Source organism: Microcebus murinus, unplaced genomic scaffold (genome assembly GCF_040939455.1).
Source record: "Microcebus murinus isolate Inina unplaced genomic scaffold, M.murinus_Inina_mat1.0 scaf003_hap2_Mmur4.0, whole genome shotgun sequence".
NCBI lineage: Eukaryota > Metazoa > Chordata > Mammalia > Primates > Cheirogaleidae > Microcebus > Microcebus murinus.
Genome location: NW_027438949.1, coordinates 1,282,541 through 1,352,064, shown reverse-complemented (window position 1 = coordinate 1,352,064; position 69,524 = coordinate 1,282,541). Strand labels below are relative to the sequence as shown.

At 54.0% G+C, this 69,524-nt stretch overlaps 3 protein-coding genes across 5 annotated transcripts; 1 reads left to right on the top strand and 2 right to left on the bottom strand.

Moving 5' to 3' along the window:
- The first annotated feature begins 9,620 nt into the window (after positions 1–9,620).
- On the top strand, positions 9,621–12,833 carry ZFP92 (ZFP92 zinc finger protein). The gene is given in 4 exon segments (XM_012757187.2): positions 9,621–9,653; positions 9,920–10,046; positions 11,364–11,468; positions 11,839–12,833. Coding segments are annotated over 4 exon segments (1,260 nt in total).
- A 16,455-nt stretch (positions 12,834–29,288) lies between these two features.
- Positions 29,289–32,449, bottom strand: TREX2 (three prime repair exonuclease 2). The gene has a single exon (XM_075999726.1). The coding sequence runs from the start codon at positions 30,229–30,231 to the stop codon at positions 29,521–29,523; it is 711 nt and encodes a 236-aa protein (XP_075855841.1). The 5' UTR covers positions 30,232–32,449; the 3' UTR covers positions 29,289–29,520.
- Positions 32,450–32,594: 145 nt separating this feature from the next.
- On the bottom strand, positions 32,595–50,242 carry HAUS7 (HAUS augmin like complex subunit 7). Of its 3 annotated transcripts, none has more exons than XM_012757264.3 (11): positions 50,024–50,242; positions 49,023–49,138; positions 48,231–48,347; positions 47,262–47,329; positions 44,656–44,717; positions 43,081–43,172; positions 42,439–42,597; positions 42,245–42,341; positions 41,543–41,767; positions 40,376–40,490; positions 32,595–32,845 (listed from the first exon to the last, which is right to left on the bottom strand). In XM_012757264.3, the coding sequence occupies exons 1-11, from the start codon at positions 50,183–50,185 to the stop codon at positions 32,775–32,777; spliced, it is 1,284 nt and encodes a 427-aa protein (XP_012612718.1). In that variant the 5' UTR covers positions 50,186–50,242; the 3' UTR covers positions 32,595–32,774. The 3 variants fall into 3 exon arrangements, with proteins under 3 accessions (XP_012612718.1, XP_012612720.1, XP_075855840.1); XM_012757266.3 differs by having other exon boundaries at positions 50,081–50,242; XM_075999725.1 differs by lacking the exon at positions 48,231–48,347 and having other exon boundaries at positions 50,081–50,241.
- Between the last annotated feature and the right edge of the window lie 19,282 nt (positions 50,243–69,524).

Genomic DNA, 69,524 nt, shown 5'->3' with positions numbered 1-69,524 from the left:
CTCACAGACATTCTTAAGTGCATGGGAGCAGAGGAAGCCAGAGCCACAGCCTCCTTGGGCCTGGCTGCCCTCCACTGGCTCCTACTCTCTTGAGGGGCTCCATCCTTTCCCACAGGCAGCATGGCTTCACCCTGGACCTCCCTGCTGGGATCCTGGGGACCTGCTGCAGCTGACCTGCGCCTGGGAGGGAGCTGTTTCTGTCCCGGCCAGCACCCAGCACAGAGGGCGCCACCACGCCATGGGACAGTGCCTGCTCCCCTGCACCCCAGCTACCTCACCTTCCTGTCCCGGACCAGCTTTGGACGAGGAGAGGCTAGGACACCAGAGCTGGGGACAGCCAAGCCAGCCAGAGCAGGAGAGGGCCAGCTGGGGAGCCAGGGCTCCAGGGAGGAGAGGGGGACTCCCCCTCACAGCCCCCCAGTCTTCTTCCCCAGTTTCCAAATATGGGTGTGCTGCCCGGGAGGCCCTGTCCCTGCCTAAAATAGATGCCTCTCTCTTGGAGGAGGTCCCGGGCCTCCGGGCCACACAGTAAGGGGAGACAGACGGAATAAGAGAGGAGGCAAGGTGGCCGTGTCAGCATCGCTGTTGATGCTGACAGGGGGGTCCATGCACTTTCACCCTCTCCAGGTTGGGCATGTGTTTCTGTCTGTTTTCTGTCCCTCTAACAGAGTATCTGAGACGGGGCAATGTAGAATGAACAGAGGTTTATTTAGCACACATTGCCAGAGCTGGGAAGTCCAAGAGCACGTTGCCAGTGTCAGGCAAGGGCCTTTGGCCCACATTGTCCCATGATGGCAGGGGAAGGGCAAGTGGAAGGGCAAGACGGCACGGGCAAGAGCACGAGGGCTGGGCTCGCTTTTATTTCAGTCTGCCGGGGAGGCAGGGGTTCGACTCCCAAAATGACATTAATCTATCCCTGGAGGCTGCACCCTCATGATGCAATCACCTCTTATTATACCCCACCTCCCAACACTGTCACATTGGGGGTTAAGTTTCCAACAAGTTCCTTTGGGGCAACTTATTCAAACCATAGCAGCACATGTCTGAAATTCTTCATCATAAAAAACTGAAAAACTTCTGGAAGGGGGACTGATCTCCCAATATAATTGTGGGCTCATCAACATCTCCCTCATTCTGGCTTAGGTCTGGGGTGCTCCAGGCTGACCACAGCGAAGCTACCACCCCCAGTGTGGGCAGCGCAAGTGGTCACACACAATCCTACCCATGGTATCCCCTGGTCCCGCATTTCCAGGCTTGTGTGGGACCTGCATGCTTGGCACACAGCGCCCTCCTGCAGTGGGTGTGGGGTGCACGCTCAGAGCCCCCAAGCTAAGGCTTTCACTGCCCAGCTCCCTTGAAGGCTGGCTGCTTGCTCTCTGGGGATGGCCCAAGGCCAAAGGGAGCTGCCTTCCTAAGGTTGCCCCAGCCCCTGCCAGGTCCCAGATGATGCGGGTACACAGCACCCCCCACCTCAACTGGCCCAGAAGGACTCCGGGCTCGGCCCGTTCCCTTGTGTGTGTGACCAAGCATCCTGCGGCTGCCATGGCAAGTGACCACAAACAGGTGGCTTAAAACAGCAGGAACTTATTCTCTCGGTTCTGGAAGCCAGAGTCCAAAATCGAGGTGTTGGCGAGGCCTTGCTTCCTCCAAAGGCTCTAGGAGAGGGTCCTTCCTGCCTCTTCCAGCTTCAGGGGCTCCCGTGATGCCCGGCTGTGGCCACATCGCTCCAGTCTCCACCTCCCTCTGCACGTGGCCTCCTTCTCTGTGTGTCTCTCTTCTGTCCCTTACCAGGACACCTACCACGGGATTTAGGACCCACCTAGATAATCTAGGACACTGCCATCTCGACGTCCTTACTTCAATTACGTCTGCAAACACCCTTTTCCCATAGAAGGTCATGTTCACAGCACCCAGGTGTAAGGATGTGGATATATCTTTTGGAGAGCTACCAGTCACCCCACTATAGCTCTGCAGCCCAGGCCCGGGCCTGCCCAGCCAAAGCCCCAGTGAGGGGACAAGGTCGGGCATCAGGGCCCACTGTTGGGTGCTACAGGGGCCTCCCTGCCTCTGCTCCAGGAAGGGGCACCGAAGCTATGCCTGAACTTGCTCCCTGAGAGCCTCGCTGCCCTAGCCAGAAGCTCCCTGCGTGGGTATCCCAGCCCTTCCCTGAGCCTGGGACAGACAGTTCTTGTCCTGGGAGCACAGGCCTGCCCAGGGCTCCTTGCTGTGGGCCAAGCTCTCCTGGTCAGATCCAGGGTCGTCTGAAGAAAAGAAACCCCCAGCAGCTCTGGTGTTGTAAGGACACATACCCCTCAGAGGGTAATGCCTAGCTTCCAAGGGCTGGGACTTCCTGTCTGGCTATTTTTTCCTTGTTGCTTTTGTTTTATAGTGTTCTTTATACTCATAAGTTTTGTTCAAGGAACTCATAATTGTCAATGGAGCAGTAGCCCAGGCAGCCCAGGATTTCAATCCCAGTTCTACCAGCTGAACCGTGACTTGCTGGAAAATGGCGACCCCAATGCATACCCTGAGGGACTGGCTTGCGGCTCACATGGGGTAACCCAAAGGAGAGACTGATGCACCCAGCAGGTCTCCACTTCTGTCCCTGCCCTGGCCTCCTCCTTCCCCTCCATCATCTCCACACCACCCTCCCCCAAGTCACCTTTCACCTCCCCCCTACTTTCTGCTTCTCGACATCCTGGCTCACCAGGGCTTGTCGCTTTACTGGATGACCATGGCTGAGACACTTGGTGCTAGCTGCTGGGCAAGAGTCCTGGAGGCCCCAGAGAGATGCATGGATGAATGGATGGACGTAATGCCCAGGGGTCTGGCCCACAGGAGGTGCTTGGCCAACAGGGGCCCCTCCCCTGTCCCCTTGGAGCAGCCCAGACAGAAAGCGGAAGCGCCCAGGGTGCGCGGGGAGCGGGTCTGGAGGCCCCCATGGGACAGGCGCAGGCCAGGCCGCCCTCCCGCAGCGCCGCGCATGCTCCATGCCACCCCCACCTGTTCCCACGCCGCCCCCGCCCGCTCGTCCGCTGCGCAGGACAGACAGACTGCAGTGAGGGACGCGCCTCCCTGGTGCACCCGCACCGGAGGCAGGGTCAGACACGGCCGGGAGCCCCCGCCTCCCGGGGACGCCCCCAGTCACAGAGGGCTTCTTGGAGGCGGCAGCCTTGGCCTCCGCGGCCTGCCGGAGGGCAGGAGGTGAGGCCAACTGCCTTGGCCGCTGGTGGAGCCCAGGTATGTCGGCCTGGCGGGCCGTGGAGGCGCGGGTCAGGGGCCCATCTGGGCAGGGTGCAGAAGGGCGGGCACAGGTGGTGAGGGCGGGTGAAGGAGCAGCGGTAGCAGCGACAGTCAGTAACGCTGTGGGAGGCGGGCAAGTGCGGAGAGTGGCCCGACCATCCCTCGGGGCTGCCCCTTACAGGGGCATCAGGAGACAAGAGCCAGCCTGGGCCAGGCGCCAGGGGAGCCGCAGCCTGTGTTTTACAGTTTTCCTCTTCTTGGTTTTCAGTCTGATCCTGGGGCTGGCAAGAGAGCACCCCGTCGCTGATGCGCCTCCTAAGTTTGAATTTTGTACCTCTGAGTGTGGGAATGCCAGGCAGGCTGGCATTGTGTGGTTACGGCACTGCTGCTCAGGGGACACCTGGCGAACTGTCCACAGGCACTGGCCCTGAGGCTCCCCAGGCAGAAGCAGAAGCCCAGAGTCGTGCTCCTGTGGCTATCAAGAGTAGGGCTTGTGCCCTTAAGCGGTTCGGGGTGTTGACCTGGAGACTGGCATGGCATGAAAAGGCATAAACTGCAGCAAACCAAGGAAAAGGAAGCAAAGGGCTGGATGGGAGGTGGGCAAGGGGGAGAGAGAGAAAAAGAGAGAGAGAGAGAGGCAGCGTGTGTGCAGGGCTGATCATGACTGGTCCCATCCAATGCATATCTACCGAGCACCCACTATAGGCCAGGCTGCTGCAGGCATTTGAGATGTACCACAAACGAGGTGGCTACAAGCCCTGTTCTGTGGTTCTAGTTCTAGTGGCTGAGCACAGACAATATAAACATAAAATATTTGAAATTAATAATTACAGAGTACATTACAAGGTAGGAGCCAGGGTAGGAGGTCTGGCTGCAAGTAATGTGGTTAGAATAGGTCTCCTTTCAAGGGCAACATTTCTGCAAAAATGAAGGTGGTGAAAGAGCAAGCCATGTGGTTATGTATTGGAAGAGCATTCCAGGTAGAGGGAACAGCCAGTGCAAAGGCCCTGAAGCAGGAGTGGGAGAGAGAACTTGGAGGCCAATGTGGCTAAAGCTGAACGAAGGGGTGGGAGCAGGGGAGGGAGTCCAAGATCAGGAAGGGCTGTGTGGGATTACTCTGAGAGACAGGGGCATTCCAGGGAGGACTGTGAGCAGAGATGGACAGGACCCAACCCACCTGTTAGGAGTATCCCTCAGTGGCCCTTTTCATGTCCGGGTCAGCCTCTGCTCCCAGAGGGCAGTCCTCAGAGGACTTTGCTGGGCCAGGCTGCATGTATGGGAGCACCCAGGCTGGACAGTTCTGCGCTCCTCCGATTTCCCACCCTGGCTATTACACCAGGTGGGTGACAGGTAACTAGGGCCCCCGGCCAGGGAAAGCTGGTGGGACTGAGGGGAGCAAGTCTGGGTGTTGAGCTACATGACCCCAGAGGAAGCTCCACCAGGAAGAAAGAAGCCTGAGCGAAGCAGCCCTGTCTGTCCCACCTTGTGGATGAAAAAGCCCAAATTCCTGATCCAGCCTGAGTCAGATTACTTTTCTTGATGCTGTTTGTTTGGTTTCTTTTTTCTTTTTCTGGGGAAATCGCCCCATCTAGTGACTGTCTAAAGGAATCGTCCTGAAGCAGGCTCTCCCTCTCTCTGGGCAAGTTTCACTAGAATTGGCAGCCCCACTCCCTAGCCACCCTCCCTCCCCCCATACTGTTTCACCCTTGCTATGGTCAGCAAGCAGGGTGGGGTGGCTCCTCCTCTCAGGAGACTGGGATGGCTCCTGCTTCCCCAGGCTGACGGGCCTTCCTGGCTTCTTACGTGAGGCGCGTGGTTTAATAGTCCCTCACATGCGTGCCCAGCGTTTTGTTTGGGGGAAACCTGAGCTTCGGGGACAATCATCTTTCAGCTTGTCCTCTGGTGGCCCACAAAGGTCATAGGGTCTTGCCACTGCTGCGGAGGAAGCCGCTCCCCAGTTCTGCCAGGCTCCTTCCAGGAGCTTCCTTGTGCACACTGCCTGTCTGGGGTTAGTCACCTTCCACTCTGTGAGGACTGGGCTTGTCATGTCTTTCTTTCCAGGAGCTGAAATTAGGGCTGACTTTCACAGACTAGGTCTCAGATACAGGTACTGTTCGGTGTGATCACTCCACGTGGCTGGCATCTCCACTGGGTCTTCTGATGTTGAACTTCAGCGCTGATCTCCATGTACAGGTGGAATCCTGCCAATGGAGTGTTGCACTCAGGCAGTCGCAGCTGACAGTGTTCTGCTCCCTTGGGGGCTAGGACCTACCTACTATGTCTTGGAGTGGGGCTACTAGAGATAACACCTCCTCCTTTCAACTTTCCCAAAATGGATAGTGAACTCACAGTGCTGTTATGGCAGGGATAAAATAAGCTCATGTTGCTTTTCAACATAATGATATTATACTAGTCCAAAAATACTTGTAATTATTGGTAAAACTCCACACACTGTTAGTTTTCCAGGGCTCTCAGTGACTGGCAGTGTTACAATGGGATTTATGTGTGGCCTGTGGACATGAGAATGATTACTTTACAGTAACACTTCTTTCCCCTCCTGTTTAAAATTGAGGTGAGGGCCAGGCACGGTGACTCACGCCTATAATCACAGCACTCTGGGAGGCTGAGGTGGGAGAATAGCTTAAGCCAAGGGGTTTGAGACCAGCATGGGCAACATAGTGAGACCCCCATCTCTACAGAAAATTAAAGAATTAGCCAGGCATAGGGTCCTCGCCTGTAGTCTCAGCTACTCAAGAGGCTGAGGCAGGAGGATCACTTGAGCCCAGTAGTCTGAGGTTGCAGTGAGCTGTGATGACGCCACTGCACTCCAGCGTGGTGACAGAGCAAGACCTTGTTTCAATAAATAAATAGATAAATACAAGTGAGACTCACATAACATAAAAATTAACCATTTTAAAGAGAACAATTCAGGGGTCATTTAATACATTCACAATGTTGTGTGACCACCACCTATATCTAACTCAAGATCATTTTCATCACCCTATAAGGGAACCTCCACAGCCATTAGCAGTTCCCATCCCCCAGCCCCTAGCAACCACTAGGCTGCTTTTTTTGTTGTTGTTGTTTTGGCACAGAGTCTCACTCTGTTGCCCTGGGTAGAGTGCAGTGGTGTCATAATACTTCACAGCAATCTCAAACTCCATGGCTCAAAATGATCCTCCTGTCTCAACCTCCTAAGTAGCTGGGACTACACCACCTGGCTAATTTTTTCTGTTTTTGGTAGAGACAGATCTCACTCTTGCTCGGGCTAGTCTCAAACTCCTGGCCTCAAGCAATCCTCTCACCTTGGTCTCCCAGAGTGCTTGGATCACAGGCACGAGCCACCATGTCACGCCTTGCTTTGTGATACTATGGATTTACCTATTCGGACATGTCACATTTTATAAGATTCCAAGATTTTTAGGATGGCAGGTCAAAACGCAGTGACGCCAGGATAGATGTTTAGAGCCCTGAACAAGAGAAGGCTGCCACACAGGGCTGCACAGGGGGTTGCACTTGGGTGCATTATAGGGTAATGTCGAGCTGGAGCTGTGGGGACAGCTTTGGTATGGCCAGTGGAGTGGGAGTGGGGATTCTTGAGATCCCTGTGGATTGGCTAATTTGAATGATTTCATGGGCTCTGGGGCATAAAGGCTGTCCCTAATTGTCTAGTACATAGCCCCAGAGTGTGGGAGCCCAGTAAGGGGGGCATTTGAGTGTGTGTTCAGTGGCCCCGGAGAGAAGGACCCCGATAAGGGAAGTGGTGGGGGTGAAGGCTTAGCAAACTGCCCTCAAGGGGCAGAGAGAAGAAAGTTTGTAGTCACAACTTCAGAACTAGGTCAAGAAAGCTCTTGTGAAATGTTATGTTACATCACAGCAATGGAATTACACACTATGTGGCCTTGTGTGTCTGCATCTGGTGTTTTTCACTTAGCATGACGTCCCCAGGGTGCATCCGCGCTATGGCGTGTGTCAGAATTTCTTTTTGCGGCCAAAGACTATTCCATTGCATACATGGACCACGTTTTGCTGTTGAGGGACATAGGGCCGTTTCCACCCCTGAGCTCTTGTGACTAATGCTACCGTGAACACGAATGTGTGCATTTTTGTGTGAACACTTGTTTTCAATTCTTTTGAGTCAATACCCAGGAGTAGAATCACAGGGTAGTATGGTAACTATGTTTAACACACTGCGGAATTACTAAACTGTTCTCCATAGCCCTTTTTCCTTGCTACTGTTGCCCCTGGCAAGTGTACAGATGAGTAGAGCAGTTGAGGGAGACCCAGGCACCTCCTCCAGATTAGTCTTATTTGCTTCCCCTTCTTTTTATTTTGCTGCCTGCCATTTCCTCCCAAACGCTTCAATGTGCATTTCTTTAGCAGAACATTTTCTTCATGACCCAGTGCCATCATCCACCCAATGCATGAGTACCAACAGTCTCCCCGCTGCCTTTGCCGAGGCTTTCCTTCATGCCAGCATTTTATTGAGGACCCCTGTTGCACTTGGGTGTTGGGCCCCTTAAATCTCTTTTCATCTAGAACAATCTCTCTCTCTAGCCTCCTTATGCAAGTTGCTTCCTCGGGGTGTCTAACTGGGTCCTCTGTCCCCTAGATGCTCTGGACACTGGACATTGGATCTGAAGGCTGCATTAGAATCGAATCAGATGGCTTTGGCAGAGCCCTTCTCACGCTCTGTCCCACTGTTAAGTTAAATTTTTCTCTTGTGACCAGCAGATAATCAGGGAATGATATTTTGACATGTGATGTCTCTTTCCCCCTTAGTCTTTCACCTAATGATTCTAACATCCATTCTACCTTAAGGGATTCTTTTTTTCTGATTAATACAAACTTCTCCATCAGAAACACGAGTTTATCTATTTTTGGCTAATGCCGATTGGCAAGTCATCATGGATGATAAGGGACTTTGCGGCAATTTAAATGCCAGGGGAATACTATGGCTGTCCTTCTCCATGTTCCAGGGACCCTGTCCCCTCTCCCTTTCTCTTGTGGCCTTATTGTTGGCACGATCAAGCTGTAGTCACCCATCAGAACATAAAAGTTCTCTCAGCCCACTCCCCTACCAGCCACTGCCTGGTGTCTCTGCTCCTTGCTGGGACTTCCATGTTGCTGGTCTCTATTTGGACAGAAACAGCATTCTTAGAGCAAATGGTCTTTTATCTGACTGTCTTAGCCCATTTTGTGTTTCTCATTAATTCTGGCCTTGACATTAATTCTCAAAGCCAGAAGATGGTCCTCAGGCCAGAGTGATTTCTACTTTGTCAATTCCATGCTCTCTCTGGCCTTACCATGAGACCCGGCTCCCTACTCCCCCTAAGGGCCCCACATGGTCTCATCTTCTGCCTCTGTCACCTTGGTTTTCAGCACCATGAGCACCAAGCTCAGGCCCTTTGCTGTCTCACAGCCTCCAGCTGTTGATCTGAATGTCACCCCTTCACAGAGCACCTCCCAGCCTGCCCTTCTTTGCCTTCAGAGGAGGTTTCCCTTTGCAGCTGGAGGTTACGTGTGCACTGGGGGTGTCTATAAGAACTCCTGCCTGAGAGGAGAAGGGACTGGCAATAGAGCTTCCAGGAATGGCTGGAAAGCTGAGGTCAGGGGAGCTGGCCAGACGGGAAGAGAGGAAAGAAGGAACAGGCTGCCCTGCAGGAGAGATGGGCATGGGGAGCTCAGATGGGGAACGTGCTGCATTATGTCCCCCTAAAGATATGTTGATGTCCCATCCCTCGTACCTGTGAAGGTAACCTTATCTGGAAGTAGGGTCTTTGCAGATGTAATCAAGGTAAGATGAGGTCATATATACTTGAGTATGGTGGGCCCTAATCCAGTGACTGATGTCCTTAAAAGACAAGGGAAGTTTGGACACAGACACACAGAGAATAAGGCAGTGTGGAGACTGAGGCACAGACTGGAGTGACGCAGCTCCAGCCGAGGGAAGCTGGCAGCCGGCAGAAGCTGGAGGAGGCAAGGAGGGAGCCTTTGGAGGACATGTGGCCCTGCCTGCACCTAAATCTTGGACTTCTGGCCTCCAGAACTGGGAGAAAATAAATGTGTGTTATAAGCTACCCATTCTGTGGCACTGCATTACAGCAGCCCCAGGAAGCCATATGTATGGTGTGGTGGTCAGGGCCCTCAGTGAAGCTACGAGAATGAGAAAGCCATGGGCTCTCCTAGAGAGGAGGCTGCGAGTGGCTGCTCTGTTTGGCAGGATGTCCAGGGCACCGAACCCGCGGGCCCCTCCCTGCTCACCCTCTCACTCTCCAAACCCTGCTTTGCTAGGACCATCTGATGAGGAAAACTACAGAAGTTTCCTCATCTCACGTGGGCTCTTTGCCCTTCCCTAGCTTCTCCATGCCCTGGTGATGGCAGCCATTCTCCTGACATCAAGACCGAAGGTGAGTGGGGCCCCTGCCCCAGCGTCTCCCTCAGCCTCTGCAGCCAGGGTAGCGGGGCTGCCCAATGTGCCATTCCCTTTTCCTGAGGCCCCAAGCTAGGTGTCCTGCCTTCTGTTGGCTCCTCTTTCCAGGAGCAAGTGCATTCCCAAGCTTCCCCCACCTACTGAGCTCTCCAGGGCTCCACACCCCGTGTTTTGTTGATGCCAGCTTGTCTTGGGACCTGCAGCTTGAACTCTCCTGTGTCCATGGGAATGGCTTAATTTCAGGTGCCAGTGTCTTTTGAGGATGTGTCTGTATACTTCACAAAGACAGAATGGAAGCTCCTGGACCTCAGACAAAGGATCCTCTACAAGCGGGTGATGCTGGAGAACTATGGCCATCTGGTGTCACTCGGTAAGTGACCCCCTTAACATGCACATCCCTAGTCCTACCTCCTCTGTCTCCAGACTCAGTTATTTCTGAGTTTCCTCATTTGTTGCTTACTATGAATGTAGGAGTAAATGTATTTCTCCATCAGACCGTTAATCCGCCGTAGGCCAGCTGTCATCTCAACAGAATGCTCTGGAGCCAAGTAAATGTTAGAGGTAAATGAGTGGACCTGCAAATTTCAGTAATGCTCCATCAGACTTATTTTGCAGATAAAATCACGCATTGACTAAATGTCCTTCTACAAAAGATAGATGCAAATTATGCTCAAAATTTATATGCACTATTTTAGACTTAATTCATTTTTTCAGTGGTTGCATTTTACCTTTGTTCTACTTTAGAGAATTTAGAAGTATCTTTCCTTGCATCAGTCATGGAGGTCCCACAGGAGGACCAGGCATGCACTTGGATTCAAGCCTCAAGAAGTCCAGGAAGGAGCTGGGACAGCTCTGAGCAGGCTGCTCTCCCCCTCTTTTGCCAGCACACCCCTCCTGCACAAAGGGGCATCCATTTTTCCAGTAATAGGGCAAAACTGGGATCCACAGGCTGGGCGGGTGGGGGCCAGTGACTTGCCCTGCCCCACGCAGCTACCCAGTGGGGTACACCAGGGAGATGCCCAGGAACCGGCCTTTCCCTCCTGCTAGCCCGACGTGCTCCTCTGCCTGGCCTGACAGGGGCAGTCTCTCCAGGCATCCTCCCACTGCACCCACTGCCATGTAGGTGTGAGGGGCCTGCTTGAGACTGAGCCCTACTCCCCCAGACTCTGCAGATGCCACCTCTGTAATCTAACCCCATAAAGAAAGACCAGTTCCTTCCCCTGAGTTCTTTCTGACCCTTACCAGGCAGATCTGGGGTTCCAAGAAGAGTTCTGGAATCCTCAGTTGAGTCCAGTGGTGAAACAGGGTGCTTCAGCTTTCTGGACACATGGCTGTTGGCCTGCCCCCTGTGGAGTTCCTGCTGTAACCCTTCTGTCCCACGGGGTCTCCACACAGATCACCCACTCCTCGAAAGCCTCCCAGCCTCCCTGCAGGCCAAGTGACATTATGGTTGTGCCTTGGCCTAAGTCACCACCTGCTTAAGACTCCCTGTGCCCACCTGGCCCCTGGACACTCAGAATCCCTTTGTTTCCTTAGAGGGACTCTGCCCTTTCTCTGGACCTTCCAGTGGCACTTTTTAGAGAGTTCTTTGTTCTCTGTTACCTGAAGATGTTAAGGCTGGCCTGAGTTTAGGAGTGACCCTGGCCTTACCCACAGTAGTCCTGACCTGCGTCATTTCCACTGACAGGATTTTCCTTCTCCAAGCCTCACCTGATCTCCCAGCTGGAGCGAGGGGAGGGGCCCTAGGTAGCAGGCATCCACAGAACAGGAGCCACCACAGGACCGCACAAAGGTGAGTGATGGGTGCTCAGCCAGCTTGTCTAAGTCAAAAGGATAAAAATACCTGTGACCAAAGGAGGGTGATGCTGCTGCTTTGGGTGAGAAATTCTCTGTAGTGGCAGATGTCAGTCTTCCAAGGAGTGCTGCAACAGTGTCATGTGTCACACCAGCTCTGCTGTTTTCAGCCTGTCCCCCTCCCCTCTGGCTCCTGGCTGCCTGTGTGATGGCTTTCTGCTCTGTAGGCATCCTGCTCCTTCCCCCAAGTCCTCATCTCCTGTTCCTCTCTCCTCTGGCTTGGCATGAGGATGAGGTGGGCAAAACCCTCAGTATAGACCCAGGGAGGGCTGGCGCTGGTGACTTTAGTGGTCTTCTGTCTTTTCAAGGTGACTGGATAGAGAGCAAGACGTCGATTTCAATGCAGAAACATTCTCAAGGAGAACTCCCAGGCGCTGATCTTCAGGCTGCCAAGGGGAGTCAGGCAGCGAGGTCGCCTCTGCCTCAGGGCTGTCCCACGGGAGCCTCAGTGCCACAAAGTGTCCAGGGCAGCGGGCAGAGTTCGCTTGGCGAGCAGGAGTACCCGAATAGTGCCAAGAAGCGGTACCTGTGTCAGCAGTGCGGGAAGTCCTTCAGCCGCAGCTCCAACCTCATCAAGCACCAGGTCATCCACAGCGGCGAGAAGCCCTACGCCTGCCCGGACTGCGGGAAGCTATTCCGGCGAAGCTTCGCGCTGCTGGAGCATGCACGCATCCACAGTGGCGAGAAGCCATATGCATGTGGCGAGTGCGGCAAGGCCTTCATGCGCAGCTCCAACCTCATCAAGCACCAGGTCATCCACAGCAGCGAGAAGCCCTACGCCTGCCCGGACTGCGGGAAGCTGTTCCGGCGCAGCTTCACGCTGCTGGAGCACGTGCGCATCCACAGCAGCGAGCGGCCCTATGCGTGCTCGGAGTGCGGCAAGGCCTTCAGCCGCAGCTCCAACCTCATCGAGCACCAGCGCACTCACAGTGGCGACAAGCCCTACACCTGCAACCAGTGCGGCAAGGCCTTCAAGGGTGTCTCGCAGCTCATCCACCACCAGCGCAGCCACAGCGGTGAGAAGCCCTTCGAGTGCCATGAGTGCGGTAAGGCCTTCCGAGGCCGCTCAGGGCTCAGCCAGCACCGGCGTGTGCACAGTGGTGAGAAGCCCTACGAGTGCAGCGACTGTGGCAAGGCCTTCGGCCGCCGGGCCAACCTGTTCAAGCACCAGACAGTGCACAGCGGGTGGGAGCGGGTGGGCACCAGGACTGTCAGCCGGCCCGGGATCCCCGGCAGGAGTGCCTCATCGGGAGGTGCTCTGCCAGCGGGCAGTGCCGCCTGGCCTGGTGCAAGTCGCAACTGAGTCCCTGGCGTGGGATGGTCTGCAGGGGATGGACGCAGCTGGAAGGACTCTCTCACAGGGGAGCGGCTGTGGCCACTAGAAGATGCAGGGCACAGCCTGGCCCTGAGGCTAAGACACAGGCCACAGAAGGGAGCCTGCAGAGGCCTGCGCAGTGTGCTGCCACCCCTCCACTGAAGGACTGCCGCTGACAGCTGACATGCGGGGACTGTGCCGACCACGCCTGCACTGCTGTGAAGGGCACTGTGCTGTGTGCGCAGGCACGTGAATGCATGTGCAAGTGACCTGGGAGCAGGTTCGCGCATTGTGCCGGGAGCTGCTAATCTGCTCTCTTGTCCCCTGTGAGACAGAATCGCATGCCAAGGGGTGGGGAAGGGAGCACCAATAGAGCCAGCATGGCGCAGTGGCCCTTGAATTTACAGAGTACTGGACCATTTCCCTTCGTGAGGTCACTCCCTCCCCCTGAGAGTTGTCAGTGTTCCCAGGTAGGGGACACTAAAGCACTTTAGTTCTTCCAGCACTCACAGCTGGAGGGGTCCGAGGCTAGCCTGCTGCTCTGCTTGCCCAATGCAGTCATGGGGCAGGAGTGGGCCCACGGGTGCCTCTGGATGGGGCAGCACCCAGCCCACATCACCTCCCCAGGGTGGTTATGGGGAGAGGCTGGCCCAGGCCCTGCAGGCAAGACCAGGCCTAGGGCTCTCAGCTTCTTTTCCTGGGAGAGGAGCCCTTCGCCCTGGTAGCTCACGTTTGCTGCCAGCCACTCTGCTGGCTTCAGTCTCCTCCCTGGCTACCCACTGCCTTGTACCCCAGACCCCACCAGCAAAGGCCACCTTGGCCTAAAGCTTCAAACTTACCTGCTCCTCCTCTCAGGCAAGTGAGCCTTTGTGGCTGGTGACAATTAGGAGGACAGCAAGATGGGTTTGGAATTTGCACTCAGATGGCCCTGCATTGCAGCAGATCATGCCCAGCATCTCCCATTGACTCTTTCATGTGACATTTCTTTGAATATGGGAGGCTCAGTTGCTTTGAATGTTTTTGTATTCAGGGCTAATGTAGGTTGAAACACAGAGCTTTGCCATATGAACAAGTCAGGGAATCACCCCCCAAATAAGAATCCCCCCTCTGAGAAGACCTCAGGCAGGAGAAAAGGAGCCACCCCAGGCCCAACATCTGATGAGTGTGGTGGCAAGCCTTGCTCCTCTCCCTGCGACCGCACAATCCACCCCACTTCCCCTCAGCCTTGCGGAGACAAGGCAGGCCCTTTGAATGGCACTTTATTGAAAGCCGGGGTTCTCAAGGAGAAAGTTTGTAGCTAGCCGGAGGAAGCTGCTGACAGGCCCTGTCCTATGCCACCCATGCTGTCCCCAGAGCTAGGCCCAGGAGTTCTGCCCCTGGGTGCTCTCAGTCCAGCATACTGGTCAGCAGTGACCACCTCCTTCCAACCTTCCCTGCTCCCAGTGGAGAGCAGAGCTTTGTCATACACAATGCCTGAGGGCAGGTAGGTGGTAGGTAGATGGAGGCCACCCCCTGGGTCTTCAGGAGCTGCACCTTTCCTGCCAGAGGGGGGAGGTTCAAAGATAGCTGCCTCCTATCAGGAGAGTGTGAGAAGACCTGGAAATACAGGGCTCCCTCTGAGGACGCTGCTTGGAGCTCCAATCACTAAGAGAACTCCAATTATATGTAGATACGCACACATACACGTGTATGTAAGTGTTATATACATATAGATGTTGTGGGCAGTCCTAGGGTTCTTGTAACTTGCTCTTGTCTCATAGCCTCTTGCATTGGGTGCCTGTAGTCCCATCCTATGGTTGCCTTCTTGTCTGTAAACCCACAGCTGCATGTCATGTTCAGTCCCTGTGTCCTCTGTGCCTAGCCCAGTGCCTGCGGTTAGTAAACACGTGGGAAAGGAACGTTTAACTTTTTGGCACTCCTGGCACAGTGAACTCAGACTTGGGGCTGTAGTTTCTCTAGCTTTACCTCGAGGCAACCCAAAGCATGTGCAACGTTGGGCTCCCAGTAGAAAAAGAAGTATTAGAAGTGGCACATTTGAAGTCCCTGGTGAGGTAGTTGGGAAGGCTGGGTTCTTCTGAGGTACAGACAGTCTTTGCTGAGCTGGCACAGCTTCAGGAAAGCAGTCCCCCTGCAGGGGGGCCTCCAATGGCAGGAGGCTGTGTGCTTGGGCTCCAGTCTCACTTTCTTCAAGTGAACCAGGCAAGGAAGAGACTGGCACACCCTGATGCCACTTCCATCGCCCTAGTAAGTGAACCACGCAGTCCCTGCAGGCCACACGGTAACCGGCGTTCACTAAAGTGTGTTGTATCTCCACATTACCACCCCATTCCATTGGCTCTAACTTATAAGCTAACTCTGCTTTGAAAGTAAGCTCCTTTTTTCACCTGGGGACCTACACTCAGGGATGACTAGACACAGGGAGGAAAACATACAGGTGTTTTCAGCAGAACGTGGATTTGCCAGGGCAGATGCTGGACACTTGCAGTCTGATTTTGGAAAAGCTTCAGGGTCCCCAGTCTTACCTAGATAAATTACACTTAAAATGTCAGCACATCCTTTTGTTTATTCTGAGCCTGATTTAGCTCCTCTTAATTATTAATAGATTTGCACTGCAATTATTAGTATTTTGTTTTAGGTATAGTAGTCAGGTATGCAACAGGAACTGAACGGGTTTGGCATGGTGCCTTGACATTGGGCCCATCCCCCTTGCCACGTGGGGAACAGGGACAAGGCCCACACTTCCTTTTTGATGGACAACTAGTAATAGAACGTAAGAGCTATTGGGGTGAGTCCTGCCTGCTTTACCCCTGCCCCAAGAACTACCCTGGATACCAACCTTTGGGCCATTTGCCTTTGGAAACTGGACTTTTCAAGAGCCACGTAAGTGCCCTGGCAATATCTCCATATAATTGGTACATCATCTGATCGAATTCATTGTCAAATGGAATTGTTCCCATTTACTTTGGTTGCAAACAAAAAAAGAATGTCTGTAAGTGTTGGCTTGAAATGAGCCCTCTAGTGCAGAGGGGCTCTTCTGAGGGTTTAAACTAGCTGGATAGACAGTTGGGTTCAAGGGTGCAGGAAAGGCTATAAGCGTGGAATTGTGCAGAAGAGCCCAGCACCCATGTTTGGGTGTTCCTTTGGGCCCCTGCGAAGGTGAGACAGAAAGGCCCCATGGCGAGAGCTGCCTCAGGTCTGCCCAGGGTGCAGGCTCCTCTGACCGGGATCATGGGCAGCCACTGGAGGCCAGGTGGGCACTGTGACTCTGAGACCAAGAAGGGAGGCTATGCCTGGTCCCATGTGTTTCTTAGCAAAACACCACATCAGTCTCCTGAGAAATGCAGCTGTGACTTCTTTCTGGTTGTTTTTGTTGCCAGACTTCAGGCAACATGGCAGCATCCACACTTGGCATTGTGAGTGCAAAGGGTGGCTCTCAGGAAGAAGAGGCAGAGGCACTTGTGGGGTTGAGGGGAGCTAAGAAGTGCTTGGGTTGAGACAAGTGGGTGGAAGAAGGGTGTGTTCTGGGGGACCTTAGAAGGGTTTCTGTAGGACATTTACAGGTTAAAGGGTCAATTAGAACCAGGGCGTGGAGAGCCTGGGATGCCACATGCAAAAGCTTAGACTCTAGCTGGTTCCTAATGAGGAACAATTTTCCTAAACATGAAAGAACTGTTCTACAACCACCACAAATTGTATACATTGCAGTCATCTAGACGGTTCTGACTGCCCTGAGGTGTTAATCTGTGGGTATGTGTCCCGACCCGCGGGACCTTCTGTTACTCGCGGGGGCGAGGGGGACCGTGCCTGAAAGAGATGAGCGAGAGAAAGAAACGAGACCAAGCGAATGATTGTCAAGGTCTGCTTTACTTAGATTCTTAGTAGGTTTTATAAGCATACAAAAACAAGGAAGTAGAAGCAAAAAAATAGAGTGTTGACGATGAGGCTTGGGTCTGGGTTAATCAGCCCCAATCAGCGTCTTATCGGTATCCTGTTTTTGACTGGTTACTCATCTCCAACCTGGCAGGTGGTCGGGAACAATTGCAGTCAGCATACCCTGGAGCATCCCGTGGTCAGCACGTCATGGACTGCATTCTTCTCAGAGCTATAGCTGGAATTTTCCAGGGCGAAGTCCGTGTGTAGGACGAGTCATAGGGGAGTTGAGGGTCTTTGAGGGTCCTTACCTCTAACAGGTATGGTTGGGTGAGTCCCCCACACATGTGAGAGAGCATTGCTTTGACACAAGGGGCCCCATCCACAGTTCTCAGGAATTTATTCTTACGCTAGAATTTCATCTTACACTAGATCCGGTGTGTCCATGACGTCACATAACAGCGGCCCTCCAGGATTCCTGGACAGCTTCAAGTTCAAGACCTTGGACATTCAAGAGTGTTGCAGTGATTCCTTTTGTGTTCAGGAATGCCAAACTTGACCCTTCTCCAGCACCTGGGAATATTCGTGTAGGGAAAAGGCCTGTGGATTTGGAGGTTCCTGGTATTTTAGCCTTTCTTTGGCAGCCTTATGCAGGTATAATGGGCATATCCTGCACATCTTTCACGTGTACAATTAGATGAGTTCTGACCTGTGCGTACACATGTGAAACCATCCCCACGCTCAAGACAGTAACCTTGTGGTTCCCCCATCCCCATCCCCACAACTGCTGCTCTGCCTTCTGTCACTAGAGATTGTCATGTTCTAGAGTTCTACATAATGGACTCGTCCAGTATATGTCTGGCCTCTTTCACTCAATATCATCATTTTGAAATTTATCAGGTGGTTGTGTGTATATCAATACTGCATTTTTATTGCTGGCAGTATCCCATTGTGTGGATGGACCACAAGGCCTGTTAACTACCTGTTGATGGACACTTGGGTTATTTCCAGTTTGAGGCCATAACAATTAAAGCTGCCATAAATGTTGTATACACGTTTCTGTGTGGATGTGTTTTCATTTTGCTTGGGTAGATAGCCAGGAGCAGAATTGCTGGGTCATGTGGTAACATGTTTAACTTTTTGAGGAACTGCCAAATCTTTTTCCAAAGCAGACATGCCGTTTTCTGTTCCCACCGGCAGTGTATGAGAGTTCCAGTTTCTCCATGTCCTCACCAATACTTGTTATTGTCTGTCTTTTTTATTCCATCCATCGTAGTGGGTGTGAAGTGGGATCTCATGGTTTTAATGTGCATTTCCCCAGTTGCTAATGACATCGAGCACCATTTCACGTACTTGTTTGCCATTCATATATCTTCTTTGATGAAGTGTCTGTTGGAATCTCATGCGCATTTTTAAATTGAATTGTCATCTTGTTAAGTTGTAAGAGTTCTAGACACGAGTACTTTGTCAGATATGTGTTCTGCAGCATTTTTCTTCCAGACTGTGGCTTGTTCTTTTGAAGAACAAAAGGTGCTATATCTTGATGAGGTCTAACTTATGGATGAGATTTATTAGATTTATTTCATAGTTTGTACTTTAGTGTCATAGTTAAGAAATCTTTACAAAACTCTAGTCACTAAGACTATATCATATATTTGTTTATAAAAACAAAGATGTATTTTCTTATAGAAATTTTATAGTTTTAGCTTTTACATTCAGGTCTATGATCCATTTTGTGGATGGTGAGGCAAATTCACAATTCATTTTTTCTACATAGATATCCTGTTTTTCCAGCATCATTTCTTAAAAAGATGATATTATCCCCGGTTGAGTTGCCTTGGCACCTTTGGGGAAACTCAGTGGTCATATGTGTGTGAGTTTACTTCTGGACTCTTCATGGTTCCCCATCAGTTGGTGCTGTGGGCTGCATGTTTTTGTCTCCTCAAAATTCATACGTGGAAGCCCTGACCCCCATGGGATGGTGTTGTGGGGGAACTTTAGGAAGTGAAAGATTTAGATGAAGTCATGAGGGCGGGGCCCTCATCATGGGACTAGTGCCCTTAGAAGAAGAGGAGGAGACACCATAGCTTCCTCTCCCCACAATATGAGGCTACAGTGAGATGGTGGCCACGTGCAAGCCAAGAAGAGAGCCCTCACCAAGAACTGAATCTGCCACCACCTTGACCTGGGACTTCTCAGCCTCTAGAACTGTGGGAAATAATGTCTGTTGTTCAAGCCACTCAGTCCGTGGTATTTTGTTATAGCAGCCTGAGCAGACTGAGGCAGTCAGTCTGTCTATCTCTATGCCAACGCCACACTCCATTGACTTCTTTAGCTTTATAACACGTCTTGAAATCAGGTAACATGAGTTCTCCAACATTGTTCTTTTTCAAACTTGTTTTGTCTATTCTAAGTTTGTCACATTTCCATATGAGTTTTAGAATACTTTGCCAATTTCTGTGGGGAAAAAAGCCTACTGAGATTTTGGTTGGCATTGCATTGAACCTATAAATCATTTGGGGGAGGATTGACATCATGGCAATATGAGCCTTTCAGTCCATGAACATGATACATCTCTCCATGTTGGGGGCCTTCGTTAATTCCTCTCAGCAGTGGGTTGTAGTTTCAGTGTCCAGGTCTTGGACTTGCACTGTTAGATTCACACCTACATATGGTTATTGATTTTAAGGTTAATGTTCCAATCGTCCTTCATAACCCTGCATTCTCATTTACTCATTCATTCATCCAACAGACATACACTGAACATTTAACTGTGTGCTGAGATATGAGGTCGAATAAGACATATGTCTTGCCTACACTCAGAATCAGGCTACACTCGGTATTTGTTCCTTTGATGTTTATGTTTAGCCCAGCCCATGTTTGGCAATAGCCTTGACCACAACATAAAATGGACTTGTGTGTCCCACCCATGTTGACAGTTATGAGGACTTAAAATTATTCCAAGAATTTTTTTAAAACCTTTTCTGGAAAAGTCTTCTGACAGAAAGACAAAATTAAATCAAAACAAAGAAGTAAGAATCAAATTAATTTGGTTTTTTTTCCCAATGAAAACATTCCTTATTTAATATATGATGTATTTTCCTTCCACATTCTAGCTTGTTAAGTGAGAACAAGGCAAGAGGAGGCAGAGGGAGGCAGAAGACGAAGGAGGACAGTGGAAAGCACAGCTGAAGAGAATGAGAGCAGCTTTGGTTGTCCTGTGATTATAGGAATGTGATGGAGGAAGAAACAAACACAGTGTATCAGTTAGGAAAGTGGCCACAAGTAATAGAAAAGCTGGTTGTGGTAGATTAAATAATTAGAAGTTTAATTTTCTCACATAGGGACTCTGAGGGTAGCTTTCTGGCATTGGTTCAGTAGCAGAGCTTTGGGCAGTGCCCAGCATCTTTCTGATTAGCTTAGCTTTGCCACATGATCACAAAATGGCTGCTGAAGTTGCAGCCATCATATGTGCATTCAAAGACAGAAGGAGGAAGCGGCTGAGACAGATGGTCTGCCAAGAAGCATCTCTGCTTCTTGTTGCTCTGTCTTCTTTCTATCAAGAAAGCAACAAATTTTCCCAGAAACTCCCCCAAGCAGACTTCCACTTAGGTCTCAGTATCCAGAAATGGATCACATGGCCACTCTTAGATGTAAAAGAGGCTGAGTAAGCTGAGGATGGGATTGTCATGACCTGTCAACTGGGGCTGAGCCCACTGATGTCCTAAACAAAATTGGGGTCTTGTCCCCTGAGAAAAAGGTTAGAATGGACACTGGATGGTGTTAGGAGTCAAATTGTGTCTCTAAAACAGATATGCTAGCATCCTAACCCCCGGTACGTCAGAATGTAACCTTATTTGGAAATAGGGTCTTTGCAGGTGTAAATATTTAAGATAAAATGAGGTCATACGGGAGTAGAGTGGGCCTTTAATCCAATATGGCTGGTGTCCTTGTAAGGAAAGGAGAAGGCCATGCCCAGGAACAGCTGTGCTGGGATAAGATAGCCATGCGAAGACTGAGACATGGATTGGGGTGATGTGGCCACAAGCCAAGGAAGCCTGGAGCCATCAGAAGCTGGAAGAGGCAAGAAGGACCCTCCCCTGAAGCCTCCAGAGGGAACGCAGCCCTGCCCACCCCTCCATTTCTACCTGCGCACCTTCAGCCCTTTATGCCTAAACCGTGAGGCAGCAGCAAGGAAGGGTGCAGCGATGCGGGGGCCTTGCTTGAGCCCTCCCCACGGGCAGCATTCTGCTGGGATTCTTGCACAAGCTCTGGCCCTGAGGTGGGGGCCATCCTGACCTTTGCTTATAGGCGTAGAAACTGAGGCTCAGAGATGGAAGGGAGTTGTCTGCGTCTCACTGCTGGGAAGTGGTGACAGATTCACACCCAAGTCCCAGGTTCCAGCACCACTGTTCATTTCACTCCAGCCAACCTTGGAGGGCAGTTGTCTGAACTCTGTCCCCCAGACTTGAGGCAATCCAGTTGCCCTTCCCATTTTCCCAACTTTACCCATGCAGAGATGATTCTAGAAGTTTACCATACCCAAGGACAACATCACCTCAAAGTAGATTTGATTGTCTGAACAGGATTGTACAAAAGGAAAAACACCAACCTGTTAAATCCTGCTTTGGGGAAAGGCTCTGCCCATCCCTCCCAGTCTAGGTTCTCACTCAGGGGCAGGTGCCTCGCAGCAGCACCAGAAGTGCTCTCTTTCATCCCTGTGCCACCTGGTCCCCAGGGATGCCATGCACCTTAGCTTCCTTTCTGTAAACCAAGGGCGCCCACAGCTCCTGGTTGTGATAAAGAGGAAAAGAGCTTTCATCTGTTCCGTCCTTCGGCACATCTGCACTTGGGTCCCGCCTGTGCTGGGCCCTGGCCTGGTGCTGAGGAGCAGCAGTGAGCAGGACTGAATCCCTGCCCTCGTGGAGGTGGCCTGCTTTCTAGCAAGGGGACACAAACCAAAAGGAGGTGAAGAGACCACAGGACTAGAGTGCAACCTGCTATGTGCATAGAAAGTCTGGGGGTGTGGGGTCTCTGTGGGGGGGAGGGGACATTTGAGCAGAGACAGAGGAAAGGGCGGATGTCAAGAGCAAAGCGGTGCCAGAGGAGGGCACGGCCAGTGCAGAGGCACTGAGGCAGCAAGCTAGTTTCCTGTTAGTTGTGCTACTAACAAAGTACCACAAACCAAGTGGCTGAAAACAACAGAAATTCAGTTTCTCCATGTTCTAGAGGCCCGAAGACCAAAATCAAGGCGTCAGCAGGGCCGTGCCTCTTCCAGCTTCTGGCGGCTTCAGGCATTCCTTAGCTTGCAGCAGCATGGCCTCAATCCTTGACTCCGCCTTCATGTGGCCTCTGCCTCTTCTCCCTGTGTGCCCCTTCTCTGTGTCTTTTCTAAGGACTCTTGTCAATGGACAAGCCAGGATGGCCTAACGAGATCTTTAACACAATTATATCTGCAACAGGGTTACATTCAGAGGGCCCAGGGATTAAGACGGGGACACATCTTTTGGGGGTGCTCCCATGCAGCCCGGTACAGGCAGGACACACTTGGTGTGTCAGAGGTCTGCGTGACTGGAGCCCAGTAAGCCCGGGCCAGTGGGGAGGGACACGGGTGGCAGAGGCTGGGCAACCATGACGAGAAGAGTATGTGCCTAGCACCTAGTACAAGGCCTGCAAACTAAGGACAGCTATAGTCACAGTTGACATTGGCTGCGCAGTTGATGTTCATCTGCTGTGTGCTGGGCCCTAGGTGTGATCTGTCCTCACGGGAACACTGATTGTCTTCATTTACTGCCGGGAAAGCTGAGGCCAAGATGTGAGGTAGCTTCTGCCGGTGACAGAGCTGAGGAGTTGGAGGGGCCAAGGCCCGGGGCCAGGCTCTCTCACTGCAAAGTCCTGCACTGCAGACTGCTGGGTCCCGCTCAGCCACATTTGCAGGGCCTGGGAAAGGCCAATGGTTCTGGCTCTTCTGCACACACAGGCTTTCCAGGTTCCCTGGCGGGACAGGTAAAATGCTGCACATGCCCAGGCTGCCAGGCTCGGACATAGGATAGAGACGTTTCTAGCTGTTAGCGAGACAGCTGGCCTTCTAGCAACTAGCCTGCCCCGCCCCCCTCCAAACTTGCCACTTTCCTCTCCTCCACCTGCTTCCCTTGTGCCTGTCACCCAGAGCCCCACCTGACACAGTGCAGTGTGGAAGCTCAGGGCCCATGGAACGTTGCTTTCCTAGAGCTTTGCCTTGAGCATTTCACCTTTGGGATCCTTCCTCTGGCCCTTTGAGATGTATGTCAATCTTTGAAAGTGACATGGGGGCATCGCTCTGGAATGCAAGCACTGAAGCCAGAGCCCTCATCCCTGCCTCCCTGGGGTTTAGCCTGGGTCCTGGCTCCCAGCTCTAGCCACAGAGAGAAAGTGTGGCTTTTCCTTCAGATAAAGGCAATTCACTAGCCAGGTGGCCATGCAGCTTCCCAGGTGCACCCGCACCAGTCACGGGTTACTTGAGAAGGTATCTGTCGTACTACGGAAAAGGTGGTGTTTCTTTCCCCATCTTTGCAGTCTCATTAGCAGTGCACTTTATCGTTTTCTTTATTTTCTGCATGTGTGGAGGGGCCTCTCTGGCTTGGCAGGACATTTAATCTTCCCCGGTATGTGCAGGGGTGGAGTCCCAAGGGTGGGGACAGGTCCAGAGGCGGGGGTGAGGGGCCCAGCAGAGGCCATGGATCAGGGCCTAGGCCCGGGACTCGGGGAGAACTGGGGCCGAAGGCGCCAGGCAGGGCACCGCCAGCCCATCCTGGCCTCCCGAGGAGACTGGCCACCCAAGAGGCTGGGGCTTCAGCTGGGACTGTGGTGACTATTGCACTTCAGCGGTTGCTACACTTCTGGAACCCCTCATCTGGGTCTTGAGGGTGGCTAGAAATGAAGAGATGGAAGTTGGGAGGATGCGGGCCAGGAGCAGAGAAACAGGAGCAGGGTTGCAGGCACGCCTGTTAACAGTGAGGGAAGGACGGCCCCAGGAGGCAGAGGCCCCTCGCCTACATGCCAAGCTCCCAACCGGTTGCCACAGACCTGGGCTTTGCCTGGCAAACACTCCTGAACTTCCAGGATAACAAGAACATCTTAGAAGCCTCCAAACGAAAGGAACCAACAACAGCAGGAATGCAGCCGGAAGCTGCAGAAAGGTCTGCAGTCCCAATCCCAGCAGACACCACACACCCGTGGGGGAAGGAAAGTGACACATCCTCAGATCATTATCCAGTACAACTAAAATACATAATAAAAGATGACCACAAAATCTTCACTTGGAGGTTGAGATAAACTATACTATGTAAGCATTACATTGGGAAGGAAACTAAAAGCAAAATCAGATGGTAACTCTAACACAAAGCAAAGAAGAATGTTTAATAAATGTATGGGACACAGTAAAATCCACATTTAGGAGTAAAGTGCAGCCTTTGAGTGCCTTAGTCGTTCAAGAAGGAAAATGACAAAGACAGTTATTTTTCATCTTAAGAAATTGGAAAAAAAGAACGAAAGCTAAACCAAAAGAAAATAGAGAGGTGGTAGGAACAAAGGTAAATGGGAAAGTTAACAAAGCAGAAGATAAAAGAAAGGGACAAAGGATAAGTCAAAATTCTGGGGTCTTTTGCTTTGAAAAGATCAATGAAATGTATAAATCTGTTACGATCCTTGTTAAGGACAAAAAACTACACATGACTAGGAATGAGAGTGAGACATCACTACACATACTGAAGAAATGAAGAGAATTATGTCACTTGAAAGCCTAGAGGAAATTAACTACAAAATGACTCCTAAACAACAAAGGTTTTTATGATGTTTTTAAAAGTATCATCTAGTAAGGTCTCATTTATGCAAAATCATAAGTGAGCTTTTGGGAGTTAGCTGCGTATAAGCATGTGGAGGTTGTGTGTGGTGTCGCATGGGCAGTTATGTGTGTGGCACACGTGTGTAAAGGTGTGTGTGTGTGTATGGGTTGTGGGATGGGGTATATGGTGTGTGAGTGTGGGGATTTGTGTGGTGGGAGGGAGCATGGACTTGCATGTCTGCCTCTGCGTGTGAGTGCTGGTGTGGTATGGTCTGAATGTTTGTGTCTCCTCAGTCGCCAAAGTGGTGCTATGAGGAGCCAGTGCCTTTGGGAGGTAAGCAAGCTTACTGAGCTTATGAGAAATCCCAGGGAGCCAGCTAGCCCTTTCCACCATGTAAGGATGCTTGAGAAGGAGATGTCTATGAGGCACGAGCCCTTACCAGACATGGAACCTGCCAGTGCCTTGATGGTGGACTTCCCAGCCTCCAGGACTGTGAGACATAAATGTCGTTAATAAGCTGCCCAGTCTGCGGTGTTTCTGTTATAGCAGCCTGTGTGGACTAGACAAGATGCAAGTAACAAGTCCCAGGTCCTCATCCCTAGTGAACTGCTTAGTAGAGGCAGATGCTCAAGAGACGTTAAAAGGCAAATGCATGTCCTGAACAGAGTGTGTGAGAGTGTGTGAGAGAGTGTGAGAGAGTGTGTGTGATCATGTGAGAGTGTGAATGTGTCAGAGTGTATGTGAGAGTGTGAGGGAGAGTGAGAGTGTGAGAGTGTGTGTAAGAGTGGGTGAGTGTGATAGTATGTGAGAGTGTGTGAGTGTGAGAGTGTGCGTGAGAGTGTGTGAGAGTGTGTGTGTGAGAGTGTGTGTGTATGAGAGTGTGTGTGAGTGTGTGAGAGAGTGTGTGTGTGTCTGAGTGTGAAAGTGTGTGAGTGTAAGAGTGACAGTGTCTGTGAGAATGAGAGAGTGTGTGAATGTAAGTGTGAGAGTGTCTGTGAGAATGTGTGTGAGAGTGTGTGAGTATGAGAGTGTGAGTGTGTGAGTGTGTGTGAAAGTGTGTGAGTGTAAGAGTGTGAGCGTGTCTGTGAGAGTGTGTGAGTGTGAGAGTGTGAGAGTGTGTGAGTGTGTGTGTGAGAGTGTGAGTGTGAGAGAATGTGTGAGTGAGAGTGTGAGCGTGTGTGTGAGTGTGTGAGTGTTAGAGTGTGTGAGTGTGTGAGTGTGAGCGTGTGTGTGAGAGTGTGTGAGTGTTAGAGTGTGTGAGTGTGTGAGTGTGAGAGTGTGTGTGAGAGTGTGTGAGTGTGAGAGTATGTGAGTGTGAGGGAGTGTATGTGTATGAGAGTGTGTGAGTGTGAATGTAGGGGTACAGCCGTGTAGGGGGTGCTTACAAGCTGACCTTCAGGGAAGCAGGGTCCCCACATTGCTGGTGCAGCTGTATCCTGCGAACAAGGTGAGGGGCTTTTTCACAGTGGGGCTCAGACTCCTTGTTCCCTTCACATTGTCTTCGGCACAAAGATGAGCTGGAAATGCTTATGGCATTTTGTTTTAGTTTTTGTCTCTCTCCATGAATAATTCCGTTTTCAATTGGCTCACGTCATATGTCCCCAGGTACACTGTTGTGATCACAGCCATGTTCCCATTGGCAGACAGCCCTCGAAGCCTGATGTGGCTGATTAGTCAGTGGCACAGTTTGACCGGGGGGTGTGGGTGGGGGGTGGCTGGCCAGGGATGAGCTGGAGCAGTGGAGCTGGCTCATAGGACAAGTCACAGCTCTGGACCTTTTCGTTCAGTCCCATCAAACCCTTGTGGATGTCAAGAGCTCACTTGTTTCTTGCTGAGTGGCATTCCATGGTGTGGATGCCCCACAGCTATTAGGAATACAGCCACTGTGGACACGCATTCCTTTGTCTTGGGTAAATACCTAGGCCTAGGCGTGGACTGGCTGGGCCATCTGGTGGGTGCACGTATGACATTGTGAGACACTGCCCAACTGTTTTTCCAAGTGGCTGCACCATTTTACCTTCCCACAGAATGAAAGAGCATTTCTGTCTTCCACAGTGCCACCGACGCTTGCCATTCTAATAGATGCTAAATTATCAGGAATTTTGAGAACTAATTCTTAAATACCATCATTATTAAATTATAAAAACTGGCCAATGAAATATTAAAAATAAAGGAGTGCTCAAAGTTCATCACATCATCATGGTGGTGGCTTAGGGCTGGCACACCAGGGCTTGACTCACTACTATTTTTATTGATTGCCTAAACTTAAAGAAATGGGGAAAATGTTACTAACACAGATCACATTTAAGAATGTGTGTCTGTGGCCATGTGTTGTTAATAGCAAAAAAAAAAAAAAAAAGAAAAAAAGACATTTCTAGTATTTGAAAACTATTATCCAATTCAGCAAAAAGGTTGTTCATCTTTGTTGTTTTACTTTTGTCTTACTCATTAAGATAAAGGTATCCCTGACATTGATGCAAGAAGCACACTGGCCCATGCGCTGCGACCATGCACGGGGTCCAGGCACAAGTCAACAAAGGCATTTGTGAGAACAGCTGGCCGTGTGGGACTTACAATGAAAAACACATTGTACATTTTATTGTACATATATTGTGAATTTCATTATTTGTAAAATGTGTGTGTGAGATACTGGGCTATAAGGACAATGGACACCTTCCAGCTTCTGTTTACTGCTTGTTTGCTAACCGCAAGGCATTATGAGTACATTATGGGATGCAGAGGAAAAAGACAAAGAACGCAGAAACCCGAGTCTCTCAGCTAGGACCCGGAACAGGTTAGAGCCTATCAGGGGCAGGATGAAGTAAGAATCACTGTGGGGGCGGATGCATGACCAGTGTGTAAACAATGAGTTATAAAAAGGAGACTAACACACAAAGGAGAAGAGGCCACTGCGCTGGCACTCTGGGGGCTCGGACCCTAGCTCGAGCTAGACAATAAAATTCCTTTTGATAATTACAGCCTCGGTGACTCTGTCTCTCTGTCCTGTGGCCTTGTGAATCTCGAATATAGCATGTGCTCACATCCTTTATATGAGTACAATTTATAACAAACGTGTGTGTGTATCCACGGGGGCCAGGCACACCTATATACGTGTACACACTCACATGTGCTTTCCGGACAGCCACTAGCTAGGCATTTATGAGCACATGGCTCCTTTGAGGCAGCAGAGGCAGGTCACAGCCTGTCTGTGCAGCAAGGTAGGCAGATGCTTGGCATGGCCAGTCCCAGTACAGGCCCGGGAGAGTACCTGGGGCCAGGCCGCTATGAGGCCAGGGCAGTCCAGAGTGATGTGGGAGAAGCACTGCAGCCCGAGAGAGGCGAGAGGGCACAAAACCAGAGCCCCCGTCTGTGTGATCCTGGAGGTGAGCCCCTTCTGGCAACCTATTTGGTGTCACCTACCCAGAGAGTCAGTGGTAAGGCCAGGATTTTAAGGGCACCACCTGCGGGTTCAGGCCTAGCCAGCCTTGGGCACCAGGGGTTCAGGGGGACTCTGTGCCCCTACTCCTTCTGCTCCTGCCCGGGCAGGATCTTGCACTCAGGCTCAGCCCTGCTGGGCTAGTAGCCCTAGCCTTGTGACACATTCCCAGGTGGTGCTCGCCTCAGGAAGCTTGGCTGTGACAAGACCACTGGTTACCAATTGCATTCCCAAACTGATCCCTGTGGGGCTCTCCTGACCACACATCCTGGTCCACCCCTGCCAGGCCGAGGCCCTCCCTGCTGCACAGCCCTGTACCCACTACTTCTCCCTCCCCAGCCTGCTGCCCTCCCCTCTGCCATTCTCTGCACAGCAGCCCGGAGGCATCATAGGGACAGAAATCAGTTTTGCATCTCTCCTGGTCATAACCCTCTGTGCTCCCCCTTGCCCTCAGGGTCAGTACTGCTCTGGGCCATGAGGACGGCCTTATGTGGCTGCTGCTCATGCTCTGGCATCATCATCCTGCCACCTCGCACATTGCAGTGGCTCTAGTCATTTTGACCTACTTAGGGTTCCCCAAACAGGCCTGGCTGTCTCAAGGCTGGAGGCTTTGCTCATGCGAGTCACTCTCAGGTGTGGCCACCCAACCTATCCTACCCCTTCTTACCTGCTCCTGCATTTGGTTACACAAGTCTTTCCTTGCCCATGAGGCCTCCCCACGAGACTGGGAGTGCCTCAGGGTGGGGCCCCAACGCAGGTTAGCCAGTAACCCAAAGCCAGCCACAAGGGACAGGGGGCCCAGGACAGACTCTTTTCCAGACATCATTCTCACCACCTCTCCTCTGTGCCTGCCTCAGTGCACCCCACCCCACACACTGAAGCACACCCTCCTGCCACTCAGCATGCATGTATGCATGTGTGTACATACATTTCACCCTACTACCACTTCACAGAGCAGGGACAGAGGTTCCAGGTCCCCCAGCGGCAAGTACTGGAGCTGGACTTTGCACCCAGGCAAAGGCTTAAGGCCTTATGCATGGATTTCTTAGGTCTCTGGGGTGGCAGTGCAGGTAGGGCAATGCTCAGGGGACTGTAGGAGACCAGCCAGGGAGACGGCCTGTGGCTCAGAGGTCACAGCCCCAACCCACCAGCCCCTCGGACTAGCCTAGGAGCCTTGATGCCCCCCCACCCGTGGAGGTCACTGCAGGGACAGGACACAGTGGGGTGGCCCTGGGGGGTCTCTGCTCCAGTCTCTGCAGGCCAGGTGTCGGGGGAGCCTGGCCCCAAGTGTCTGGCCAATAAGTCAGCTGTGAGTAGTTGGCAATGTTTATTGAGAAACACGGTGAAGGGCAGCAGTGCGGCCCTGGGGTGGGGCTCTGGGCTGCATGGCTGGTCGGGCCAGGCCCAGGAGGCCTGGCAGGTGTATGGACCTGGGGTTATCCACCAAGAATAGCTGGGGGAGGGGCAGCAAGGCTCTGCTCAGAGCCCGACTGAGCGTTTGAGGCTGGTGCTGCCCGTGGGCAGGGAGCATCTGTGCTGCTGGTGCTCAGGCCTCCAGGTGTGGGGCATCAGGTGGCAAGTACATGGGCTCAACATGGGCCCAGCTGCGGGCCTGCTCATCTGCCCAGGCGAGCAGCTCAGCCGCGCGGTGCAAGAAGATCAGGAGCAGGGTATGCACATCGCCCTCAGCCGAATGGGCTGCGCTTGGCTCGGCCTGGAAGTAGCGGTGGAAGAGACTGCCCAGGCTGTAGCCCTTGCGGCCCTGGGCCCGGGTGCCATGTCCATGGGCACCGTCCAGGCCCCGCAGCGCAGGCAACGTGTCCAGACAGATGGTGTCCTGGGGCAGGCGGGCACCCAGGCGCAGCAGCTCGGTACACAGCAGGGGAAAGTCATAATCGAAACCGTTGTGGGCCACAAGGCAGATGGGGCCGGCCTGGCGGCTCAGGAAGGCCTGCAGCATCCGCGCTACGGTGTGGTCAAAGCCAGGTTTCTGGCAATGCAGCAGGCCTTCCCTGCTCAGGCCAGTGATCTCGCTGGCCTTGGCGGTGAAGGCACGCTCCGGGCACATGCACAGAGTGAGCTTGTCCAGGATCCGGGGCAGCACAGGGGCACCAGATTCGTCGTGCTCCGGATTCTCCAGGCAGGAGCGGTGGACGGCAAAGAGGGATATCTCAGCGATCTCAGGCTCCGTGCTGGGGAGCCCTGTGGCTTCCAGGTCCAAGAAGACAAACGTCTCGGCCCGGGGTGCCTCAGACATGGCGATTTGGCACAAGGATGGCAAGGCCTCAAGCTGCCAGAGCAAGAGGCACAAGGTCTGAGGGCTAAAGGGATGGGGACACCTGGGCCCTCTCTCTGGCCAAAGCTCCAACCCCTCTGGGCCTCATTTCCTTTTCTTTTTATTTTCTGTACAGACAAGGTCTTGCTATGTTGCCCATGCTGGTATTATACTCCTGTCCTCAAGCCATCCTCCCACGGCACTGCGCCTGGCCTGGGTCTCACTTCCTGCCACCCTCACCCCACTTTGGGCTCTAGGAATGGTTTCTAAGGCCCATATCCAGGGAAACTTTGAAGGGACCTCCAGGGCTGGGATCCAGCAACCAGGATCTGTAACTTCTGTCCAGGATGGGACTTTCTAAGGAATCATCACTCCCCTCCATTCTGTCCCTTGGGTCCCTCCCTAGCCAGCCCCACTCCTGCCACCTAAGAGCAAAAGGCAGGCCTCAGAGAGAGACCCTTGCCCTCTGCCTCCAGGTACAGTCACAGTCCCCATCAGAGCTGTGGGGAGGAAGATGCAGCCCAGTGATAGCGCCTTGGCAAGGCCCATCCCCTTCACCCAAACACCACAGCTGGGGCCTCAGGTATAGCACCCTTGGGTCTCCACCCTTGGAATTAGCTCCTGTGCAGTGACCCCAACTTCTCCTGGGCTCAGTATCTCCTGGCCTTCTCCCTGCCACACAGGTGCCAGCCCCAAACTGGCCTCTGCCTGCCCCCAGGTTCCTAGCGGCTGTCCTCACCAACCTTAGCATGCTGGCTTACCTGGGCGAGCACTGGCTGGCTTCCTCGGCTGCTGTTGGGCACCTGTCTCCAAACAGGCTGCTCCAGGCAGCCTTTAACCAGCAGCTGCGGCCCGCCCCCAGCTGCCTGTTGGGCAATGAGGAACCTGGGGCTGCAGGACTTGTGCAGCCGGCTTGCTTGCCGCCCCCTCACTCGCTCACAGCCACTGGGACACGCGCCTCATGTTTACAGAAGGGACAGCAGGCTCTGGGGCCACATGGGCTCCCTGGAGTTCCTCACAGGCACAAGGAAGCCCAGGCAGTGCAGAAGGCCATGCCCTTCACTCAGCCCACCTCCAAGTCTGGCAGGGGCCAGCCTGTGGCTGCCAGGCCTGGCAGGCCCAAGGTCAATGCCTACCCCCATGCTGGGATGTTCCACACAAAGGGCAGGTCTCAGTTTCCCCCATCACTGGAGAACAGGCTGCCCCTTGGGAGGCTGAAGCAAGCTCAGGAGTGTGCTCAGCCTACAAAGGGGAAGGGGTACTCAGGATGGGGGCCTTAGTGTCACCCCTGTGAGCAGCGGTGACTTCAGGGCAGCCCACACACTGCCCGGCTGCAGCTTACCCACCTTGTGGGCTCATTTTTCTACCAGGAAGGAGATGGTATCTGCTTCAAGGCTGTAATGACCCCTAATGTCTAACAAGCGCCTAGTAGAGGCTGCCAGGGAAGACGGCCAGGCAGCTGAGATGAGCACCGCAAACGTTGGGTGGGAGCCCCAGGAATATAGGAGCACCCACTCCAGGTGCAGGGCACTGGCAGTATGGGAGGGGGGCTAGGTACAACCTGGCCCAGGAAGTGGCAGTGTCCTGAGCACCTCATTCCATAGCAACATGCACCAGCGCTTGGGGCACAGGGAGGCAACCAATGTGAGTCCCTTGGCCTATAAAGCAGTTGGCATACGTGGACAGTAGTGACCACATGCCTGCCTCTCCAACCACCTCCCATAGCAGCAGTCTGGAGACAGGGCAGGAGAGGCCTGGTGCCCGGCTCCCCATGCTCTCCTTGCCTTGAGTGCCTGCAGGAGAACCTGGGGACGCAGAGGTGACAGTGCAGGGAACAGGCAGGGTGTGCAGCAGCAGGTGCAAGAGAGAACCTTTTGCTCCTGGACCCACAGCAGCCAAGGGAGGCAGAGGCTCCACTGGTTGTGCCTGTCTGTTCCTGTGCTCCCAAGGAGGGAGGTGGCTGTGATGGGCACACTGCTCAGGGAGGTTCTGGGTCACCCTGCGAAGCCCAGAGAGCAGCTTCCTGGACAACCAGTCAGGCCACTGTCAGGAATTCCCCAGTCTGTGCTGAGCACCATGCAGAGGAAGGCAGGGGAAGGAGGGAGCAGGTGCCCTGTCTGCCAGATCCAGGAGCACAGGCCTTGTCCAGGAACCCAAGGCCAGCCAGGGGAGGGGACAGCTGGCAACAACAAGAGAGAATGGAAGCAACAGGGAGAGACAGCCCAGACCTGCCAGGGCAGCTGGAGGGCTGCAGCAAGCTGGCCTGGACCTGGGACACTGGGCAGTCCTGGCCAGAGGGGAAGAAAGTGATGCGGAGCCGCGGACACAAAAAGGCTAGAGGCGACTTCTTAGAGCCTGAGGTTTCCTTTGTGCCCAGTTCGAACCCCTCTGCCCAGCCCCACGACCTTCCCTCCCTCCCAGGGCACCTTGGGCCCTGCCCAGAGAATAGCTCGGCCGCTCAGCTTCTCCACTTGGCTCTGCCCAGCCAGCCGCCCTGGGCTCAGGGACGGCTTCCTGCTCCCGCGCTAGCCTACGCCCTTGTGCAGGCTGTCGTTGAAGACCTTATATTTCTGAGTTAGTTCATCTATTTTGGTGGCTGCAGAGGAAAGAAAAAAACATAAACAGCAAAGTGAATCTAGTGCTTCCCGGCCACGAAGAGGCAGAGGTGGGCAATCCATGGGAGGGTCACCTCCTGCCCCCTCAGCCCACCCAGCCACATGTCCTCCCTGGTGGACCCTCGTCAGGCCCCAGGCACCACCGGCAACAGGGAAATGGCTAAGCTGGGAGCTGCTAAGGGGGTCGCTCCTGGGAGCTAGGCTGGTAGCTCAGGGGCCCTGGGATGCGGCCTCAGCCAGCTGCCCACGGCCCAGCAAGGAGCCAGGGAATGTTCTGATGTTGGTGGTGTATTCAATTTTAACCAGATGAACAGTATGTGTACACAGTGACAAATCCAATGGCATGGAACAGCCCTAAGGCCCTAGCTGAACACCACCAGTCTCCACCACCCACCCAACCCTGAGGCCACTGCTGTGACCCATGCCACCTGGCTCTCAGGGCGAGGAGAGGGCACCAGGGCTGCCATGACACCGGCCTCTAGAGGCAACAACCTGAGACAATGACTTCTGGGTGTGACTTGAGGGGCTTCTGCTCGCTTCCATGCCCCCACAGAGAGTCAGCTCTGCTTTTGTGTTTTCCACTAAGTACACAGGACTCCCGGTCCTGCTCAGCCTCTCCCCTTCCACAGGTCAGGTCATTAACACTGACATTAGGTGCTGTGACAGCCCGAATTTGTCATCCTCTGCCAATCCCGAGGGTGACTCTGAAGCTAGGAATCATGGGTGTGCCTCAGAGCGGTGGGCCTCAGGGTGCTGAGTGGGTAGGCTCCTCCTTGCAGAGCAGGGGCTATGCTCAACCCAGCATGAACCGCACCCCCAGGACCTTCTCCACTTGCCATCAACGCATTCAATGGTGTCCCAGTTTAGGGGCTTCCTCTCGAGACCTCCATTTCTCTAGTCTTTCCCTAGGTGCTAGACTGCCTTTGCTTTGGGTGGCATCTGCCTTCATCAAACCCTCTGGCCTCCCCAGGGGCAGTTGTCAGTTGGCACCTCTCGGCCCTGGCCTAGGCCTTGAGTGTTGCCCTCACGCTTGGCCTAACTCAGGGGAAGTGCCCCCAGGGTTGCTCCTCTGAGGCAACAGGGTCTCTTTTTCCAAGCTTTGGTTCCAGCACTGTGACCCTGGTCCTCCAGATCACAGAAGGCTGGATCCTGGGACACATCTTGTGGGTTCCATCTGTCCTGCTTTGGGAATCTGAAGCCTCACTCAGCTGACTCAGTCTGCTTTGCCTGTCACTTTCTGGGCAACCCCTGCCTCCATCTCCCTTCATCTCTCTCTGGTGTGTTCGGTCGCCACCGAGTTTGGGCCTCCATGTTGCTTACCCGTGTCCATTGTTCTGTCTCTTTTCTCTGTACTCTTACAGTTGCCACCTCGTTTTGTTTTCTAGTCTTTCCTCACTGCTGGGTTTTCACTGCTTTGCAGGCACATGTGGATGTTACAATTAGTATGTTCACTCACATTTCCTGCTTACCCAGGTCTTTCTTCTCTCTTGCATGGTGCTGGTTCTCTTCTGCTAGCCCTAGACAGCCGCTGGGGTTGGGAGAGGGGGCCTGGATAGCTGGCGTGGCCCCTGCTCTGCTGTGGTGGGGCCACCTGCTTCCTGCGGCATCTCTCCTTAGCAGGAGTTTGGAGGAGCCTAGTTTGCTTATTCATTTCAATAATTTTCTGCGCTTCCGCCCTCTTCTTCCAGTCTACTCACCACTGCCCCTCCCAGGGCTCCCCAGCTGCTCCCTGGGGCTGTCCTCTTGCTGCAGCTGTCCCCAGCCATTATGCTGTTCACTTTCTGCCTTCCAGAACCTGTTAACATCTCTCCTGTGGTGGTGCCCTCAACTGCCCTCCCCTCTTCCCAGCACTGAGAGGGTTGCTTCGCTTCTAAACACATCGATATTTTCATGGCAGTGAGCCCTCAGGGGCCCTGGGAGGCAAACGAGATTGCAGGTGCACCCGATCAGGATGATGACACCCAGTGTGTGGGGAATGACAATGGGACAAGCTGCCAGCCCACACCGCCAAGGCCCTCCCTCCCTGCTCACATGAGGCCACATATCCAGGCACGGGCCTAGCAGGCACACTGGGTCCCTCCCTTCAATATTTGGGGACATGCCACCAATACAGCCTGGCCACTGGCACGCAGATAGGTGGGAGGGGAAATAGCACAGCAACACGGATCTTCCATGGTAGCAGGGCTTGAGGAGGTCATCGAGACCAAGGCCCTCAATGTGTCAATTAAGAAAGGGACAAGTAAATGACAGTTCCAAGTGGCCTTTGGTGTGCATTTGATGCTGGCTCCCTTCTTTGGGCATGTCTCAAGCCTAGGAATTTATCGCAAACCAAATCAGGAAGGTGCCTTGACGGGAGCCGAGTCCAGAGCCACGAAAGAGGTCAGCGCCCTGCTGGCCCTGCTCTCCTCACATCTCTCCAGACCCCGAGGTGGCCGGGGCTTGAGGGTGAGCACAGGCTTCCCTGCCAACAAAGTGCTGCCGATTCGCACAGCCTGACGCACACAATGCCTATCTGAAAAGCAAAACCTGTCACCAGTCTCATGGTGCCACAGTCACGGGTAAGGTGGCACACTATTAGGATACTAATGATCATTACTATAATAATGACGGCATGGATTACACACAGTTTATTAACAGCAATTCTACACACTGGGGTGAGAGTCCTAGTGACAGTGGTTACTAGAATAAATGCTATAATAAATTTTAAAGTGGAGGATTCTGGTGCAGTTCAGTCAGCAAGAAATGACTACTGAGTGCCCATGTGGCACTCATGTGGCAGGCATGCGCCAAGGCCAAAAGCAGTGAGAAGGGAAGCTGCCCGAGGAGAGGGTAGGCTGGAGAGTTCATCCAAAGACAGTCACCAAAGGAGGGATCAGGGGCTGTATGACCCAAAGCCACTACTTGAGGGCACATCAGTGGAAAATATTTCTAGGTAAATGCCTTGGTTGCTGCTGCAAACAAAAGACTGACCATAAGCCAGAGAGGAAAGGCTGGGGAAGGAGCTGTCCACAAGGGCTCTGAGAAGCTCTGACATAGTCTTGGGACCCAGGAAGGCCATGTGCATGCCTAGGGCTGTGAAAATGCCCAGGGAAGACCTGGAAGACCCTGAGCTCCTTTCTGGCTGCCCTTGAGGCTGTGAATAAGCACAAAGTAAAGAAGAAAGAGCTGTCAACTGCTCAGTTGAATGTTGATGAAAAATATGATTTTCCACATCCAAAAAGCTCCAAATGGGATAAACTCAAAGCCATTCACACAGAGACATTATAATCAAAATATCAAAAGCCAGAGACCAACAGAATTTTAAAAACAAGTGAAGAGATTTATCGTGTACAATGGTCCTCAATAAGATGGCGAGCTAATTTCATGTCAGAAGTTACGAAGGCCAGAAATAGTGGGATAACATATTCAAAGTACAAAAGAAAAGAACTGTCCACCAGGAATTCTATATCCAGCAAGATTACCTTCAAAGACGAAGGAGAAATTAAGATATTCCCAGATAAACAAAAACTGAGGAAGTTCGTCACTAGTAGACCTTCCCTTTAAGAAATACTAAAGGTATGCTGCAAACGTTGTGGATGTAAAGAAAAAAAAAAAAGAAATTCTAAATGTAGTCTTCTAGGCTGAAATGAAGGGACACTAGACAGTAACTCAAATCCATGAAGAAATAAAGAACTCCAATAAAGGTAACAACACAGGTAAATATAAAAAGTAAGTATTTTTAAAAAGTAAGTATTTTTATTTGTGACTCTTTTCTTCCCCTATGTGCTACAATTACATAAAGCAATAATTATAAATCTATGTTGACAGGCATACAATACATAAAGTTGTGATTTGTATAAAATAACAGCACAAAGGAGAGGAGAAGGAAGAAAGCTGTGTTAGAGCAACGTTTCTGTGTACTGTTGAAATGAACTCGGTACTCGACTGTTTAAGATGTCAATTGTAATTCTAAGGTCAATCACTAAGAAAATAACTTTAAAAAAATAGAGTTAAAGAAACAATAAAGCAATGAAAATGGTATGCTAGAAAATATCTATTTAATACTAAAGAAATAAGAGGACTAGAGGATTATCGGTATTTACGTTAAGTATAAATGGATGAAACAACGCGGTGAAAAGGTCGAGACTGGTAGAACAGATAAAACAGTCTGTGGTGAAAAGGTCGAGATTGGAAGAACAGATAAAACAGTCTGGCAATACCTCAAAAAGTTAAATATAGAGTCACTATGTGACCCAGAAATCCTATTCCTGGGTATGTAGCCCAACGAACTGAAAACCCCAGCTCACACACACACTTGTGCACATATTCATAGCAGCATTATTTGTAACTGCCAGAAGGTAGGAACAACCACATGTGTACTGACGGGTAAATGGATAAACAGAAGGTAGTGTATCCAAACAAGGGACTATCATTGAGTCCCAGAAAGGAGTGGAGTACATGGATAAACCTTACAAAATATCATGCTCAGTGAAAGAAGCCAGACACAAAAGGCCACATGTCATGTGATCCCATTTATAGCAATGTCCAGACAGGCAAATCTGCAGAGACAGATGGCAGATTGGTGGTTGCCAGGAGCTGGGCTAGGGGAGTGGGGACTGATTGCTAATGGTATGGGATTTCTTTTGGGGGTGATGAAAATGTCCTAGACTTAGGTAGTGGTGATGGTTACAGAATGCTATAAATATCTTAAAAGCTGCTGAATTGTACACTTTTCAAACGGTAAACGTTATGTGAATATAAGTGAATATAAGCTGTTATTGTTAAAAATCGGCCGGGCGCGGTGGCTCACGCCTGTAATCCTAGCACTCTGGGAGGCCGAGGCGGGCGGATTGCTCATGGTCAGGAGTTCGAAACCAGCCTGAGCAAGAGTGAGACCCCATCTCTAAAAAAAAAAAAAAAAAAAAAAAAAAAAAAAAAAAAATGAAGAAGAGTAAAATAGGAAAATTGGCTTTATCCTCTTTCTTTGGATTTATTTTCTAACCTCCTGAAATGTGGTATTAGTGCAGAGATTTTAAAAAAAAAAAAGAATAGAGAGCCTGGAAACCCACACGTGTGTGGGCACATGGTAACTAACAGAGGTGGCAGTATTACAGACCAACCGGGAGAGTAAATTCCATTCAATGGTGCTGAGACAAATGTGGACCCACACCTCACACTACACCAAGATTCAACTCTTGGAAGATTACTGACCTAACTGAAGAAGGTTATACTATGCAGTTTTTGGAAGACAATATAAGAAAGTATCTTCAGGACGCTGGAGTAGAAAAGTATTCATCAGTGAGACACAGGAGGCCTGCCCATAAAGAAATGATGGCTACATCTCACTACATTCAAATGGAAAGCTACTGTACGGGAAAGGACCACAGGACCACAGGAAAGGTGTGAAGAGCTAAGCCACACAGTGGAAACAGATACATGCGATACACTGAACGTGCAAAAAGTCGTGTCCAGAACACAAAAAGGGCTGCAAATCGATGAGAAAGAGACAACCAACCCAACAGAAAGATGAACAAGACTTGAAACAGGCACTTCACATAAGAGAAAACATCAACGGTCAATAAAGGTATGAAAAGTTACAACCTTGTTGGTAACCAATGAAATGCAAAATAAAGATGCAATGAAATACAGTACACACCTACCAACATGAGTACACACCTACAGCCAGTGAGTGTGGTGGGGGTGTGAAGCAAAGGGATGGCTCATGCACTACTGGTGGGGGACGGGCAACATGGCAGGACCAAGTCACACTGAAGACACTGGAACAACCCACACATGCACCAACAGTAGAACGGATGAGCACTGCGCAGTGTAGGCCTCCAAGGTAACACTACGTAGCATGAGTTGGCAAACTACAGTCCATCACCTGCTTTTATAAGTGAGGTTTTCCAGAAACACAGCCAGACTCTCTCATCTATGCATCCTCTATGGCTGCTTTCCTGTGACAATAGCAAAGTTGAGTAGTTGCCACAGAGACCATGGAGCCTGTAATGCCTAAAATATTTACTATAGGACCCTTTACAGGAAAAGTTTCCTGACTCGTGCTAAATGGCAATGAAAATGAACAAATTACAGATCCACACAATATAGGTGAATCTCACAAAGAAATAACTGTCACCAAGTCAGGAAAGCAGTTATCTGGAGGCAGGAGAGGATTACGATCAAAAGAGGCACATGGGAAATGCTAGCCATGTCCCACTTTTCAACCTGGGCTATGGTGACACAAGTATTCACTTTGAAATCATCTGAAGTAGAACGAAGGAGGTTTGATGTAGCACAGAGAAAATACCAAACCAGTTTGTATTTCTGGCCCTGTAAGTTGAGACTCCTCCGGAGATGCTGTTTTTCTTTTTCTTTTTTTGTCATCTATATACTGGATATTCTTTATTTTTATAGACAAAGGGCTTTTAAAACAATATTAAAAATATGCTCAAGAAACCAACAGAAAAAATTTTTCTTAAAGTGTATTTCCACAATTAAAAAAATTATTCAGAAGGAAAATTTAATTGAAATTGAATTCAGATACAATTGTGCACCTACACAGCAGCAAAACTGTGAAAAGAATCAAATGCAAGGCTGCTGAGGACACAGTAAAAGGGAAATCATTTGAGCCTAATGACCTGGCACCACTAACCCCTCAGGAACTCTGTCTTAAGGACATAATAGAAGATGAATGTCTAAACATATTCACTGTGCATTTTTCTTTAAGATTGAAAATCAAGGAGAAATGTAACCCAAGTAATGCACACTCATCGGAGAATGTCTGAAGACTAGAGCCGAGGCCGGTTCCAACACTTCAGAACCAGCATCCGTGTTCTGACTCGTTTCCTTCAAGGATTTCTTCTACATTTGTTTTCCTTAGAAAGGGGAGATTATACTGTATATTTCATTTCTTCACTTGCATTTTTCGTTTAACATTTTATACTATGCATTTCCTCACATTCTCATAACCAACTCTAAACAACGGATGCGATCCCCACCATGTAGACACAGCATTAGTTACCCGAGCATTACCTGACCTTAGAACTCGAGACCATTTCCATTTTCTCACTATTATAAATCCTGCCATAGCAGTATGTGTAATAGTAAAAACTGAAACTGACCTGCAGATTGAGTAATAGAAAATGTTAAGCAAATGTTAGCAGGTACTTGATTAGAAAAATATTTGCAAATTAAAAATGTGACTTAGGAAAAATGGGAAAATACTTCAAATGAAGTCAAAGGAAAAGAACATAATATAAAACATAATACCCATCTTATGAGTACATTTAACTTTAAAAAAATGGTAACAGGAAAAAGAATGGAGAGAAATAGACCAAAATACTATTAACACCAACCACCTGTGGGTCGCCAGGGTCATTTTTATTTTTAGCTCTGCAGGCCTGTGGGTTACCTGAATTTTCTGCAATAAATATATTTTATAATCCGTTGAAAGTGTTTTTTTCAAGGAAAGGAAAACATGCTCCCCAAGTGCTGGTGTGCGCAAAAAAGAAGCCAAGAGGGCGACCACATACCTAGACTCATCACAGAGTTGTCACTGCCCCAGCAGATCTGCTCGCCCTGCTGCTTCCTCACTGTCTCCACTGCTTTCACAGAGGTGTCAGCAACCTTCACAACTGCTTTTAATAGCTGGGGAGGGAGGGAGCATCTGGGCATTAAATGCTGCTGGTTTGACCTAGAGATAGCATCTCCTACTTCCCACCCAAGTTCACACTGAGCATGTAGCATTCGCCCCCAAAGACAGAGTTCTCAGATCTAAGTCCCCTTCCTCCTGGCCTGGTGGGGATGCCATACTATGATGCTGCTCTGGTAACCTTCAGTGCCTAGTGACATGCCAGTCAGCACTACATGTCCTCCCAGACCGAGTAAGGCAAATGGCCCAAGAAAAAAGGGCAGGAGAGGCCTGTGCCCTAATTATCCATGTTGGAAGGTCTTACAAGACAGGGTAGTCAGAGGTTGTGAAGTCTTGGAGCCTCTCCATTAAAAAACCAAAATAAATGGTATGAAACACTTGAGCCAAAACCAGAGTTCTGCATACAGCAAGTGTGATAATCATAACCAATCTTAGCTTTTTAGGTTGGCCTCTGGGGTTCTGAAAGGTGGAACAACGCAACAAGTAAACACCTACTTAGCATGGCAGTGGGAGACCACTTTCTCCTGTCTTGCCAGAGCTGGTCATGGGCACAGACAGGCAAGCATTTGTCTGCCTGTCTGGCACAGTTCTTGGTCATGTACAAGAATGAATAGATCTTCATTTGTTTGGGTATAATGTGAAAACAGAATGAGACCAATATAAAGACGGAAGCTGGAGGCTGGGATAAGGTCACATACCACGGCAAGTAGGACCTAACACAGGCAGTGTGCAAACCTCTTCAGAGCCCAGAGTCTTGACTTAGTTAATACCTGAAGTGCGGTGGGTTTGGGGGCAATACCCACATCACCCCTCCACCACACAAGTGCCCTCCTTCTATGACACCAAGAGAAGCATTTGGCCCAACCCACTGAAGGTCCCAGGCCTGGAGCCCAGAGCCTTGCCACATGCTGGCTTGCAGGGAACCCAGGGCAAGCCCCTCTCAGCCCCTCAGCCCAGCCCTCAGGTCCCTCATCAGGCCCAGGGAGGGTGTGAGCTGTCAGTATGAGTGAACAAGGCAGGGCAGGGGAGAGGGGAGGACAATTCTTACTTGGCTGCAGGAAGTCAGAGACTGGTACACGGCCTGGACGATGGGGCCGCACAGGTGGAGGTTGGGGCCTGGGCGCTGGCAGCACTCACCCAGCTCATTGTCGTAGACTTGGAGGAAAGCCAAGATGAGCTGGTGGAAGTCAGAGATGACCAGGCGCAGCTTCTGGTCCAGGGTGCTGGTGTCGGCTCCACCCACAGTGGCCCCTTGCTTGTGCTGCGCAAAGCACTGCAAAGCCAGAGGCAGAGAGTCCTTCGAAACTGCCCCTGCCTGGCCGGCCACACCATGCAGGGATGACAGCAGACAGACAGGCTGAATGGAGCAATTCAGCTTAGAGCAAGACCTTCCTGCTGGCTTCAGGCCTCAATCCTGCCACTTACACTAGCATGGGCCTCAGTCTTTTTCATAAGCATAGAAAGAGGTTGCGCCAAAAGCTGCCGAGAGGGCCACATGTGACAAGGCACAGGCAAGCAGGGACCTCAGGCAAGTTTCCAAGCTTGCACACAGAACTTTGATCCCCAGGCCCAGCCTTGGCACCCCCACCTTTGTGTGGAGTGAGAACCTGCAGCATTCTAGAACCTGTTGGGCACTGTGTATGAGTCACCTCCCTTAAGCCTCACATGCTAGGGGAGGTGACATCAATTGCCCTAGGACACAAAATGGGCCCCCCAAGCCTCACTGCTCCTAGCAGCAGGCACCCCTCACCTCCACTCTGAGCGCCTGCAGCTTGGCAGTGCTCTCCTGTAGCTGCCTGGCCAGCTCCGTCACCTTCTCCTCCTCAGACTTGGCAGAGGGGCTGTCCCTACAGGAAGAGAAAGGGGGACATTTCCAGCTCCACACCACCATGAGTGTCTGTGGTAACAGAACCAGGTGGGGCTGGAGCTAGGACAGGAACATACCGCTGCCAGTCGTCACTCTGCTTGTCGAGGAGGGACTGCATGTCCAGGTGCTGTGGGTCACACTTGGGGTTCAGGAGCGCCTGCAGGTGGGGGCTAGAGAAGAGCTCCTCCAGCAATGCCTCATTCTTCTCCGTGGTGTCCTTGAAGTGCTCTTTCAGCCTGCAAAGGCAGCCCCCAGGGCCCCGCCATCACAGGCTGCAGCACTGACCCAGCAGGCCCCTGGTCCCACATGGAAGATCCAAGAGGCAGAAAAAGACCAGGCCGAGGCCAGGAAAAGGAGCCCCACTACTTCAGGTGCTCATCCACCTCCAACGTGTCTGGCCCATCTTCTCCCAGACCCACACCACTCCTTCCAACTCACACCTGGGACCTTGGGCAGCAGCCTGGCATCCTTAGTACACAGCCACCCCTTGCCCATAAACTCCTTAGCCTAGACTGGCCAGCCAGATCCCCAAGAGGGATGTCCTGCCTCATATGGCATCCTTAGATCCTGGGCCAGCAGGTAGCTGCTGCCAGCAAGCTGCTGCCCCCAGATGAGGAGTGAGACTCCAGCTACAGACACACCCCCAGTCCCATGAGCTCCAGATCTAGGACCAAGACAAGACTGTCCAGGGCACCTATCTGGGCCATCCGAATGTTTACCTTGAGCAATTGGAGTATCCAATGGTCAGGCTCTGGACTGCATCTAGCAACTGGTCCATGAAGTGCAGCTGCTTCTGGGCACAGGCACAGCCCTGGGCACGGAAGGCCACATATATTCACTGGCAAGACCTCAACTAGGCCAAGGCAGCTGCTCCAGGCACCCCTGCCCTACATGCCACCTCTGCCCCTGCCTGGCCACATCTTGGACTAGCTCAGGGACTTTGGCCTCAAAGGCTTCCGCCATCAAGTGCTCCCTGCCTGGCCCCTGCCTCAGGCTGCCATGACGCCTAGGACCACACTTTGGAACATGCCAGGTGCTGCAGAAACATATAGGAGTGTGTGCTTATCACAGAGCTAACAGCACAGCTTACTGAGTGGGTATGTGACATGCAGCAGGGCCTACTAAGACAGAACACAGCCCACAGGGACCTGATGGTGGCCCATTCATCAGGGTGACCTCCAGGACAAGGCCAGGAATGGCTGAAGCCGCTGTGATGGGGCAAGGTGCATGGCAAACAACTTCCACCTCAGTACCCACGTTAGGTAGTACCCTTTTTCAAACTATTTTCAGGCCAGGCACGGTGGCTCATGCCTGTCATCCCAGCACTCTGAGAGGCCAAGTCAGGAGGATCACTAGAGCTCAGGAGTTCAAGACCAGCCTGAGCAGGAGCGAGACCCCGTCTCTACCAAAATTAGAAAAATTAGCCAGGCGTGGTGGCGCATGCCTGTAGTCCCAGCTACTCGGGAGGCTGAGGTGGAAGGATTGCTTAAGCCCAGGAGTTTGAGATTGCTGTGAGCTACGCTGACGCCACGGCACTCTAGCCTGGGCAACAGAGCAAGACTCTGTCTCCAAAAAAAAAAGGCATTTTCACATATTTTCATTCCGTTTTATTTTTATTTTAAAAAATATAAAATAATAAGTATTTGTTTTGAAAAATTCAGCAAAGTTTTAAACAGTTAATGCAATTTACTACTTCATTTATTTTCAGCATCCTGCTATGAAACAAATAGAGCTACCATGTGACCCAACAATTCCAGACATGGTTACATTCCCAAGACGTGTTCAGTCAGAAAGTCATACAAGAATGTTCATAGCAGCATTATTCATAATAATCAAAAGTGAAAATAATTATTTCAAAATTCAGAAATGTTAAGGGCAGGCAGAGTTCTTCTGACTAGCAGTGGGTGGAGGGCCTCCATCACCTCCCTACTGCCGAGAGTGGCTGTGACAATTACTGTCAAAGTGCTGGGCAAGAATATAGTCATCAACCAAGGACAGGACACATTCTATGTCCTTTTGGTCATCATCAGCCAGAGATCTGCCTACACCTCCATAGTCGCCCTCTCCCCTGTGCCCAAGGGACAGCTAGGGTCTGCCCAAGAGAATCCTAGCAGCTATTGCCCCAGGGACACCTCGAGAAACAGCGGCACGCAGCTGGCTCAGGGGCCCGAGGAATCTCAAAAGCACCAGTGTCAGAAACTGCTCTGATCCCCATGCCAGCATCACCCAGGTCCCCAGCCCAGGGCAGAAAGTGTGCATGTCCTCTGTGGAGACAGTCGAGCTCCCTCTCTTACCTTCAGGAGCTCCTGGTCGTCTGGCGTGCACAGCATCAGCTCGTGGCCTAGTTTCACCATCTCTGTCGGAGCACAACGACCCTGTCACTGTAAGCACCCACCCAAACAGAAGACGACACCAAATATCCAGGAGGCTCGCGACACGCAGGGTGCCAAGGCTCCTGTAGTAAGGGTGTTCCCACAGGCCTAGCACAGGAGGCCAAGACCAGGGTGAACCAGAGGTAGCTGGAAGACATATCCTGGTGCCAGAGCTGCCTGTTGCCATATGACCTGTACTCTCTGGGCATCAGTTTCCTCACCTGACACTAAGGGATTGTGCTCACACTCTTCCATACTCGGGGCTCTCGAACTCTGGCTTTAGTAGAAGACAGTCGACTGCCTGAAGAGCAGACGACGGCTAGGGAGCCTCTGAAACACACTGCGTGCCGCCCTCTGAGACCTCGTGAGGCCAAAGCAAAAGGAACCACCACTCACATGTGTTGATGTCCTAAAGGTCTTTCATGTCACCATGGTAGGAGACACCATGTCTCTTACCAGCAACCCTAGGACATGGGCCTTGGTTCCATTTTACACATAGGGAACTTGAGTTCCTGCATGGCACAGAGGACATCCAAACACATCTTCCAAGGAACCGCCTGGTATACAGAGAAAGGCCAGGACTTCGAGCCAGGAAGCCTGGGGTGGTGCCAGCCCCATCCCCCCACCTACCTTGTGGCAACACCCTCAATCCCCTCACAGGCAAGACCCTTCTCCAACCCCTATGTGCCTCAACAACAGAACAGGTGCAACCCTGCACGGTGCCTGCTTTGGAAGGTCACGAGATGCAAGCAGAGAATCCGTGTGAAGGCACTCAGCAACCCTGCAGGTACTTCACAAATGCCAACTGTACTCCCCAAGGAAGTCCACCCCCCACAGTCCTTAACCCCAAATCATCATGACCTCCCTGACGCCTCTCCCGCGCGGTGAATCTAGCCAACCCTCCCCTCACGCTAAATCCAGGATCTGACCAGTGCTCCCCCTCTGCTGCCCCCCAACTCTCGCCTGGATCAGCCACTACAAGAGCTGCACTGGTGTCTCTGCCTCTACCTGGGCCTCTGGGGCTCCTATTCTTGCCACAGTGGGCCCAGGGTCCTGTTAGGCCCAACATCCGGCACCAGCCTTCCTCAGAGTAAGAGCCAGTATCCTTCCATGGCTCACATGACCCAGCCTGACCTCTCCCCTTGCTCTCCAGTCTACTCCAGCCACATGGACCTCCTCTCTGGTCCACAAAGGTGCCAGGCACAAGCGCATCTCAGGCCCTTTGCACACGCTGCTCCCTCACCCTGAACACTATTCCTCCTGCCACCTGCCCGGCTCACTTCCTCCCTTCCTGCTACCTTACCTCAGTAGTACCACCCTTCCCCAAAGCCACCCAGGTACCACTCTGGCCTTGCCTGGCTGTTCACAACGCTTCTCACTATCCGATGCTCTGAGGATCTTCCTGCCCTGTCCGTCCATCGCCTGTCTCTCCCGGCTAGCACGTAAGCTCTGGGAAGGCAGCACAATTTGCTGCTACACCCCCAGCACCTAAAATAGTGCCCTGTATACAGTAGGTGCTCCTTTAATATTTGTCATATGAATTATAGAACTATCCTAGCCCCCTACTTGTCCTGGTTCTCTCACACTCTTTGATAAACCCAACATTCAGCACACTCTGAAGAGGTAGGCAAGGCTGGGGGTTTCAACCCCACTTTATAAAAGAGGAAATTGAGGCCAGGAATGGTGAAGTCAAGGCTGTGGCTAGACTAGGGGCCAGCCTGAGGGCCAAGGTCAGGGTTAGTATGTGTGTCTGTGTGTGTCAGAGAATTCACATGCCATCTTATGGCCTCTGGATGATCCCATTAGTAGGCAAGTACCAGACACAACAGCTCTAGGGACAAGGACAGTACATCTGTGTGGCCCAAGCCAGGCTACAGGCTGCTGCAAGATAAAACATTCAGTTTTTCCGGCCAAGTTCAGCTGCGGGGACGACTATCCAGATAATTAATTTGGCAATGCCAGCCAGGGGCATAGATCAGGGCTCTGCGGTCCAGTTTACCCACCCAGGAACAGTCAGAACAAACACAGGACCATGAAAAATTTGACCTTTGAAATTCCATTGACTTTTGGAGACATCATTGTGAAGATGAAAAGTTAGTTATCTAATAGTCATTACCAGGTTAAGGACAGTTTTTACCAAGAAATGATGGAAAAGAAGAGTTATAAAACAAGCCCCAGCACAGAGCAATAGGCATGCTCCCAAGATCGCCATGTGCAGACAGCGTGTGCATGTGCTGGGGAGACAGAACCACCAATGCTGCTGGCAACAGTCGCCACCTCTGCCTACCAGTGCTGCAGAGGACTGACATGCTCTTGGTCCCTGTGAGAGGAGCTCTTATTGTCACCATATCTAGAATCAGGAAGTCTTGATTTTAGAAGGCTCTAGCAACATTCACAGAGTGTGCACCATTCAAAAGAAAACTCCAGTCTGGTGTAAAATTCACTACAACTCAGGAAGGAGGCTATAAGCAAGCTCAGAATTGCCCAGAATTTACCACCAAACTCCGCACTCCCATAACAAGACTTACCTTGGATCTTCACCTCTGCTGGGGCTCCCTTTAGTAAGCTGAACTTGTCCTGCGAGGTGGGACAAACCCTGCAAGGAAACAGCAAAGCCAGTGAGGCCTGAGAGGGCTGGAGAATCCCCCTCACCACCCTTGCTCTCAGGAGTGAACTGCTTGTGTATATGTACTAAATGACACCATAGAATGGTTAATTTTATGTCTTGTTAATTTCATCCCCACAAATTCTTAAGAAAAACACTTCAAAAAGTTTACCTCAGAAACGTGCACTTGAATACTGAAATGAAAATTCTTCTCACAGTTAAAAAAAAGAGAGATGACCACACAAGGGGAAAAGAGAGAACTCCTCAACACTCTGAGCTCTTTCTTGAAATGGTGGTGCTGGATGGCTTTGGGGTGTGGACCAGGCCCTCTGGCACTAACCCCAGGCCAGCACCTGCTCCTCCAGAGTGGGGCACTTTCTTCCCTTCCAGCCCAAGTGTACCCAGTTGCCAGCTCCTGGAGGACATGGCCTCCCCTGGGTAGCTCACAGCCACCTTGGAATCCCTGTCCCAGTGGGGCTCAGGCACCTCCTTCTCCTGAGCTCTCATCTCCCAGATCACAGGCTTGCCAAGGCCAGGAGCTGGCTTTCCATGCTGTATTCATGGGGCTTAATACTGTGGCCAGTTAGTGTCTAATGAATGAACAACCATCACCTTTGGCACAGAATAATCTGCCATTAGTGAATGTCAACACTTAGCTTTTCCCAGAGACGGGTCAGCCCATAAGCAAGCCCCATTTCTGTAAATAAAATTTTACTGGCATTCAGCCCTGCCCATTCCTCCACATGCTGTCTGTGGCTATTTCTGTGCCACAATGGCAGAGACTGACAATGTTGACTGTGTGGGCCTTTGCAGAAAAGGCTCACTGAGCCCTCCTTTAAGCCATTGGGGGCTCCTGCTGTGACAGACTCTATAGTCACAGTTAGTTACTCACCCTTGGCATGGTGCAGCCCTGCCTTGACAGCAGCACACCAACACATGTGACAGGGGCCACTCATAAGTATTTTGTCTTAAGAGTGATCCCGGGGGCAGAACAGGTTCCAGATGCAGACTGCATGGAAGTTAGGAAGTCTTGTAATACCCAGACACATTTTGTAAGCCATACACAACTCAAGCCTCCCACTGGCTCTCCTCCTTCAGGGCAACACAGTCCAACTGCTGTACATCCAGCTCCGAGCTCCATGCCTGGTGCAACACTGAGGTCCTGGGGATATCACCTCAGCTGCTGAGGCCTCAGGCTCTTGCTAGGAAGCCCTAGGAGCTTGCCACCATGGCAGCCCCCCCCTCACCATGCAGAGAAAGAGGCTCTTTCCACAAGGCTGTTAGAGCCTGAGCTCCACCCTGCCATGGCTCTGGTTGTCACTCCTGCACTGCAAGACCTGGGACAGTTCATGGCTCCAGCCTGACCCTTAGCTTCCTAGTCTGAGACTGAGAGGACTGGTGTAGAGCATCTCCAAACTGGTAGTTAAAGCAAGAAAAACCCTCCAAAATCCAGCTCAGCACAGCATCAAGGAGGTGGATGGCCTAGCCTGGCACTGCTGGGATCCACTTCACCCCCAATTTGAGCATGGCTCAGTAGTCAGCACTTCCCACCTAACCAGCTTGCTCTCAGGGAGGCCTCTGGGAGGATAGCTATCACAGAAAGCACAAACCCCATCTTCCCCAGGTAGGCTGGGAAGCATGGGTGTACCCCCCAGATGGGAAAAGGAACAAAGCAAGGTGTTACCGTATACACATCCACTCCAGAATCTCCAAGCGGTACTTTGAGGGGCTACACAGCAGTTCCTGAATCGTCTTTGGTTCTGTGATATACAGACCCTCTAGGAAGGGACAGTTTAGGTCCTAAGCAAGGAAAGGGCAAGGCAGAAGCTTTAGGAAGCACGACCACTGACGGGTGCCAACGTGCTTCTGTAAGCTTTCATGATGCCTGCCTTCACACACGCCCTGCAGCCCAGCACCCCTCGAGCTCTCCTTCCATCCTGTCAAGAGTTCACTTCCCCTCATTTGACCCACACCTTCTGCGGCTTGCAGCCCCCATGCCTTCAAGTGTGTCCCTTCTGGACGCTTGTGGCAGAAAGCCCTAGAAGCAACACCTAAGACATCAGATCTAGGTTCCCGGGCAGAGGGAAAGGGGAGGGAGAGAAGGAGAGACCACTGAACCTGTGGTGGAGGAGCGGTATGGCGGCGGGGATGGGGGCGGGGCAGGCAAAGTGGAGAGGGATGAGGAAGAGGAGGGGAGAGAGATGGAGGGGAGGGAGAGGAGGCGGGGAGGGAAGGGGGGAAGCGCGGCAGAGGGAGCGGCCAGTGGGCCAAGGGGACCTGGGACAGCTCCCTGAACTTAGGGGCCCAGCTTCCTCACTGCTGCGTTGAGGAGTTTTGGAGGCCACCCCTGGCATCTGAAGCCGAGCCCCCATCTCGCTGATTTGAGAGAGTGGCACTGGGTTCTGCCCATCTGTCTACCCCAGACCCCGCAAGCTCCTCGAGGCCAGGGCCTCCCTTGGTCCTCCGTCTCTGCACTCGCTCCAAGCGCCCAGCCCGGGTCTTGCAGAGTTCCATCCTTGGTGCTGGCCCCAACTACCAGGCACGGGCCATGGAAACAGCAAGCGCGAAGGCCCGGGGCTTCCCAAAGAGCAAAGATGCATGCTCCACAGGCAGCCCTTCGCTGCAGGGTAACAAGGCGCAGAGGCCGCGCGGCGCCACCGACTTCCGCGGCAAGCCCGCCCGGACCTCAGGCAGGGCCCTGCCCGGCCTCCTGCCCGAGGTGGCTTCCTGGGTCCGCGGCACCTTCAGCTTCCCGAACACCTCCACAGCCGCCTGGAAAACGCTGTGGTCGCCCTTGTCCTCATAGTAGTCGCCGCCGCCGCCGCCGACGGAACCCTGCTCCGCCATGTTTCGCGCCCGTAGCTGCGCCCCGCCCACGCCCTGGCCCCACGGGCCGGCCCGCCTGCCAATCACGCGCCGGCACTCTTCCCGTCCACCCGCCTGAGCTGGGGACGCGGCCACCCCTCAGGCGAGCGCAGCTGCGGCCCGCCGCGACTTCCTATTGGGCCGCGGTTCGGCGGGAGTCGGCGCCACCCTGGGGCTGGGCCACGGGGAACGGGGCGGGACCGGGACGCAGGGCGAGCTGGGGCTGCGGCTGGCTCTCTGTTGCCGGCCTTGCCGGCGTCGCCCTGCTGGCAGCCGGGAGGAGGACAAGTCAAGGCGATGCTTGTCCAGGAGGGGACGCTCCGGCCTCGCTCGGGTTCTCCTGGGCCACAGCTGCGGGGACCTTGGTTCCCAGCAGGAAGAAGGGGAGCCTTGGATGCAGAATGGAACTGGGACTTCAGCTTCCCTCTCCCAGCGCAGGGCTCTGTCTCCTGTTTACCATGCTCACGCCATAGTTAAAGGGAAGATTCTTGAATTCAAATCCCATGCCTACACATAGCTGTGTGACTTTGCGTCAGTTACCTATCCTGTCTGTGCCTCCTTGCCCTCACCTACTGGGATAATGAAAACACCCACTTCACTGGGTTGCTAATGAGCATGGCATGAGATAATAATTCTATGAGCTGGGCACGGTGGCTCACGCCTTTAATCCCAGCACTTTGAGAGCCAGAGGCGGGATGATCACTTGAGGCCAGAAGTTCAAGACCAGCCTGGGCAACATAGTGAGACCCCATCTCTACGAAAAATTTAAAAATTAGCCAGGCATGGTGGTACATACCTGTAGTTCTGGCTACTTAGGAGGCTGAGGCAAGAGGATCATTTGAGCCTAGGAGTTCGAGGCTGCAGTGAACTATGATCATGCCACTCCAGTCTGGGCAACAGAGCAAGGCCCTGTCTCTAAAATAATAAAATAATTCCTACGAAATACCCAGGACAGTGCCTAGCCTGTCAAAGCACCATGTAAATGTTCACCATCATCATCATGCTGGGTGGCCTTGCTCTCCTTATTCTCAACCCCCCAGTCTTTCTGTGGCTCCTTCCTGCCCTGTCCACTTACCAACTACTTTGCATCTCTCAGGCCCTTCAAAGTCAATGAGTATGGAATGAAATTCATCAGCCCCTCCTCCCCAACACGTTCCAAGCCCCCAGCCCACTGAATGCCCCCAACCCTGGGAGCGCTGCTTGGACATGGCAGGAAGGAGCTGGAGGACAGCTTGTGGCCAGGAGCTGCTGCCAGACTCTATGCCCCTTTGTGCCTGCCCTGCCATCTCTAGGAGGGGGTGGTTCAGAAGGCAACTCTAGAGTCAGGGAGACCCAGGGACTTGCTAGGAGGCATTTAAGTCATCCAAGCGACAGAGAGGACTTAGCTTTGTCCTGGGAGGAGTGGGCAGGATCTGGGGTAACAGGAAGGGACTTCAGCCTGGCCTTGGGAGGCCCTGACACAGGCCCTGCTGGGGTGGGGCAGGGCCTTGTTCCCTATTGAATGTTCTGATGACATGGAGCCTCCAAACTTGTGCTGAAGGGACATGGAGAGAAGGCCCAACAGCCCCATTCAGGGGCCCAGCCACTTGCAGAGCACCATGCAGCCCCTCTCCACCCTTCCACATATCTGCTGCCTTGGGCCCATCTGAAAGCTGATGGCTGGCAGGGGCTTTAGGTTGTTTTCTTCTTTTATATAATTCTTTTCTCTCTCTTTTTCTGTTTTTGTTTTTCTTTCTTTCTTTTTAGAAAATTTCATTTCAATCACCACCCCAGCTCAGACATTCAAATTCTTGTGGGTTTTTCTGTGGATCTTTCCTAGCACTGGGGAATTTGGCAGGAGAAACCACGGCAGTGTGGCAGCCTCCCCTCACCCTCCCCATATCCTCTGCTCCTGAGAATCAGGAAGAAACCAGCTTGTGTATTCTGGAAGAGTATCTCCCTCCTCCGCCCAGCCCTGTGGAGCCAGTGCGCTAAGCAGATCTTTCCCCAGCTCAGCACCTCTGTCTATGGCATAGGCTAGGACTTGGCCTTGAGGGCAGAAGACCATCTCAAGAGATCATGCAGGCCGTCCCCTTGCATGGAGGACCTGTTGGCCAGCCCTGAGCTCACGGAGATGGCTGCTAAAGACACGGGTAGGAGGCAGCGGGCCTCCCTTCCCACATCACTCTGAATCATAGTGCCTCTCAGGCATCTTCCACCAGAAAGGCTGGAGGCTGGAGTGGGAACAGAGTCTGCTGGGGCCTCTCAGGAAGTGGAGAAGAAGGGGCCCAGCAGTAGGAGCTTCTGGAAAAGTGGACTCCAGCTCAATACAAGGAAGCATTTTTACCAGAAAGTACTGTCTAAACACCAACTGACTGCACAGAAAGGAAAGGAGCTCCCTGTCTTGGATGGTGTGCAAGCCCAGGGACATGGGCAGACATGTGGCAGGGTGGATTCATACAGTGGGGAAGGGGAGGAAGATCTCTAAGGGGCATTTTAGCCCAGAGACCCTGGGTTGTATGAAGAAGGCCTGGGTGGGCCAGGGGGGGAGGCTTTGGGGGCCTGGGCAGACCTGTGTGTCACATGCAGCAAGAGCCAACCTCCCAATCATGGGGGAAACTTGGCCATGGGGCCCAGCAGGCCCTTAGCTATGTGTTGGTGCTTGGAAAAGAGATTGGAAAATGAGGCCAGTTGACAGGTACTGGCCCCACTGTGCCAGGGATGGGCTGGTGGGTGGTGGAGGCAGATGAGACCTCTCAATTTGTGTGGTGGGCACAGAAATGTACAGCCAAGCAATTGGGTTCACTGAATCAGCTGGCCTCCCTGCCCTGCAGAGGGCATGGGGACAAGAGAAAGTCCTCGTGAGCATCTCAGCCCTGGTGTTCCCACTGCTTTTAGCAGCAGACCCCAGGGTGCAGTGGGAATATGAGCTGGGGCCCCCAGTCCACACCACTGATCCAAGGAAGCTGAAGTTCAAGGGCTTTCCTCTCCGCCAAGAAGGCAGCTTGGCTTCTGCCACATCTGACAGCTGTTGGAGTTAGACTTGAGGAGGTGCCACCTGCCCCAGGAGTCATGGCCAGTGAAATGAATTTTGTCTGAGCTGAAGCCCTTCATGGGGCTACATCAACCCCGAACCAGGGAGCCTGGGGCACCTTCGAGGGAGTGGGCTCCCTCCACTCCTACCCCTCCCCATCCCTGAAGCTCACCAATAAGGGCAGAGAGCACCAAATTCAGGGTTTGTGTGTGAAAGAGAGATTGATTTCAAGGGAGAACTCAGTTATGGGGCAAGAAGCTTGGCATATCCATGGGAGAAGGAAGTGGCAATGCCTGGCGTGGGATTGAGGGAGAGATGGGCCAGAGGAATGATGTCAGGCTGAGGAGTTGTCAGTCCCTGAGTTTGGGACTCCCCAGGCAAGGCAAGGCAAGGCCAGGGGACTGCCTCCTCTTCTCCTCCCTCTCCCTGTTCTTCCCCTCTTCTTCCACCTTCCTTTCTCTCCCTCTCCCCCTCCTCTGTCCCCCTCTTCTTCCTCCTCCTCTTCCTCCCCCTCCTCCCTGGGCCTCTCTCCTCTGCTCCAGAGCTACCATGCTGAACTGTTGACCACCCATCCACCCAGGCATCCTGGCATGCAGGCTCAGCACCCAGGTCTTGCAGCCAGCCCACGCCATCTGTGCGAGCCAGGAGCCTGCTCAGAAACCAACCCTCTTTGTGCACATGGAAGGAAGGATGGAGAACATGAAAGTGGGGGCTTGCAAATGAGATCAGGAAGAGCCCCAGGCTGCAGGGACCCCAAACTTTGATGTGGGCAATGAGACCCAAAGGGTGCACAGAGCAAGAATGACATTAACTTTCCCTGAGGTGGCCGTCATTCACTTGCCCTGCGACTGAGGGACTGGCCTGGCTAAGCACACGTTACTGGCATCCAATAAGTCCAGAGGACTCCAGCGCTGCCACTGTGGGCCTTACAGAGGTGGGCCTACTATCACTGTAAGCTTGGAGGAGTCCAGTGGTCTCTGGTCTTAACCCTGGATGGACAGCAGTGCCCACCTAGGAGCTGACTGCAAATTGTCAACTCTAAAATGTTCTCATCCTAGGCCTCTGCGTCCACCTCGAGAGTTTACTGGTATATGAGGATGGGGAAGCTGCCATAGGACCTTGGCCTCCTCTTCTTGTCACTTCTAGTCCCTATGCTGGGGCAAGGACCAAGGCAATGCAAGACAGTGCCACCTTCACACCCCATGATGCCCCTGCCCTAGGCTTCCTGCTTCAGGGCACCACCCCCACCTCCTGCAGTTGAGGGGCACTCAGAGCCAAGGGGTATCACATTCACCTCCCCCCATCACAGGCCACAAGCTCTTGCAGGAGCACATTCCACAGGATGGGACCTGCGAGGGTCTGCAGCTTCTGTCCACCCTCTCCCCCCAGGGCGAATCTTGCTCCAGGCCTGAGGCATCTGTGAGGGGTGTGGGTAGAGCCTGGCTGGGTAGGGAAGGCAAGGGCTGAGGGGTCTTCCTCTGTCCTCTTGCCCCAGGTCCCATAAATGGGGGCAGAACAGTTTGGGCCCCTGGGGACCTGTGGGTTTCCCGCTCATGCCGTAGCACTCCCAGGCATGCAGGTGGTTGAGGGGAGGGTCGGGCACAGCAGCACCAGGGGCAAAGGAAACTGCAGGCGGGCTCACCCTCTCCTCAGGGAGACACTCGGATCTAGGCGGCTTGGCAAAGCAGGCAAGGCTGAGTCACATGCCTCTGGAGCTGGAGACGCGGGCCCCAGGACTGGAACATGAACATGCCCACTCGGAGGGCTCGGTGGTGGGAGGGGGTGCTCAGCCTGGCCTTGTTGCCCCCAGCCCCTGAGCTGACCCTGAGCTCAGGTTTCTGTCCAGCCTCTGGCCCCAGCCCGAGGGCCTCAATGCCCACAGGGAGTCAGGTGGAGCCCACAAGATTGGCAGAAGCATATTGGAACTCCAGGTGGAGAAAGAGGATGGGAAAACAGCCCCCACAGTCCCCTATTGCCACCATGCCCCTGCTCCCAGTGGGCCAGCCCTTGCTGCATGCCACCTGTCCAGTCCACCTTCCAGGGTCACGCTCCGCAGTAACGCCCACAGCCCAGTGGCTGAGGGCCTGGATTCCCCCACAGTGGCTGGCAGTGCCCCTTACTCACCTCAGCTGGTGTGTTCAGTGCTCACAAAGCATCTGCAAGAAAAGTTGTTTAATTGGGACCAGATCCTCTGAGCTTTCAATGGCATTAAAACAAGATGAGTTTTAATGGGAAGGGTTGTTGGCAACAGTAAGGGGGCATGGAAAGTTTGGCTTTTTTCTTCTCAAAGCTCAAGGCCCTGCACCTTCAATGACATACCAGGTAACTGCATGAACAGGTACCCAGAGAGACCCCCATGTGCCCACAGGGGCAGACCCAGCAGCCCTGCACACACACACACACACACACACACACACACACACACACACACACTGGCATCAGTTTCATTCAGACAACATGTGGAAGGCTCAAGACTGGGTCTGGGGGTCACCCCAAGGGTGTGTTCTTGGCTGCCAGACCACTGTTCTGCCCTGGGCCCTGGCAAAAGGTCTGAAACATAGTAGGTGCTTCATGCACTTGGCAATGACGGAATTCCCTGTAGATAGTGGGAAAGCAGGAAAACAGATACATGTGTAAAACTATCTTCTAGATGTCAGCATGGCTGTCTAACAACCAGCCTTACAGTCCAGCTCCTGACCTGTCAGGTGTGAGGTTGGCTCACTCCTCCCACCATGTTCTGACCCCACTCTGGGCCAGCCACTGTCCCCTCTCCCCTTGATGGCTCAGCCTCCTGCCCTCGTGCCCCCAGTTAGTCTGTGCTCCATTCCACAGCCTAAGGGACCTCTGAGGGTGTATAAGTTCAATCATGTGACTCCTGTGTGGAGCTGTGTGCAGTGGCTCCCTGATTCCTTCAAGGGCAAAGGCAAAGTCAGTCTGCCACCTGTCCAGACCCTCCACAAGCTGACCCTCCTGTCCTTTCACAGCCTACTGGCCCACTCGGCCTGCTCCACCATAATGGTCCCCTCGCTGTTTCTCAAATTGGACCAAACCCTTTCCTGCCACAGGACCTTTGTGCTGGCCGTCACTCCTTTTTGGAGGACTCTTTACTGGAGTTCTTTTTGCATGACTATCTCCTCTTCATTCACATCTCTACCCAAATGTAACTTTCTCACTGTCCTCATCTGATCCCCTGTCAAAAGTGTTTCTCACTCCAGTTGCCATAGCCAGCCCCTTTCTTTCTGATGGGATGCCCATGCTCCCACTAGCAAGGCCTCAGCAGTTCCCAGAGAAGAAAGAATCCATTCTCCAAACATCCCTTGACAAGAGGAGAGCTCTCAGCTATGCAGCTCCAAGAAGCCTGAGGGACAAAGAGCATGGCTTTGGCATCTCCGAGGCTGCCAGCCTGAGTCCTGACTTGCAGAGGGCATGTGTGTGCACACATGTGAGTGTATGTTGCGAGTGGGCCATCTGGAAGGGAAGGGAAGGAGAAAAGGGGGAGGGGAAAAAGGAACAGGAGTCCCTTCCTTGCCCTGAGCATCCTGGGATGGTGCAGCTAGAAGCAACCTAGATAATCTAATACAGCATTTCTAGGCCCCTTCTGGCTGTCAGATTCTAGAACTTTCTAAGGAGGTTATGTCCACCATATTGAGATGGGGAGTCTGAGGCATGGAGCAGGGACACTTGCTCCCAAGATCACATGGCCAGTCAGTCCATGGCAGAGCTGGGAGCCCAAGGCTCTTTCCAGCAACCCACAGGCTGCATCCCTGGTTCCTGGAAAATCCCAACACCCCTCCCACCCTCTGCTCCAGACACCGGGCTCAGGATTAATGTTGGCCTGGGGCCCTGCCTGTCTCAGCACAAGTCCATCAGTGAGCTCTTGGAGGGGGGTGAGGGTGGGAGGCTGAGGAAGAAACTTACTAGACTCCTCTAGTTCTGCTGGTCCCCCCAAAGGCTGGCTCTGCTCTGTGGGGCTTCCTTCAAGATCCCCACTTTGGTCAGGAGCCCCAAGACCAGACAGAGTAGGCGGCAGGAGTACTATTTCCCAAGTGCCCGCCAGGGTTGGCTGCTGGGCCCCCAACCAGGGGAGAAGTAGCAAGGACAGGCCTCCAGGGGAGCTGGGGAGCTGAGAGCACCCCAGGCCTCGCCCTTCCTGCCTAGGTGGGTAGGAGTGGGGTCCCTCCCTCCTCTGGGCTGGCCGAGCCAGAGAAACCTGGGAGCAGGCTTTCCCCCACCCCCAGCCCAGCTAATGGGAACCAGATGGCAGGATGTTTAGTCAGCGCTTGGGGAGCGGTTGCAAACAGGGGAAATGGGTAGGGGGCCAGGATTCCAGAATCCATCCCCAGGCAGGGGGAAGGGCAGAGTCAGGGCTCCCATCACAGTCATCTCTAGAGGCCCAAGCACTAGTCCCACCTCAGGGAGGGTCCTACCCCTTGTTCAGGAGGCCTGGCCTCTGGTGTCTTGTTGTGGATGATCCCAACCCCTCTCTTTTCCTTCCCTGTAAAATGGGGGGCTGGTTGTGCTCACTCTGCCAGGATCCCTGGGCAAGCCTCACTTGGTCTCAGCATCACATCTCAGGCCTCCCGCCTATGTGCTCCCCTCCCCCAGCTTCAGCAGCAGCCCCCAGGTGGAATGCTGGGCCCCAGCCACCGTGTGTCTGCACAGGCAGACAGTGGCCTCATCCCTGGCTCCCGAGGCATTTGCTCACCCTCCACACAGCCCCTGTCTCTGGTCCGTATGTGGCACAATCCCAAATTCAGGTCATAAACCAGAGCCCTGGACAGCAGTGGAGGAGTGAAAGGTGATGGTAGGCCAGGTGCGGCTCATACGGGACTGTCAGCTGGAGTGTAGGCTCCTCGAGGGCAGCAACCTCTTGTGTCCCCCCCCACCCCCGCTGTACCCCACATGCTCAGGGGCTCAGGCCACTCCCACCCAAGTGGGCCAACAATGAGGAGCCAAGAGAGACCCACTTGTGGGGCTCCTCCCTGCCCCCACCCATCCCCATGTCCCTGCCAGGTCACACGCTGCCCCTTGCCCCAGGAAAGAGACTTGGACACACAGATGGAGACAGGGGCTCCTTCCTGACAGCCCTTCCAGCCCCTGTTCTTCCTCCCCTGATTCCTCCTCCCTCCACCCAAGCCTTGCCCACAATTAACTCATTTTTTAAGCTCGCTTCCAAACATAGGTCAATGCTGGACAGAGCTGTAGGAAAAGCTTCCTCAAGGCTGGCCCCAAGGAGCCGGCCTTGCAGTGAGATCAGTGCTCCCCACAAGGCCCCGCTGCCTGCCAGCCTGGCTCCTTGCACCGGCTGTGGGACTATAGCCCATGGGACACCCTTGTTTGGCCCTGGGGCAGGACACCCATTCTTCTTTGCCTCTTGCTCCACCACCCAGCAGCCCCCCACCTCAGGCCCAGCCTCCTCACCCCCTCGTGCCACCCCAGCCAAGAAGGGTGTGAGGCTCGGGGGTGTCTAGGACATGGGGCTCTTGGCTAATAAGTCTGGGACAGTGCCTGGTGCACACACGCTCCAGTGCAGGGCATGGCAACATCCTGTACCCCATTGTACAGAGGAAGAGGTGGAGGCCGGCAGGGAAGAGAGCTGCCAGAGCAAGGTGGGAGAAACCCAGCACCAGCCCCATCCTGGCCTGCGACCAGGTAGCACTGGGGTCTTGAGGCACAGGGGTCCACACTCACTGCCCTTGCTCTGCCCACGTGTCCTGTTTCCTCTGGAATTGGGAGCCTCAGCACTGGTGCCCACAGCAGAAGCCCACAGGCTTGGCAGGTTCCATAGGGGCTGGACCTGTCATTGCCCAGGTGGCCCTGGCAACAGCCCCCTCTCCCAGGGACCCAGGAGTCCAGCCTCTGTCCCCTCCCCACTGTGGAGGTAGGACCTGGCAGCTTGGTGGCCAGCCTGCTGCATGGTGGGCCCGACTGGTCCGTGGTATGTGGAGACAGAAGCCCATTCACAGGGCCGCTGGGCCCGGGCCAGTGGAGAATAAATGCAGGCCTTATGGACAGAGAGCAAGAGCTCTTGGGTACAAGAAAACATGTCTGTGTTTCTTCTCAGGTGGGAGCAGGGGATGTTGGGGGAAGTCAGGGGCAAGGCCTGGGAGGCGCCTGTTTGGCAGAAGGGGGACCTTCTTGAGGAAGAGCCAGGGCGGGCAGGGGAGGCTCTGAGAACCACAGCCAGGGCCAGCAGCTCAGGAAGCGAGACTGTCTCATGTCATCTTACCATCATACTGTGTGTCCACATACTACATCCCACCATGGCCATTGCTACGTCTCTCACAGCTCTTCCTCCCCTCCGCCAGACTGCAGGGCCTGCCCACAGTGGCCATGAAGAGTGTGCTGCTCCCCGTCCTGGCTCTGTGGGTGGGGTGCTGCTCTGGAGGGGCGCTGGCCCAGCCCATGGGCTCACCCACACTGCAGCTGCCAACCAGCCCACTGGGCCCCCCTGACAGTGAGTAGCCAGCACCAGCAAGTAGAGGAGAGCCTGCCTGGTGCCCATTTAGGGTGCTCAGGCAGGGCTCGGAGGGGCCTCTGGCCCTCAGAGAGCCCTCTCTGGAGGCAAGGGGGGTTGCAGACTCCGGAGGCCTTGTGCCCAGTGCCTAGGATGGGAGCAAGGGAGAGGAGAGCCCTCCCTAGGACAGCCTTCCCTAGCCCTCCCCACAGACCTGTGGGGCCCACCATGCAGCAGGCTGGCCACCAAGCTGTCAGGTCCTACCTCCATGGTGGGGAGGGGAGAGGGGCTGGGACTCCTGGGTCCCTGGGAGAGGGGGCAGTTGCCAGGGCCACCCACAGGGGAGCTGAAAAAATGGGTCAGGGTTTGCTGGGTACAGAGTTGATTTGGCCACCCCCGAGCCTACTGGGACAGGAGAATCTTGAGAGGCTGGAAGTACAGGGCCTGCTGGTGGAGTAGGGGAGCTGGCAGACAGGGGCTATGTGTATGGCCTTTGTCCCATAGGCCAGTGGTTGGAGCCATGCTTGGTGGCCCTGCCCCAGGCCTGGGAGCAGGACAAGAGGGGCCAGTTGGGTGGGTCTGGTCCCCCATCCACTGCAGACCATCAGTGCCCCCTGGGATGCTGGGCTGCAGGGACAGAGGAGGCCCATGGTCAGTGCTGGCTAAGGAGGAGTTGCCACACAGTGGAGGGGAGGCTCTGGGGCTTATCACCCCTCCTTCAAAGCAGCTGACAGCCCCTCAAGATGGCCTCTAAGCTTTCCTGGTCCCCAACAATCCCACTTCTCAGCATGCACCAGGGCTTCTACCTCTAAAAACAAACTGTGCCAGGTGGCAGCCACCCCCACATCTCCCAGAGACACACATGAGGCCCCTGCTTACCACTGTGTGTGTGGCCAAAGGGGTTCTGGGGCAACGTCCTACCTCCTGTCCTTGGGACACACTGGGATAAGTGAAGGGTGGTAGGACCCAAGGTCCCTTGAGCAGGCCCAGGCTGTCTGCCCAGGGCTGCTGAAGCTCTCCTGGGCCCATTGTCCTGGGAACCAGGGGCTTGCCTGTGCCTTGTCCCAAGGGCCTGGAGAAGCCCAACAGTAAAAAGCCACTTCGGCTCTGAGAGGCGGTGCGGAGACTGGGCCCGGAGGCTGCCAACCTGCTTATGCCATTGGGCAGCACTCTACTGTCCCTTCAGTGCTCCTCAAGGACGAACAGAAAGGCAGGAGGAAGCCTGGGTACAGAAGAGTGGGGCGGCAAGCTGGCCTGCAGCTGACGCTCCACTTAGGAGGAAGGAGGCAAGGCCCCCCAGCCCTGTAGGGGTCTCTGCCACCCCAGCCCACATTGGCTCCTTCTGCAGGTCAGGACGACCCATCCCCAGTAACGGCATCCTGGACAGGCCTGAGGACGGGCAGCTGGACTGGACACAGGCTTGGCCCACCCCCAAGGAGGGAGTCCATGGAGCCCCCAGCCAGCCCCTCGCCCCTGGCCAGAAATCACCTGCCATACCAGGGCTGACTCAGACGAAGGAGTTGCACCCAGCAGTCCCAGAGTAGGAGCAGGCTCAACCCCAGGCCACGGCTGCCACAGTGGCTGGGGCAGGGAAGCCCTGGGCAGGGAAGCTCAGGCCAGCAGGGCCCCTCAAGCTGAAGAAGGAACAGTGGCTACCAAGGAGGGCCAGGGCAGGAAGGCAAGAGGCCAGAAGACAGGAGAAGGGGCTCAAAGCCCAGAAGGCCCCCAAAAGGTAAGGACAGGTGGCCCCCAGCTGGGAGTGATGGGACCACATGAGTGTCCAGAGTGGCCAAGGCTTTGTTGAACCCCCACAAATCACACCAGTGTCACCAGCCTCTCAGACGCCAACCCATTCTTAATGTGCCCAAGCCAAGTGCCCTCGTGTGTGGGGCAGGAAGGGAACCCTCCAAAGTCATGTTCCTTCCCCAACCTCAGAGCTCCCATTTGGATCTTTGCCCTTGGTGCAACGGAAGGGTCCCAGCAACCTACTGTTCCAGCCTAGGCTGGCCACATCACTGGCAGTTCCTCAGTAGGCCCCCCTGTTGTGGTGACCAGGCTGGGTTTGTTTCTCTTCTTCCAGGAGCCTCCCTCCCATAGGGGCCAGGAGCCTGGCACCAACAGAAGGACTGCAGCAGAGGCTGGCAGTGGCAGTAGCACCTCGGAGACCACTGGCCATGGGCAGAAAAGGCCACAGAGCAGGTGAGGGCATGGGCTTGGGCAGCTATGGCAATGGCAAGATGAAGCACGTCCCCACCCTGACTGACCCTGGCCTGACCACACTCTACCTGGCAGGTGGGTGGCCTCTCTTCCCCATATCCACCCCTACAGCAGGGGTGAGAAAGCCACACACTAGGGCTCTCAGCCTGGCTCCCCCTCAGGTGGGTCCTGGGCCATTGCACTGCTGCCGTGTACTGGGGATGGCCTTCTCCCCGGGGGCCCTGGTCGGCAGTGAGAAGATGCCCTGACCTGGGGCCAGAGGAGCTGCCTCCTTCCAGCCTGAGTCTGTGGGTGCAGAGAGGCATAGTGTATGCCACCTTGTGTGCACAGAGAATGGAATTGCCAAGATTCCAGCCCACATATTCCGGGGGCTGCCCAACCTGGAGTGTCTGGGCCTGCACAAGAACAAACTGGATGCCCGAGGCCTGCACCCCGTGCCTTCATGGTGCACCATGGCTCCCGCACCTGCTCCCGGAGATCCTGGGCTGGGAGGGGGCCGGCAGATTCCAGACGGCCCAGGGTGTCCATCACTCTGCGTCAATCTGCAGGGCAGCACTACTTGGGGAGGGGAGGGGGTGAGGCCTGGGGGAGGCAGTGTGGTGAGCACCGGGGCAGCAGGGTTCAGGATGTGGGGTGACAGGAGCAGAGAGAGCAGCACAGGCCCCTGGTCCCATGCAGCAGCACATGGAATCCCCCAGCCAGGCCTGCTTAAATGGGAACAAGGAAGCCACAGTAACAGGGTGCCCCTTGCCTGGGCAGGCCCAAAGCCATGCCCAGAAAGCCCCCCCCCCGCCCCTCCCCCAGAACCTGGATGGGAACTTGCTGTGCAACGACGCCCTCTAGGAGCTCAGACTCAAGGACAACTTCCCACAGAGCCTGCAGCATAGCACCTTCCAGGGGACCTGGCTCCAGGGATAGGCCAGAGCCCAGCCTGGGCAGCAGGGGAGGCAGAGAAAAGGTGCAGGCAAGTGGAGGGGCCACAATCCCAAGGACACTGGCTGAAAGGCAGTGGGAGTGCCAGCCTGGCTAAGGGGCCCTGGGCTCGAGGGGCAGACAGGGGCTCTGGAGCTTCTACAGGGAGCTCAGGAGCGGCTATGGTGCGCCTCTGCTCACCCTGCAGGGCTCAGCCATTTGCTGACACCGGAGGTGGAAGGGAACCAGCTACAGGACAAAGACATCTCCCCCCTGGCCTTCCAGCCCTTCTGCAGCCTGCTCTACCTGAGGCTGGACTGGAATAGCTGTGGGCCATCGCACCTGGTCTGCCTACCTCCATGCAGGTGAGCTGGGATCCCCAGGCAGGGGAGGCAGTGTCGTTACAGTCAAACGACCAGAGTGTCTGCCAAGGGGCGCAGAGCAGCTCACAGGGTTTCGAAGCCAATGGGCCTCTCCTCAGTCTGACCCAGCCTTCCAGAAGCCCAGAGTTGGACATCCTGAACTGTTCTGGACTCACTAGGTGACCCTAAGTAAGGCCCATACCCTCTCTGGCCACACAGTCCCCTGAAAAGTCCACCTCTGCTTGGCAGTGTTCTCAGGGGCTGCATCTTGTGAGGCTCTGAGAAGCCATGGCACAGCTGGCAGGTGCCCCCAGAGGCCATGGGCCTGAGAGTTGCAGACAGTGGCACCTGAGTTGCACAGATGGGGCTGGGTGGAAGAGAGTCAGGCTGCCAGTAGAAGAGGACAACCAGAGCCAGAATCTGGCCTGGCTGCCATCGAGTGGCAGGTGGACCCCTTGCCCTGACCCCTGATCCTAGGAGCTGCACCTGGGCACCAACCTCATTGAGGAGGTGATGAAGAACGTTCTGAAGGACAGTCACAGCCTCAGTGTGCTGGTGCTCGGCAATACCTGGCTCCAGGAGCTTCACCCCGACGGGCACACAGAGGCCAGACACAGGTGGACCCAGAGGAACCCAGAGAATCTTGCAGGGAAAGCAAAGAGAGTTGTGTCACATCATGAAGCCCCGACAGGGCCAGGGGATACAGGGGCTCCTGGGGGAGGACTTGTTGCTTGGGCCTAGTCTCAGGTGGGTCACTTGGATCATCTCCTCCCCCACTCCCAGGGCTCAGGGCAGCCTGGGCCCTCAGCTACCACCTGATCCCCAAGATATTGCCAACTTCCAAGGCCTTCCCTCTGTCCCTCCCACGTGGCAGAGGCACCGTCACCACCTGTGCCTAGGCCAGCCCCTGCTGCCCCCAGGATGCTCACCTGGGAAATGCTGTGGCCTGGATGGGGGCAACAGTGGTGGGGAGAGCTGGCCCAGTGCCAAGTTTCATTAAGAGGTAACAGGGGCAGGAAGTGGCATGGATGTGCTGGGCATGGGGAAGAGAAGCATACAAATGTTTTGGGGTGCCATCACAAAGCACCAAACACTGGGTGGCTGCAAACAGAAATAGATTCTCTCCCAGTTGTGCAGGCCAGACACCTGAAGTCCAGGTGTTGGGGGCCACTCTCCCTCCGAAGGCTCTAGGTGAGGACCCTCCCCTGCTCTTCCAGCTTCTGCAGCCAGAGTTGTTCCTGGGCCTGTGGCTGCATCACTCCAGTCCCAGCTCCGTCTCCACATGGCCTCCTCCCCTGTGTGTCTCCCTCTGTCTCCTCCTCTGTCTCTCAGGACTCCTGTCATTGCGTCAGGGCCCACTGGGCAATCCAGGGTGAGCGCACCTTGACATCCTTCCCCGCATTACATCTGCAAAAAACCTTTTGCCAAATAAGGTCCCACTCACAGGCTCTGGATGGACATATGTTTTTGGGGGGCCACTATTTACCTCACTACAAGAAGGGTGTGGGATGACCCTTGGATCTGGCTTGGACAGCAAGTTGGGGTGCTGGCACTTATGGGCCTCTCTGTCAGTGACCAGATGCTGCAGGGCTGTGAAAGTTGGGCTGAGGAGTCAGGACACGGTCCCAGGAACAGCGTGGAGGGCAGAGGGAGGCCGGGTGCCAGGCCAGAGCCTGAGGGAGGGTCTGATGCCCACCAAGGCAGGGTAGGGTCGTGGTGGGGAGAGGAGGTGGGGGTCTCGACAGACAGTCTGACCTGCCATTCCAGGCCCAGAGCCTCCCGCCCTGTGTCCTCTTGTTCCAGGAAAAAGTTACCAGGAAGTTTGGGTTTAATTATTCCTTTTTCCTCTCCCCCTCTTGCCAAAGGGGTAAAGGAAAGCAGACAGCAGCCTGGGAGGGGCCGCCGCTCGGGGCCTGGGCAGGGGCTGGCAGCCAGTTAAGCCGGCCAGCTCAGCCCCTGCCTCTCCTCGCCCCGGCGCCCATCTCCTCCGGCTGCCACGACAGACAGTGCTGCTGGCCCCATCCATGGCGTGGGTGTTGCTGAGAGAAGCCACTTTCCCAGTTCTGACCTGGTCCAGAAGCATCACCACCCTCTGCTCTTACAGACCTGCCAAGGGGCCTGCCACGCAGTGATCAGGGGCTCGTGGGGACCTTGTGGAAGGTGGTGGCCTGAACTTCGCCATCAGCCTCCCTGCCTAGCCTGGCTTCCCTGCACTCCACCGGCCACGTGATCCCTCAGGGGCCCTGGCGCTAGCCCTCTGGGAGCTTGATTTCTTCCTCCCGACCATCTGGCTTCTACAGGTCCCACGAGAAGACTGGGCAAGGCAGAGGGAGGACAAGAAGAGAGTGTTAGGGACAAAAGGAGAGAGATGGGAGATTGAGGGCTTTTCCCCAGAGGTGTCAGGATGAGGCACCCAGGGGGCCCAGTGATAGGCGCAGAGGGAGGGAAAGTAGTAGAAGGGCCCTTCAGTCTCCACATGGAGGGCTGGTGTCGCTGGCCTGCAGGGAGCAAGGAAGCCCCCCAGATCCCCTCTTCCCGGGCCATGGGTGACAGGGAGGACACAGAAGCCATACAGGAGGTGTGTGAGCGCTAGGCGTGGAGAGTTCCAGGCTGTAGCTGCCGTCTAGGAGAGAATCCCTGCTCTCCGCCCACATTTGGGGCTCCAGCTTCTGGACTTCCCCTCCAGCTGTTTCTGTGGTCCCAGCCAGCACTGGGCACTCGAGCCATCAGCTTGCTCTGCACCTGTGTGCCCCACCCCACAGCAAGCTGGAGACCCTCAACCTGTCCCACAACCACGTTGAGCGCATCCCCAGCTATGTGTTCATGCACATGAAGCCAGGCCTGGAGTTCCTGCAGCCGCGCCGACGGCGTCCATGCATGCATGTCCTTCCTCAATCACAGCCAACCTCAGGCCACTGGCACCTGAGCCACAGTGAGATCAGGTAGGGCCTTGCCCATCTGCTGTCCCCACCATCCCTGCCAACAGCCAGATGGACCAGGGCCAGATGGCCTGGGGGGCCTTAGCACAGAGGCCTAAGAAAGGCCTGGACAAGAGAGGAGGGCCATTCTCCCTCCTCCAATCCATGCATTGTTCCGTCTTGGTTGACATGATAGAGGCTGTGTCCTATGGCAGGCAGGCCTGGGAAGCCTAGGAGGAGGGTTGCAGACAACAAAATCAGGGCAGAGCATGGACAGCAGGGCCGGGGCTGGGGTCCTGGTGCTGTGCCCCTCCCTGGGAGGGGTCCAGGAGGCCACAGCAGCATCAGGAGCCTGCCTGGCCTCCTCCCCAGTTCTGGTCTCTGTGTCTCTGTCTTACTGCTCCTCTCACTGTGGGACTCTCTCTTTGTCTCTTCTTGTGTGATGCCTGCCCCTTCTTTCCAGGGTCTTCTCTCCTGTGCTCTGCCCTGCCACCCCTTTCACAGATGCCCTTGAATTCCCTATGTGACACACGTGTGGCCCAGGACTCCGACCTCATCTCCACACACCTGGAGAACAACCTCGTTGACCGGTACCGCATCCTGCCCACGGCCTTCTCCTGCATCTGGGTTACCACAGCCTGGTCCTCCAGCCCCGGCAGGAGGAAGAGGAGGGCCTAGCCTGCCCTGCCCACCTTCCTCTAGTACATACACTGCTTATGGAGGGGGTCAAGGAGCCGGCGGAGCTGCACTTGATCTTTGCAACACTGGGAGAAAGATCTAGAAGCCCCTGATGCTTCCCCTGTGTCCACTTCCCATTGACTGATGAGGTCCCTTCACTTAGGAGATGGGGGAGGGAGGGGCGAGAGGGGGGCAGCACTGGCTTGTGCTTGAACATAACAAATGCATCTCATCCACGCTCACAGGCCTAGCTCCCTCCTGGATCTAAGCCACATGAATTAGCTCTCTGATGTCCTTGAAGTTCCCAGGCCACATCTGAGACTACATCAGCAGGGGCTTCAGAGGGCCTGGTTCCCATAGCTTCTCTGAGAGCCTCGCCACCCCCACCCGTCCTCGCTGGGATCCCGAAGTCCCTTGCAGCTTGCTCACCCAGGGAGCGTGCCTGTCCTGGGCCTGGGCCCATGGAGGCAGCTCAGCTCTCAGCAGGCTGGTTCAGAGGCCCAGGGAAACCCACACCTGAACTGAGGCAGGGGCTGGTGACCTCTGCAGTGGCACCTCTGGGGGTGCGCCTTTGCCTATCTCTCTGTCCCCATGCCTGGTGCAGGACCCTGCCCACCCCATGCACAGCCACACACAGCTCACAGATGAGATGCTGAGGTGTGGGTAGGTTACGTACCTTTCCTGAGGATGTACAGTTCGCTGGCTGTGGAACCAGGTTGTGCCCCCAAGTGACGTGGTGCCAGGGAGGGTGGGGAGTAACACTCATTCAACAACCATTGAGGCATGAGCACTTGGTCTGTGGGAAGCCAGGCCTGGCCCTGGGAGCCCAGTGGTGACTGTCCCCTGGCCAAAGTTGCTGACCTTGCTCTGTGCCAGGAGTCCCCAGGAAGTGCCGGCTCAGCCTGCTGAGCCCTAAAGACAGGACCAGCCAGCTGTGCTGGGGTGACATGAGGACTGTGGAGCCCCCTGAGGCCACTGGGGCAGTTGCCCTGCCCATGTGAGGGGGCTGGAGGGAACGAGGCAGGGTCATTAGGCCAGCCTCCACAGCTCTCCATGTCACTGGCCTATGCTGGGGACAAGGAGAGACAGGAGGGCCACCACCAGCAGAGAGCATGATAGGCCCAGCCCCTGCCTCTGGTGAGGGTAAGGGTTTCGCAGTCTGGGGGCCAGGAGATAGCCAAGTGACAAGGCTTGAGGATGTAGCAGAAGAGTGACCAGCAGAGGTGCAAGGTCCCAACCAGGTCCCTGACAGGCGACATAGGCCTAGCCCCAAGGAGTGCCTGGCTCCCTGTCCCCCTGCTCCACCGTGCCCCTCCTGTCCTTATCTCAGTCCCATCCCCGTGCCCTTAGCATGCTGATCTCCATCTGGGGGTGGCCTGCATGTCTCCTGCCCTCCTCCACCCCTGCAGGTACCCCTCTCTCTACTCTGCAGCCTTCAGGGCTGCTGGGTGTAGGTGGAGCCGGGCAGGAAGGAAAGGATGGTGCCTGCAGCAGAGCCCTTGCCCTGGGCCCACTCTGGAGCCTGTTCCCCATCCCCTCCCCACCCACATTCTCAGCAGAGAAAGGGCCAGACTGGGAGGGTGTGGGGAGAGGCCTGGGAAGCTGCGGAGTGTTTGCTTTGGACGCATCCCGCATTCCTTCTCCTCTAGGCCTGGGCCCTGCAGATATGGCACTTCCTGTCTGGGCTGAGTCAGAGGTCAGCAGCCCTAGAGGCACTGGCCTACTTTCCCAGCTCTCATGACCCCTCCTCCGCTGCCCCTCTTGCTTGGGTCACCCCCCAGCCTCCACCCTCCCCACAGTCCCCCGAGGTCAGGCCTGTGAGGCACAAGCAGTGTAGGCTGGTGCGTCCATCCCCAGTTATTGCCTGTACAGAGCAGACAGCAGAGGCAAGGAAGCCACCTGCTTGTCAGGGCAACCTGGCCCCAGGCTTTCCCCTGGCAGGGAAAAAGAGAGGGGAGAGGGGCCCCTGCCAGGCTAGAGGAAGCCAGGGGACAGGCAGGCCATCCACAGCTGGTCACCCAGGCTCATTCTACTGCTGGAGCAGCCCGGGCAGGGGGGTGGGGGAACCAATGCTTCTGTGACCTTCCCAACTCAGAGGCATGGATTAGCATTCCGGAAATCTACTGGTGGGCTATTGGGGTCACCATCAGGCCTAGGTAGAAGCTGGGCTGCATCTGACCATGCAGGCCTAGCCAGGCCTCAGCCAACCCCATGGGTGCTCTGAGTTCTGATAAGGGCCTTTCTGTCCCCATGTCATTGTTAACTGGGGCATGGCTGGAACAAGGGTGCTCAAGAGGGCCAGGAGCACAGGGCTGGGGGTCCCATCAGCTGGAGGCTGGGGGCTCAGTCCTGCAGGGATATAGGAGGTGCTGGCCAGCAGCCAATAACCAGAGTCTAGGTTGACACTTCAAGGGACATTCTTAGAGCCCTAGCCTGGGAGCCTGGGGAGCAAGTGCAGCCCAGTGGGTGCCTGGTGGCAGGACAGAGCAGCCCAGCATCCTGCACCCACCCCTTCTTCTCCACATGCCACCCTCCCGCATCTGCTACTCACTGCCACTGGTGCCTGTGTGGGTGATGGCTACTGTGCACCTCTTCCCGGCAGGCGCTGTTGGCTCCATCCAAGGGTACAGCAGCAGATACAGCCCAATTGGGAAGCCCAAAGCACTGGGCATCTGAGAGGACATTGTAGTGACAATTGTAATGGTGGTAACGACAGGGTAGGGGCAACTAGGGCAAGAAGGGAGGCACTCGTCATTCCCCAGAA

Coding starts and splice junctions, on each gene's coding strand:
- TREX2 (XM_075999726.1), bottom strand. CDS start 30,231: ATGTCTGAGGCACCCCGGGCCGAGACGTTTGTCTTCTTGGACCTGGAA.
- HAUS7 (XM_012757264.3), bottom strand. CDS start 50,185: ATGGCGGAGCAGGGTTCCGTCGGCGGCGGCGGCGGCGACTACTATGAG. Junction 49,139..50,023: donor CGGGCAGGGCCCTGCCTGAG/GTCCGGGCGGGC, acceptor TTCCTTGCTTAG/GACCTAAACTGTCCCTTCCT. Junction 44,718..47,261: donor AGCAGAGGTGAAGATCCAAG/GTAAGTCTTGTT, acceptor GTGCTCCGACAG/AGATGGTGAAACTAGGCCAC.